Raw genomic sequence first — 72089 nt, 5'->3', positions numbered from 1 at the left:
CCAATTAGCCTCTGTGAATTTGGGGGTATCTACCCCAAGGAATTCTTCACATTCCTTTGGCAGAGTGAGAACATTTTGTTCCAATAGCCAAGATGGCAGCTGAAGCAATGGAGTTCTGAGAGCTTGGTCAGACATAGAAGACACCAGAGTCATCCACTGCACTCCAGGGCATCCCTGGTTGCCTCTTCTTTTGTCTTGCCACTGAATTGTAATGACAACTTTATGCAATTCACTTAAATCCAGTTCATGAAGGAGTCAAGATCATCTGTCTGCATGACAGAGATGCAGACAGAAATGACTGGAGATTCACTACCCAGGTAATAGGGTAAATAAGGCAAAGGGCTGTGGAGTCACCCCTATCCAAACTGGTATTAAGGATGGCAACTCACTGGAAAGATGTAAAGACAGTGTTTCAAAACACTTTGAATGCTTCCGTAAAGCCAGGGGTCAGGAGAACTTTAACCCATTGGGGAAAGCCAAAACAGGAACTTTTATGATGCTGTTCAAGCGTCTCCAGTTAAGATAGGGAGGCTCTAGAACATTTAATGTGCCCAAAAGATTCATCTCTAACTAGAAATTTGCTGACCGAGAACTACAGAAGACCAATACCACTTGCTGGAGAAGAGCAAGTTGAGTGATACTACCTTGGACTGCAGAAAGATGGATGGATGTATAGACAGACGGATATAGACAGACGGATGGACAGACAGACACAAACAGGTAGATAGATAGATAGATAGATAGATAGATAGATAGATAGATAGATAGATGGATAGATGCATGGATGAATAGATGGATGGATGGTTTAGAAGGAAAACAGGAAACTAGAGGAATTTCATAGCAAGTTTCTATGATATGGGCCTCATTTCTCAAATTTGTAGGAAACTGAGTCAAGTTTATAAAAACGTCATTTTTTGTAGTTAATTTGTCAAAGGATATAAATAAATAGTTTTCAGAAGTCAAACAATTAGAGTTAAATACTATAAATCACTATTGACAAGAGAAATGCAAATTAAAATAACTGAAGTACTACCTCACACTTATCAAACTGGCTAACATGACAGAACAGGAAAAGGACAAATGTTGGAAGAGGTATGGAAAAAACAGGGACACTAATGAATCCCTTTATCCCATCCCCCCTTGGGTTGTTTGGTATTCATTCTGAGTAATTCCAAGTTCCATCAAGGCTTTAGAATCTCCACATGTTAGCAAACTCCTCCTCAAAATCTTATGATGTAATTAGATTCCATAAATATCTTTATCTTGCTTTGGGGGCTGCTGACTTTTATTCCTGAAAAATTACTTAGCTCCTGAAAAAATCCTAAAAAGAGCACAGCCCACTCTTGAATATGTGATTCTCACTTAAATTTAACAAATGCCTTTACTTGATTGGAGATGGCCTAAATCCTAAAATCTTTCAAAGATAATAGTATAAATAATCTGCTTAAACCCCAAGAGAACTATATGACTTGATAAAAAGTGAAGTGAGCAGAACCAGGAAATCATTGAACATAATAACTGTAATACTGCAACAATTATCAATTATAAAAGAGTTAGATACTATCAGTACTCATGATGTAAAATGTTATTCACTTCCTGAGAAAGAACTGAGGAACTATGAGTACAGATTGATGTATAATTATTTTTACTTTGTTTTGCTTGCTTTTTTTTTTTATGGCTAATAGGGAAATATATTTTACATGTTTTCCCATGTATAATTGATATATTGCTTACCTTCTCAGTAGTAGGAGAGGGAACAGAGGAAGGAAATTCAAAATTAAAACATGAATGTTAAAAATAACCATTTTTTAAAAGTTCTCATTTCTTTCTTCCCTCTCAAAGCCTGGTAACTCTCAGCTACTTAAGTAGTTTTTTACAGTACAGACTGGCCACAACTCACAAATACACACATGTACATATACATGCATTCAGTAAACTCCAATGGCTCCTTCATGCCACCAGAATTAAGTATAAAATCTTATGTTTGGTTTTTAAAGCCCTTCTGGCCCTGATTCCTTTTATCTTTCCAGGCTTTTGACTCCTTTCCATGTGCTCTGTGATCCAGCCATGGCCTTTTTCCTGTTCTTAATGTGACACTCCAAGAGACATTGTCTGTCCCTGCTCTTCGTCCTCTCCTTTCTTTTCTTTTTTGGGCCCTTTTAAAACTCAGTTCAAATCTCCTTTTCTAGAAAGTTTTTTTTTTTTTTTGGAGGGGGGGAGGGAGGAGGGAGAGGTTCTTTGCTAGAGCCTTTTGAGACTACTTTCCACATATATTGAATATATCTTGTAGGTACACAGTTATACAGTGTCCACTACATTAGAATGTGAACTCCTTGAGAACAGATACCAAGTTTTTTGCTTTTCTTTGTATTCTCAGAATTTGACCTAGATTGTGAAACATAGTTTTTAATAAGTGCTTTGTGGCAATGTGAATGACTGACGGATAGAATTCAATGTTCTGGTGGGAGAGGGAGGAAGAGGAAGAAGTAATTGATGCTACACTGGCTTCTGGGAAGATATTTTATAGATAGGTATCTGTGTTTTACTTGACTTCATAGGCATAATAGGAACCATATTTCTTGCTTTCTAAATGGACAGGGAAGTTGTAGGGGTAGAGGTAGGGAAACAATTTAGCAATGAAACTAAAAATGTTAAATAAAAATTTTAAAATAATCAGTTAAACATATTTAACATGTATTGGACGACCTGCTATCTAGGGGAGGAGTGGGGGGAAGAAGGGGAAAAGTTGTTTTGCAAGGATCAATGTTGGAAAACTACCTATATATATATATAAAATATGTGTGTGTGTTTTGCAAATAAAAAGCTATAATAATAATATATATATATATATATAATAATCAGTTAAAAACAAAGATATAATGGAAATCTCATTTCTTACCTTCTTAATGAGTGGGGGGATAGAGGAAGGGAGAGAATTTGACATTGAAAATAAAAATTAAATTTTAAAAATTATAAATTAAGGATAGGTTACAGATTATAATTTTTTATGAACTTTTGTTTTTTTTTTTTATGACAGACAACACCTTACTACAACCCTCCACAATCCAACAGCTAGATTCTGGGTCTACTGGCTTCCTCCCAAATACTTTCTCTTTTCATGCAGACTCCAGTAAGAGGTGCAGAACCATGCCAGATATCTATGTCTGCCAGTGCTTTCCTTTAATTAATTGCTCACTAATTGTTTTTTGTTTTGTTTTGTTTTGTTTCTCTTCCCAGATTATTTTTACCTTCCAAATACAATCCTTACTTTGCAACAACAACAACAACAAAATTCGGTTCTGCACATATATATTGTACCTAGGTATACTATAAGACATTTAATATGTATGAGAATGACTGCCAGCTAGGGGAGGAGGTGGAGGGAAGAAGGGGAAAAACTGTGAACAGAAGGGAGTACAAGGGATAATGTTGTAAAAAAAAAAAAAAAAAATTACCTATGCATATGTACTGTCAAAGAAAATGTTATAATTATAAAAATTAATTAAAAAATAAAATAAAATAAAAAATTATTCAGCTAAAAAAAAAATTAATTGCTCACTAAATGGAGATATTTTTGTGAAAAGCCGGTATTAGAATATAAAACCATACGTCTCCAGTCATAGTAACAAAGGGCACCCCCAGTCTCTCCTGGTTCCAGCATGCATGTTTTCTCTTTCCATTAGAGATGTGAATTGTATAATAGCACTGCCTATGTTCATTTTTGTAAGATTATGAGTTCCAATTTTTTTACTCCTTCCTCTCTCCCCAAGATAGCAAGCTATCTAATAAAGGTGATCCATATACAATCATTTTAAACATATTTCCATATTCGTCGAGTTTTAAAAGAAAAGTCAGAACAAAAGGGGAAAACCATAAGAAAAAAAACAAGTAAATTTTTTAAAAGGTGAAAATAGTATGCTTTGATACATATTTAGTCTCCCTAGTTCTCTCGTCGGATGTCGATGATTTCTATCCCAAGTCTATTGAAAATGTTTTGGATCTGTGAATCCTTTTTATTGTCGTTTATCTGGTTAATTCAGAAACATTTTTTTTTAAATGATGTCCTGAGAAATAGGATGCAGATTCCTTCATTTAAATAAATTATTGAATTGAATTTTATAAGGATCACAAGTTGTATATACTCAAAATAGATGTAGACTCCTCCTGACCCTACTTTCAGCTGGGTGAATATTGTTCTGAACCTAGGGTCAAGATCTGAATTCAAATCCAGCTCCAGACACTTGTGACCTGTAGTAACCTCTGTCTTACTCAGTTTTCTCAACTATAAAATGAGGATAATAATAGCATTGACTTACCAGGGTTGTTGTGAGGATCAAATGAGATAATAATTATAAAGTGTTTAGCACAGTGCTAGGCACAAAGTAAGCACTTAAATTCTTGTTCCATCCTTTTTCTTCCTTTCTATATTTCCATTCTGCAAGGGGAATTAGTAACCTACTAGACAATATATTAGATAATGATGATTCTGACACAGTTAGTGGCAGTGCAGAGAGTTGTGGGAATCCCTTTTTTGGTCAGAGGAGCAAATGTGAAAAGAATTAATGAACCCGAAAACTGTGGCAAAAGGGAAGTTTTATTGGCACTGACAAGTCAGCTTTGGTAGGAAGGCTGACTTCCTCAGTGGCAAAGTCCTGGCAGAGAAAGAGGTCCCCCCCTTTTTCTAAATTTCTCATTTCAAAACTTGGTCTCCAAAGGCTGAATTAAACTTTCTCAAACTTGATCAGACCTTACAAGGAATTTAATCTAAAATGGGGAAGCCTATTGTGTCTACAAATTATTTGATCAGATTGCCCAAGCCAATCTGAATTGATTGTTACCCTCAGGAACACCCTCTCTTCCAAGGTCATATAATTTGTGAACCCACTCCCATGATTGTTATTTTTATCCTAGTGTTATTGACCCATTTTATTAATAAAGTGCTATCATTGTTAATAAAAATGATTAATTACCCAGAAATTATGTATATCAAACTTTTAAAAATATCATATGGTGTTTTGTGGATTCTTTATATTTTTATTTATTTGGGCAATTCTGGAACATTTTCTTAAGAAATATCCTGAAAAAACAGAACTGAGATTCTTTTATTTAAATATTCTGGGATTGGTGAAATAACAGATATTAATTAAGCATCTATTATGCCAGATATTGTGCTAGGTACTGGGGGGATACAAATATAATAATTAAAAAATAAAGTCCTTAAGGACTTCCATGGGGGAAGAAATAAAACATTTGCATGAAACTAAATGGAACGCATATTCAAAGTGAATAAGTTATTTTTAAGGGAGGGCTGTTGAAAGATATTTTTCAGTGAAGACAATGGAGATGAAGGAAGCTGGAATACTTTGTTATATCATCTCCCCTCACAACAGCTCTGTGTGAAAGCCATTCAGTACCTGGCAACCTACAATGAACTAAAGGTTGCTTAACAAAGTCATATGCTCAAAGACTGCAATGACTGTAATGTCATCATTACAACTGCTCCTGACCTCATTAGACCAGGTAGCCAAGGCCCAAAATAAATTGTATGGGTTTATTGACCTCACTCAAAGCTTTTTTTCTCTATTCTTGTGGCTGAGACTAGTTAGGACCAGGGCTATTTGAACTCTTCCCTCATACTAACACATTATATTGGGCAGAAACCTAAAAGAAGCTTCCCTCCTAAAGCCATTGATGTATATCACTCCATTAATGACATAATATTGACCAGGATATATGGGATAACAATGATAAGAAGTTCTAGATGAGATGGTGGCCCATAGGAAGGAAAAGGAGTGGGAAATCAACCCTAATTAAACCCAAAGTCCAGCCTACTCAAATCCCCATACGGTAGATGGAGAAAATTCAGCAGATTCCAGACACAGTCCAGAATAAGCTATAGAAATTTGAAGGTATCCCATAGGACTGTCTTGGACCCTATTCTTTTCTCCCTCTATGCTATTTCACTTGATAATTTCATCAGTTCTAGTGACTTCAATTATTTTCTCTATGCTGAAGAGTCTACTTAGAACCACATTTCCAAATGACTATTGGATATCTCAAGATAGATGTCTTGCAGAAATCTTAAACTCAGCATGTCCCAAAGTGAATTTGTTACCTTTCACCTTAACTCTTTCCTGTTACTACTGAGGGTACCACCATCCTTCCAGTTATCCAGGCCCATAACCTTATCCAAAAGATGTTACTGAAGTAAAATCAAGAGATCTTAGCAATATATTAGATATATTAAGAATATATTGGGGGGAGGGGATAAGAAAGAGTGAGAAGTTGAGGTGTGGGCCTTGCAAATAGAAGTTGTTTAATAAATGTATATCAGCAATTGTTTCTCCACTACTCAAGAAGGAAGCCCATTTTCAAAAAAAAAAAGAAAAAAAGAAAAGAAAAAAAAAAAAAAAAGAAATCAGGAGAGTGACATCTTGACTTGCAATGAACTGGATTTAAGTGAGGCAGAGCTGTGCACTTTCATCAGTATCTCTTCCAGAGTCATTCGATTCTAGTGGCAGAATAGGTCAGGATGACTGGAGATGGCCATGGGATGCAGTGGGAGACCTTGGCTTTTTAAAGCTAGGTCAGTCCCAGGACTGTTTGTCTGAGGTTAAGGGCTAGTAAGAATTGAGATAAAAGAATCAATCTGGGAGGGGCAGACTTTCCGTTTCTGGCCAGAATAGAAAAAAAGTTGGTATTCACTCTGTGAGCCATCAAAACACAAAGAGGTTGGACTCCAGGTTTCAGAGAGCTTGCTTTCTTCATCTAGGTATCCCAGTAGCCCTCATTTACTGACACACCTACAAGTCTGCCTCTTTTTAGCAGAGTCCAGAGTTTACTATAGCTCTGTGAGAGAGAAAGCAGGCCGTATGACTCTCAAAGTCTCTACTTCTGGAGGTCTCCATCCATAAAGATCAGGCTGAATAGAGCTTTGTCAGGCACCAAGAAGTGACCAGATTAAGAGTTGGGCTTCTGGCGCTCAGTAGATCACTGCTGAAGAGCAGCTGGTCTCTTGCTCCTGGGCCTTTGTTGCTACTGAACAGATGATGCAGGATCATATGATAACCCATTGTGCAGAGTTGGTTATTATGCAATGAGATGCAAGGAGGCTCCCCAGGGTCTATTGCTAGATGGACATGGTACATTAGGAAGCACGTTTGCTTGGATCCCCATGTTAGTGCCCAGCACTAATCCAATCACAGATGGTGACTACTTCCCAGACGGGGCCTCCAGTGCAGACCCTGAAACCCTGCCCCTCCACTAGCCTTTTGGGCTTCCACCTATAAGGAGCTTGAGAAAGCCAATTTGTCTGATTTAGCAAGTACACCATCTGCTATGAGAGAGGCATAAATAACTGGACTTCTTCAGCCATTAATCTGATAATAGAATTTCCTAGGGTGTGGGAGTCTTTCCAGTAGACTAAGTTTGGGAAGGGATGGCTGATATCTGAGAGACTTAAAGAATGAGAGAGAGGTTTTCATTTACACTATTTCCTGGGCAGTGGTCTTGGGCTAAACAAATATGAGTCCCTTTCAATTTGGAACCTGAAAAACACAGAGAAAGGCAATTTAAGGTTCATTCCTTTGAGGTCAGCACTAATTGAGGAATTTTGTTGTTAACTTCTGATTATAAATAGTTGTTTATGGGGACAGATCAACAGTCATCTGAAACATCATATGCTAAATAACTAAACTGGAGACACTTCAAAACACAAGTTGGGGAAGAGGGTTCATTGTCACTTTGGACATTGGAATGGTAATGCTATCTTGGGTTAGATACAATCCCCCTAAGAACATGGCAGTATTTCTTCCCAAATGGGCTACTTCTGCACTCAATTTGTTTATTCCCAGCTATCAAAATAACATTCTCTCATCTTTGGAAGTACACAACTACATTGTTTGCATCTGACTGTCCAGAAGCCATGTCTTTGAAAAATCTGAGGAAGATAAGGGCTCTCTGATCCAATGGTTTCTAGAATCTAATTTCCAGGAAGACTTACCCAACAGGAATTGACTTTTTTGGGAAAATAATTCCAGTTGATCCTTTCCAGCCCTTCCCTAGTCCTTTTCTGGTGCAGAATTGCCTTGCTCTCAAAAGTCCTTGGGATAGGGTGCAGCTTGTAGAGATGTAGCAGCAGCTCTTAAGGCTACCTGGCCTTAAACCTAAAGGCCACCTGGCCTTGGGAATGCTGTAATGCTGGTTGTCAGGTAACAGTCTGTTGGTCATTAATAAAATTTCTGAGATAATAAGGTGCATACCAAACCACTCTTCAACTCCACTTCTAAGACCACTCCTCAATTCCATCTCTAAGCCATAAAATTAGCATATCAATGACATGAACTGATCTTTTTTCTATAATTTTTATCTTCTTGCCCTTGTTTTGTTTTGCTAAATTCTTTGGAACTTAGTCTGCTTCAATTGGTGTTATAATTGCAATAAACTTTGCCCCTTGATTTGGAGATGGATTTAAACCTGAAGATTCTCTTGAGACAACTCATGTCATGGGTCTGTGACCCTAACTTTTTGGAGTCCCTTCTGAACTTCAACACTTGTCTCCTCAATTCTCTTGACACCTTGGAGAAGTAGCTAAAGTTTCTTTCAATTGGCAGGCTTCTTTCCCCTATGATAGTTCAGACAACTTCCCAAAAAGGGTTTGGAGGACCAAGGGATGGTATTGTTGGTAGGTGTCATGTATTCTTGCATGAGTGAAATAAAACTATCTAGTGTTTATTTACTTAGAAGAAAAGAATTCCCTTAGCTGATTTAGTGGTAATTGAGTCACCAGGAGGGGGTGAAGAATCATTCCTCTTTAGCCCCCATGGAAGAAGGCAATAGCCCTCCCACAATGGCTTCTCAGAGGACAAAGATTTTAATATCAGATCTTTGATGTATCTCCCTCAGAAAGAGGTATGAACTTAGATCCAGATTGCAAGCCAAGAGACTCATGACCTCTTGGCCACTTTTCTATAGATGACCCTCATGTAAGAGAGAGAACTGCTGTGTCCAAAGTGTCCTTAATATGGCCCTGACATTCATGAAGCTATTCCTGCTCATCATCAGCACTGTCTCACATCAGAACTGTACTAAACATGTCATCTGTACAGTGACTCTGACTTTCTTAATGCTGCTCCTGTTCATCTTTATCACCTTACCATAGGAGATCCATCAACTGCAAAGATCTGACATTATTCAAAATATGAACCAGATTGATGAGATTTAAGACTTGCTCTTTCAAGATAGAAGGAAAAGTCTTTTATTCTCCATAAATTTTTTTCTTTTCTCATTGTGGTGACTCCACAGGGAGGAGAATGCTATTTCTTTTCTTAATATTAACCAAGGTAGGATAACTATTCAGTAAAATGAGTAAAAAGCATTTAAATGGTGGAAGGAAATTTGGAAAAACTTAAGGTCCTTGCCTCTAGGAGGTAATATGTAATAGGATTAATCTTTACCAATATTTCTGATACAACTTTTCTCTACCCATCCTCTAGCTCTAACAATGAGAATACTCTAACCTGTCTTCAACAGAGATTAGCTTTCCCTAAAAGAAGACAAAGCTATTCCTGTCATCTGATTATTCCTGGACTCCCCCAGTGTAGCTTCCTGTTAGCCCAAGGGCATAAAACCCCCAACTACATGGAATCTGGACCCCTCTAATTTAATAAATCTCTGGAACACCAGACAAGTCACCCTATTTTTCACCATATTCTGCCCTGTTGACCAGACAAATTTTCATATAGAGATGTTGGGAGCCACATCTAGAGAAACCAAATGCTGATGTACTCTTATTGAATGTCCTTGCTGTGTTTAGGGGAAAGTTAACCTCCTTCTTTTAACTGCTCATTGACTTCAATATCAATATTGAACCTAAACTAATCAAGTGCTGAAATTAGAACCATATACAATATTTCTAAAAAATTGTATAACATTCTTTATTCTTTAGTTCTTAATTATTCTTTAGTTCTCACTTCATGGGAGTTGTGTATATTTTTAAATTTTCTTATAAGGCTCTCTCAACCCAATTTTCTCTAATCTTTTCATTTTTTTTTTTTGGAGGAATATGTTATGGTGACTAAGGGATCGAAATGATTAACAAGGTAGGCCTAAGAAAGAACTGCCTCACCTCCCCAAATTTAAAAAGCCAATTAACAGAATTGGTAGATTGTGAGCTGTGCTTTTCTACCTCCTCTAATCTTTGTTTGGGAGGGAATACAGCACTAAGGTGTGATGATTGATTAAATGGGAACTGAAGTGGATAATATCCAAGACAGAGAAAAGCAGAAAACTGAGAACTGTAGTTGCTTCTAAAAGATAAAGAGAAATTGAAATAAAGGAAGGAAAGCTGACTTTTAAACATACTGTGAAAGCATATATATTGAAGTTTTCCCAATCCCATATTAGGACAATAATTTAGTCCTACCTGATTGAGAAACCTTATTTCTCGATTCAGAAATAACTTCCTGACCTGAAATGTTTTTCATATTATTGCAAGAGATTGCAAGGGAGGGAGCAAATAGAAGGAAAATTAGAAGTCTATCATAGTTATCCTAGTAAGAGATGATGAGGACTAGAAATGAAAAGGTGAATATGAGTGATATCAAGGAGGTAATTATAACAGGATTACTGAGGGGGTAGAAGGATCAAGGATGACAAAAAGTTGTAGATATTGATGATTGGAGGAAAATAATACCTCCAACATAAAAAGAGTTTGGAGTATACATTGATATTTAGTTTGGGATATTTTGACTTGGAGAGGTTTGATGGGGCATAAAGGTAAAATCCAACCAATACTGACCAATTTGGGACTAGAGTTCAGGAGAAGTATAGATATAGATTTAAGCCACTTTTATATAGTAGCTGAGAGCAGAAATGAGTAATTGAGAAAACATAAAAAGAAAAGATCTGGTTATGTGTGAGTGATAGGCTCAAATCAAAGGTTTCTTAAGTTTGTGGAAATCATAATTATAGGCAGCTGAGAAGATACCAGTAGATAGGAAGATGAGGGGAAGTGAGTGAGAGAAAAAGAAAATTACTCATGGGACAAAGAGGAAGAAGGGATAAGATCAGATGTATAAATAAAGGGGTCAACATCGTCAAGGTTCCTCAGACTGAATTAAGAGAGGACACATGAAAAGGGGAAGATGGAAGGACTAGGACATGTAGAGATAAGGAAACTTAATTTCAATTTCAGGAAAGAAGTATGTAGGAACATTTGCTGACAGAGGAAAAGATATGAGGAATGGAGGAAGCTGGAGGAGAGAGGAAAATGCATAGAATACTTTATGTACTGACAGGAACATCATCAGTTTCAATCAAGAATAACAAAAGCATTTCAGCAAAATGTTGAGGGTTCTATGGTAATCTAGTGTTTGACAAATCCAAAGACCCCAGCTTTTGGGATAAGGACTCATTATTTGACAAAAACTGCTGGGAAAATTGGAAATTAGTATGGCACAAACTAGGCAATGGCCCACACCTAACACTATATTCCAAGATAAGATCAAAATAGGTTCATGAGTTAGACATAAAGAGTGATATTATGAGCTAATTAGAACATAGAATAGTTTACCTCTCAGATCTGTGAAGGAAAGAATTTGTGGTCAAAGAACTGGAGTACATTATTGAACACAAAATAATTTTGATTATATTAAATTTTCGTACAAACAAAACCAATACAAACAAGATTAGAAGGGAAGCAATATACTAGAAAAAATTTTACACACATGGGTTCTGCTAAAGGTCTCATTTCTAAAATATACAGAGAATTGACTCAAGTATATGAATTCAAGCCATTCTTTAATTGATAAATGGTCAAAAGATATGAACAATTTTCAGATAAAGAAAATTGAAACCATTTCTAGTCATATGAAAAGATATTCTAAATCACTATTGATCAGAAATGAAAATTAAGGCAACTCTGAGGTACCACTACACACCTCTCAGATTGGCTAAGATGACAGGAAAAGATGAGGAATGTTGGAGGGGATGTGGGAAAATTGGGACACTGATGCATTGTTGATGAAGCTGTGAATTGATCCAACCATTCTCAAGAGCAGTTTGGAACAATGCCCAAAGGGTTGTCAAACTGTGCATACCCTTTGGCCCTACAGTATTTCTACTGGGCTTGTATCCCAAAGAGCTCTTAAAGGAGGAAAAGAGACCCACATGTGCAAAAATATTTGTGGCAGCCCTTTTTATAGTGGCAAGAAACTGGAAAATGAGTGGATATCCATTACTTGGAGAATGGACGAATTATGGTATATGAATGTTATGGAATATTATTTTGCAAGAAATTATCAGGAGGATGATTCCGAGAGGCCTGGAGACACTTATGTTCATATGCTGATCATGATGCTGAGTGAAATGAGCAGAATCAGGAGATCATTATACACAGCAACAATAAGATTATACAATGATCAATTCTGGGCAGTTTCTCTGAGTTTTCTACGAATCATTATTCCCTGACCTGCTCAACCCCTGCTGAAGAATTTCTGAACCCACAAAGTGTCACACCCCAGATCCATGGTAACCCTCACTCAGCAGAATTGTACTGACTCATACAATAAATAGTATGATCTCACATAAGTCATCTCTACAAAATGGAGGTGAATGGACAATCTTGAAGTTCCCTTTCAGCCCCAAGTCTATGATCTTCTGACTTAGCCATCTAACTTATATGCTATATTCCGGAATGCTATTTCAGTCAAGACCAAGAATCTAGCTCATTCTTCTCTTGCTTTCCCAACTATCTCCACTCTAATTCTTTTTTTACAAATGGATACTGTTTTTGATTCCAGTCTTTTATTAGTGCACCATTGTTACACTGGAGTTTCCTTAAACAGTTTTTAGGGTTGTTCCTCTTCTCAAGAGTCCCTTATATCATGTCCAAATCTTCAACTGACTTTCAAAGGCCTTTTCTCTCCAGTCAGATCAAATGTCCTATTGAGGGCTTAGTATTTTCTTTACAAGTGTACAGTTACATAATTACACTTATTACTGATGTAGTCTCCAAATCCATGAAGACAAGGAATATTTCTTCTACTTTTGTACCCCTTAGCAACTAGCATCTAGTACTGGGATTCAGAAAGCTGATGTGCTATCCATTATTTCTTCATACACACCCCCTCCCCTTGTCGCATTTAAAATCATCCTCAGGAAGCACATTAAAAAATTTCTTCCCATTTTTTTTTAAAGGTTGGAGCAGTTTCCATCTTTAGTACAGCATGAACACAGTAAAATTTTAATAACCGAAACTTACATAGTGCTTTGAACTTTGAAGATTGTTTAACATAATTTTACCCTATAGTCACAAAGATATAGTCTGGCTGGCTATAGCCAGCATAGGTCCTATGCAGAAATATCTATCTAAAGATAGATGCTGAGTCAGAAGGGTCACTTTCTAATCTTTATAGTCAAAAGATAGCATTCAACTATTGAATGAAAAAGATTTATTGAATGCCCATACAGATTCCGAGATTTATCCAACCCTAATTTCTCTTGTGACACCCAATCTCCTATCTCCAACTGCCTATTGGATCCATTATGCTATATCAGTCCTATTAGCATATTTCTTCAGAATTACAGATCACACCATCATAGACCTAAAACTAGAAGGGCGAGTCAGAAGCTATTTAGGCCAATATCTCATTTCACAGATGAGATAACTGAGGCCCCACTGAGGGACTTAAGTAGTTCATCTAACATCACACTGGTATTAGAGGCAAGATTTGGACCAAGGATCTCTGACTCTGGAATCATCCATTATCTGAACTGATATAGGTCACTCTTCAAAGATGTTGTGTGCCTCTCTCATACTAGAGTTTTTAGAGCTAGTTAAAATGAGAGATCACTGCTGAAAGGATGCTTTATAGATCAAGGCCATAAAAATGAATTAGTAACATAGTTAGGATCAACTAAAATATTATGATTTTTATTTTCTACATTTTTAAAAAAGAAATGGGATTTTTAAAGAATTCTTTTAGAACTTACTAATTTGATCATAAACAAAGCTAAAGGACTAAAGATGAAATCATACTAACCACCTCCTGCCTTCTGAATATAGAAATGAGATAAATTTTTACATATGGATCATGTGAAGATTTTTAAAATTGTTTAATGAGTGGGGGGGGGGGGATAAATGAATTCTTTATGAAAAAGTAATGAGAATAAATTTAATTACTATAGGTCCTCTCCTTATAAGTTTCTTATTTTTTTGTGATGCATTTTTTGCAGATTATATATACTTTACATATAGTCTGTTACTTGGTTTAATTATATATTGGAAGTGAATTCTCCCCTACCTTGGTTTCATCCTATCATTACCAATTGGTAGTTAAAAGCCGAAACTGAAATTTTTAAGCAAATCACCCATAGACATCCTCAATAAAAGAACACTATTACTTTTCTAATAATTTATAAATTATATTTTCAAAACTCACAGGAAAACAGTAATATATTTATAAGGGAAATCTCTAACCTCTTAATTTTAATTCCCCCAAAACATAATTTCTCATCTTTTGACAGTATTCAATTTATTTATTCCTACTTTCCCATATCACACTTCCCGATGATAAAAAAAAAAAATTCTTCTAATTAAAAAACACATGTATCCTTAATAATCTAAATGTAAAGTATCTTGATGTTTCAAGGTGTCTATCCTTAATTAAAAACAAATTACTGTATTCCACCCTTAAATTCAGGAACTCCATCCAGTAACTCCATTTCAATACTAGAAAATCTTCAGGGTCATGTCATTCGACACCTTATTCAGGGCATTATCTGTTTTAACATAAAATGTGGCTAAATACAAATCTTTCATTTTTAAAAGAATAACCCCATGTCCTTTTTTGTTGGGCTTTTCTGAGATTGTTACCCAACATCAAATCTTATTTGCATCATAAAAGTTCTAAGAAGACAATGTCATTAAATGGCATGATTGAAATCCATTATTAATTTGCCAGAAATAATAAGAACCACCACACTAACCAAGAATTTTAATCTTCCTTTCTATTCTTCTGGATCTAAAAAAATTCATAGTTTATGTTAGTCAATCCTTCACAACTTTTCACAACTTTGATGTGATCATTCCAAATATATTTTCTTCCTTTCCAATTCATTTTCTTCAAAAGCATTTAAGCTAGATACACCCAAAAAATTGCTGTTTTTAAAAATGAAAGTAAATTCAAATCACAATAAAAAAATCACAAGCCTAATACAGACCCCAAGATTAAGGTATTTGTCTCTATTTTTTTTTTTAAAAACCAAATTTTGTTAAAAAATTTTTGTAACTGCTCTGGGTCTTTCACTACACCTAAAACTATTAGGAGTATGTAATCCAGGAAAAGATATTTCATTGTACTACTAAATATCTTTAAAGAAAAAAAAAATACATCTTAAAATTGCTATGAAAGTATATAAAAATTGTACATGCCAATAATTCTCATGATTCGAAACAGAGGATCTAAAGCATGTGTTCATATCAGATTTTACAAATACCAAATTATCATCTATACTAATATCTTAAGTAATTCTCTCTTTCAATGTTCCAATGATTCTTGAAAGACAGGCTAATTTTGCTCTCAATGTTGAACTCAGAAGACAAACCAGAGAACCCAGGATCCTAGGTTTCTTTCTGTAATAGATGAAGCAATTCTTGTGATCTTCCTTATTATTTCTTCTAATTAACATTCTTAAATTTTTACCCCAGACCACTTTTTTTTCTTAAAAAACAAAACAAACAAACAAAAAAAAAAAAAAACCCTACAGATTAAATTAAGGACATAGATAAATGCTGCAGACATCAGTAGTTTATTTGTATGTTTAGTCAAAACACATTCAAAATGGAAACTCAAAGAATACTTTCCACCGGAAACAATTAACTAGCTTCTACGAGCATATAATGTTTAACACATTACAGCAATAAAGATGGTAATCCACTGTCTTCTATACCTAACTCAAGCCCAAATGGTAAAGCCAGTTTTGTTGAAATGGGATCAGAATGATGAAAACTACCATCAACAAATCAGCAATTAACAGTAATGGTAGATGAGTCTTTGCTTTTGCTGAATAAAAGGGGGACAAGAATGTTAAAGTCCACAGTACAGTAGGTGAGCAATCACCATGTAAACTTCTGTTTGATATCTTAATGATTTAACCATGGTTTTCAAAGAAGCAATACTGAAGCGGAATGGCTCTTTGCTTTTCTAGGTTTCTACACTTCTATTTGTAATTACTCCTGGTGCCAGAAAGAGTTTATATGGCGGCAGGGCAATGATGAAGCATGAGGAATAATCAAAGTAAGAAAGGGAAGGAAAACATAGGATAAAAAAGGGGGATGAGATAGGTGAGGACATGAGATATGGGCTAAGAGGCTTAAAAGAAAACATGGGTAATAAACTACTTATTTTTAAATGGTTTGAATAAAGGCTTCAAAACTCAAGACCAAAGTCATGTTTTCTGGTTAGGACTTCAAGTACTATACTGAACTTTTGAAACTGTAAAATGGTTTCAAAGAGAAAAAAAAAAAAAAAAAAAAAAATCCTTAAACCAGAAATGGAAACCATGAAATGTGTCCCCCAAAAACATATTGAAATAGTGCAAGACTTCCCATCAAACATGGAAGACCTCAATTTTGCAAAGAAAAAACTAGACAAATAATTTCACTCACATTACTTAGTACAGGAAAAACAAAAGATGTGCATCATCTGTCGGTTTACTAGAGAGCAAACAGTTGCATAATTCAGAAACATTTGCTACTATACCATATGTATTTAAAAAAAAAAAAAAAAAAAAAAAAAAAAGATTGCAATGTAATGAGGTCTTCCATGTTTAAAAGCAGCTTTAAGTGGTCAGTCACACTTATCCACTTCACTCCTAACCTGAAGTATCAGATACTGGTGTTTACTGAATGCCACTGCACAAAACTGGGTAATATCCTTTGCTGCTTTGCAGTATTATTAAACTCTGTTAAGACAGGATAGCAAGTAATTCAGTAGTTGCAAACCTTCCTCACAGAATTGCTTAAGATCTATGTAAAAATAAAAAAGGATGTTGCCCCAGCCCTAAATTCTGAGCCACATGGGTACTAGTTCAAAAATTGTGCAAAATGGACAGTTCCCCTCCCAAAACAAAATGCAAACAATTATAGCTGCCCTCTGCTCTGAAAATTGCAGTATCCTCATTTTATTTTACTTGTCATATATAGATCTGATCACTTAAAAAATTATTAGAAATATCCATTAAGTTGATTGACTTTTCAAAAACACTTCCAAATGCTAAATGCCAACACTCATTCACCTTCATGCATTTTAAGTGAAAAGTCAGACCTGGGGACTACTCAGATGTCTCCCTTATCTCCCACCCTTCCCTAATGCCACCGCACCTCCCTCCCACAGAAAACATCACAGCTGTTAACTGAAAACAAGGGAAAGAACATGCTAGTCACTTTTACTGATTTAAAGATACTGCAATTTTTATACATTTCAATGATTTCTTTAAACATTTTGCAGCTGTTTGGCTTTGCAGCACAGCAAACCATACACTCTACTGTACAAAATCACCAGCGAGACTGGAATGATGTATTAAGAGAAGGCACCATCATGCTTATTACATTACCAGAGAACTAAAAATACAGTAAGGACAATTTTCACTGTACACAGCTTAAAGAAAGGACAAAGGGGAGGAGGAGTGTGTTGAGCAGCCAACCATCCCTGGACTGAAGAGGGGCAGGTAGAAAAATCTTAGATGAGCTACTACACTGGTCAAATATTCAAGACCAGAGCAATAGAGTTCTGGACCATATTATTTAGTTCACACCTAAATGATTTCACTCTGGAATATACTTATAGTCTTGGTAAGGTTTACATGTGCACATGTTGGTCATAGCCAGCAGACCAAATGCCTGCATCATTTCAGAATCTATTCTCTATCTAGAGAAGAAGTAGAAGGACTTTCTGTTCTCCTGCTGCCTCCTCCTGCAGATGTCAATGGAATTGAGTTCAGAGTACCCATTAGTGCATTTTGATAAGTGCATAACACGAGTCTGTTTTTTTTTGTTTTGTTTTTGTTGGTGGGTTTAGTATTGTTTTGTTTTGTTTTTTAGCCAAGTGTTCTTTAAAAAAAAAAAAAAAAAAAAAAAAGGCAAGATTCTCCAATTGCACAAATTGCACTATTGATGTTTCCAACAGTAATAGGCAGAAACAGTAACACTTAAACAAAATGTGCAGCAGAGGACTTTTGACTGAAAAGGACCCGAATTCAGTTGGGCATGTCTTTTAGGTTCACTTTTGTTGTAGATCATTTAAGATATTGGTCATTTCTCAGTCCTTAATTCTCCAAGTCTAGATTTATAAATTAACAATGTGAATCCTGTTGTGAAATTGGGGAAAGAATGTCCACCTCAATTTAACTGGTAACCAAAGGATGCTTTTCACATCAAAGAAATGATCAAAAAGGCTGTGTCACATTCCAAAGCCAAAAAAAATTAACAAGAATGCAAACACGACGAATAATGTACCACTGCCAAGACTGTCTGCTAACAGTGGGGTTTCAGCGACGTTGTCCTGTGAAACGGCCTTCCATCTGCCCGGTTCCTCTTCCAGAGCCAAGTTTCTGTGCCATGCCGCCTCTAGGAGGAGGTCCTCTTCCATCCCGGTCACGCATCATTCCGCCGCCCACTATGCCACGAGGACCCCCAGGGCCTCGATCGTTGCGCCGAAGATCTCTACGATCATCACCTCCACCTCTAGTTTCTCGTTCTCTTGCAGCTCTTGTCTTTTTCTCTTCTACATTCAAGCGGACTTCCCCACGGAACATAATTGGCTTTAAAAAAGGAAAGAAGTTTTAAGTAGTTAAATTAGACTTAGTCATTAAGTACTAGAGAAAAAGGAAAATTCTTTAAAAACAAAAATACATCAAGGCCTAATCAACTTTCCTACTTCTCTATCTAACAAATTAGCAATCCTGAGTTTCTACCTCCCACCCTCTCCAAGTACTGAAGTACAGAAAATTATGTACCTCCTCACTAATAGCAAACTATGAAAAACACATTTATATTTCATGACTTATTATTCACATAATTACATCAAGGAATACACTGATTTGTCATGGGATCATAGTAGTTGGAGTTGAAACCTTCCTACAGTTTTGAAATTATGTTCAAAGTCACAGAAAGAATAAGAAATAGAAATGGAACTGTAACCCAGTTCCTGGTTCCAAGTCCACTAGCTTTACCTCTCTACCTTATAGAAGTCTTCAGAAAAAGCCTCGGATTTTACAACTCTTTATAAGCTTATGAAATTAATTAATTTCATTAGTATTGTCATATACAAGAGAAAGATCACACTATCTCAGATAAATTTGAAAGAACTTACTTTTGCAACTAAGATTCTCTGAACTGGCTCAGAGTCATCAAAAACCACAAATCCAAAATTTGGCAGCTTTCCACCAACTCCTTTAGTATTAATGCGAAGTTCCACTACATTTCCAAAACCTACAAAAACAGAATAGCACAAAAAAATCTTTAAAAAGAATATATTTTTTTAAACTTCACAGAAATTTTCATCATGCAACTTAGGAATTTTAATAACTTTACTCTAAGCTGAAACAAATGATAGTTTAGATAAGGAAATGTAATTATTCACCTAACTGGTGACAACTAAATCTAGATCCCTAGACGTCAATGCTGAAGAGAAGGTTCCTGGAATCAAGGTAAACTCAATAGTGGAAGCAGGTGGCAGATAACTAATAATTGGTGCCAATATCTTGCCCATATCTTAGCAGCAGCTACTGCAATTAGGAATTCCAGTCTCTCCCTCTAAGTCATGGCAGCTCTACAGAACGTATACTTTCCTGGGTCTGGCTCCATTTCCCTGCCCCATTTGCCTACATTTAACTATATAACACCACCAAGGTTCTACATTCTTTCTCCTTCTTTCCCTATCTTAGTATATGCCACTTAAGGTAGCAAGAATGGTATATCACATTCTTATGATTGTGTGACAAACTGCCAGAAATTAGCAAATTTCTGAAGATACAAAGCTATAAAGAGTATGGGCCAGTAATAAAATATAAAGCAACAAAAATTTTACCTCACTACACTGCCAAGAAAAATCTGTTCATTTTAAAAAATAAAATAAATTTTTAAAGAGAAAACATACTCATGAAGAATTCTTTTAGTTCATTCTCATCAATGTCATGTGGCAAGTTGCCCACAAAGAGTTGGTGACTGTCTGGATAACGAATTATTCTTCGGTTATCTGATTCGTTCTGCTCCATATCTCCTCGACCTATGAACAAAAAAGAACATTCTCACAAGTTAAAAATTGTTATTGCTATCTTGACATCCCTTTCATTTCTGAAAATATCCCTTCCCTCCCTTCTCTATTCAGCAAGCTATCAAAGAGATTAAAAACAACAAAGCTCATCAAAACAAACCAATACATCAAGAGTCTGACATGACAGAGTATGCAATTCCCCATTCAAAAGTGTCTCATTTCTGCAGAGGAGGGGCATTTTCTTTCTTCTCATATGTCAAGCTCAATCATCACAATATTTCAGTTTTCTTTTCCTTCTTTTATTTCATTTATTTTTGAAAATTCATCTATCAAAATATGCTTTTTTTTTGTTCTGGATGGAAAAAAGTCCTCACATAATACAGAGAGGCCTGGAGAGACTTAAATCAACTGATGCTGAGTGAAATGAGCAGAACCAGAAGATCACTGTACACTTCAACAACAATACTGTATGAGGATGTATTCTGATGGAAGTGGAAATCTTCAACATAAAGAAGATCCAACTCACTTCCAGCTGATCAATGATGGACAGAAACAACTATACCCAGAAGGAACACTGGGAATTGAATGTAAATTGTTAGCACTAATATCTGTCTGCCCAGGTTGCATGTACCTTCGGAATCTAATGTTTATTGTGCAACAAGAAAATGATATTCACACACATGTATTGTATCTAGACTATATTGTAACACATGTAAAATGTATGGGATTGCCTGTCATCGGGGGGAGGGAATAGAGGGAGGGGGAGATAATTTGGAAAAATGAATACAAGGGATAATATTATAAAAAAAAAAAAAAAAATATATATATATATATATATACATATATATATATATATATAAAAAATAAAAAATTATTAATTTAAAAAAAAAAGAAAAAAGTCCTCACAGAAAAAAAACCAAAAATTCCAAAAAGGAATTTTGCCAAATTAGATTAACTGTTTGGTATCTATTTAAATACTATGCTAAGCTGAAAAAATATAAAAAGACTACTTGACTTGGAGTAAAAAAATAAAACAAAAAAACAAACTTGGATTCAAATTCTACTGTTCTATGTAATCCTGGGTAGGTCTCTCCCCCTTTGTGTAAATTGTTTCTTAATCTATAAAATGGGGGGAATCAGATTGAATGACCTCAACAAAGGTTCCTTCCAGCTCTAAAGCTATGACACTGGGACTTCTCTAGAACTCTTGCAACTTCTCAAAGTTCTGGTACTTACCAGAGGTACCCAGAGCTTCTAACATATTCTGATTCATCTGATTACTTAAGAAAACTGATAACTGAGGCCATCAAGAAAGGAGGATTCTTTGCAGCCAGATCTGAATTTTCACATTCAAATTTTAAAGCATCTTTCAACAATTTTCTACATTGGTCCAGTGGGCCAATCAAGCTGCTTATGAAAGAATTAAGTGTTTAAGAATTTTATTCCCAGAGCTCAGGAGACAGGGGGCACAAATGAGGGAATAGGAATTCATTCACTGGGTGCTATGACTCTCTCACTTGATGTTCCTGTTTCTCTTTGTTTTAAGGAAGTGTTTAGGGTGACTGGAAATGGGGGTAATAGCCACAAACAACTGATATAAAAAGAAAAGGCATCAATGAAATATTCCTTATAGGGAGAAGGACTAGACCTTTGATTTCATCAATGTGGAGAAAGAACTTCTCTACATTTTACAGTCTGCAGTAAAATCATTTTTTGGTTATGCCCATATTTTCAGCACTCTGCTGAAAAATATAGAAACTCCCTCCTAATTAAAAATCATTTTAATTGAAAAATGTTTTAAATGTTGCTTACCAAAGGTGATAAAAAGAGGCTTACCTGGCCTTGGTCCCCTAGGAGGGAAACCAGGTCGTTCTCTTGGACGTTGTTCACGCACACGAGGTGGCTGAGACTGAGCTTCAGATTTTGTTTCAATTCTTGGCTAAAATGGGAGAAAAAATGCCATTAGGCAATATGCTTACTTAGCATCTTCAATATAGCAGTTACTTAAAAATTTTTCAAAATTACAAACAGCTCACAAATATCTATAATGGTAATTTAAGGAAGAATTTAATATAAAGACCTATTAATGTGAAAAATAATTTTTATACAGCATTCTGTACCAATCTAGGACTGTAGATTGCTTCTCTATTCTTTATGGAAGCCCAGTTAACTCACCAATTAAAAATAAATTTTAATTTATTATGGTTGGATCAAGGACAGATCCACTAACAAGTAAAAAAATGCTTACTAAGGCAGGACCTAAAAGGAAAGTGAATTTATACAAACTAATGGGCTTCCAAGCAGATTGGTAAGAAAAATATGCAGAATGTAATATAGGGAAAAAACTACTTTAGCACCATCAGTCATGGTTCATAAGAATCTAAGTTGTAAAGGAAAAGAAATTCAAATAATTGTTCTATTTTTCCCAATCACAAATCAGATAATACTAAAAGATGACAAAAAAAAAATCTAGAAATAATCTCAAACAAGCTTAAATACTCATCACATGGAAATATACTTTCAAAACTTATAAAGCAAAGAAGCAAACCAAATAGGCACCCTCAATAAATGTCTACCTCACTAACAGAAAAATATCATGACTATAACTTGCAGATTATATCATGACTATAACTATTACTTGCAGACATCTAAGATAGCATGAAGATGAACAGAAGACTCAAAAGATAAAAAAAAAAAAACAAAAAAAAAAAACAACAACAACAAAAAACTCTAGAGCTTTATAAAATTAAAAATAGGCAATTAATTTCTATTGTCCCTCAAATACTATGTGTTATACGTTTTCATGTAAAAGGCAGAAGCTCAATAATTTTCTTATAGCATCTCAAATGGTCAAACAAATTCCTTGATATAATTAAATTACCAATAGATTTTTGATGTCCCCTTCAAATATTTTCATACCGTTTTTTTTCTTTCACAAATGGATAACTATTCAATTGTTGAATCTATTTGGCTTAAAATGTCCACCAAAAAAAGTTGGAAAGAACCTTAGGTCATTTAATCCAACTTCCCCATTTTACAAATAAAGAAACAAGCAAAAAATTACATTCTTTAACTTTTATTCTAGTCGTTGAACAAATAAATTATAAGCAATTCTTGCCCTTCAATACAGAAAATAATCTAGTCTTATCTCTGATCCATTACAACTTTGAGGACCCTCTTGGTTCTCCAATGAGGAATCATTCCTGGGATTTAATTCAACTGTATGGTCTATTTCAAAGAAACAATTGTCTCATCTACTCTTTGAGAATAATGTAGCCAAAACTACTACTATAAAAAGTACATAATTGAGCACAAAACCACAAACAAGTCTTGAAGTCAGTGTTCAAAACCTTGGTTCTATTGCATCAACTGGACAAAATTCAGCCAAGTCACTGTACTTCTCACCTCAGTTTCTTTAATGAAAAAAGAGCTGAAAATTCTATAGCACTCTTTAAATTGTAACAAATTAGTGATATTTTAAAAAATAAATCTGTATGACCTAAAACCAGAGAAAAGAATCAGAGTGAGGACTTTAAGTAATACTCTTTTACAGTAGTATTTTGTTTTTGAAAAGCAGCATGGAATAGTGAATAGACAACTGTCTTTTGTATCAATAAGAGCTGGGCTCAGAACATTTATGTTCTTGTTGTCTGATCATGGGTAACTCACTAACAGCCTCTCAAGGTCTCAAGTAACCCTCAATTATTATATATTATAGGTGAGTTGCTTATGAATCAATGTAGGTTTTCCATATCAAGAGTTCCATGAAATACCAGAATTTAGAGTTCTAGCTCAGCAATTTCCTTAGGGAAAAAGACTAACTTCTCTGGACTCCATTTTGGACAGATACTACCTGCCCTCTCACAGGATTACTGTGAGAATGAGATTTGAGATCATGTACTAGGAAGTATTATACAGACAGGATTTCACTAAGAACGGTTATTACAGATCAAAACAGGTATTTGTTTAAAAAATTACTAAAATCGCACTTTAATGAATGTGTCATTAGAAACTCTCAAAGAGAAAACTAAATTTCTTTATATTTCTTAAATGCATCTTTTTCAAGTTTTATCTTTAAAAACGGAACTAGAGAGGCAGCTAGATGGCGCAATGGAGAGAGTACCAACCCTGAAGTCAGGAGGACGTGAGTTCAAATTTGATCTCAAACATTTAATACTTCCTAACTGTGTGATCCTAGGCAAGTCACTTGACCCCCAACTGCTTCAGCAAAAAAACAAAACAAAAAAGAACTAGACTCCTAAGCTAATAATTTCTTTTTTCTATGTTTAAAATGAACCAAATAAAAGGAATCAAGTAAAACTAAAAAGATCAGAAGGGGTAAAGAAATACAATCAGCAATTTAAAGGGGGAAAGTCTCAAATCACTACCCAAAAACCTGTAAATAAACTCCAAAAATTATAAATGAATATATATAATTATATGAATGCTAGTCATGTGTATTAATGCCAGAATGAGGGGGCAAATAAGTCAAAAGGAAAACAGGGTTTCTTTAGTAATCTTATTTATAGAAGTGCTAATGCTCCCCATTCTCATTAATCTTGGTTCAAACAGTCAATGAAAGTTAGTTAACAGTAAGTTTAATAACTGCATATTCTAGAGTACTACCTGGAAAGGTAGAATACAATTAACATTTTGCCAGAGTGCTAAGCCCTATAAAATGGAGGTCACTGTAAAAAATTATTGAATATAACTTCAGGAAAAGCAGAAATGCTGATCAATTAATCATTAAAAAACAGTTGAATGAATACTATTTTATATGAACTAGATAGTTTCCATTAAGTTCATTAATTTATTTGTATATTTATACTTCAAGTAACACTAGAATTTTGTATCATTTAATGTGAGCAATATATATTACATTAAAATCTTATTCAAAGGGGACTTTATCAAAGTTTCTGAATACAAACAGTTTTTGTTTTGTTTTTACTATAAGACAACGTCCATTATCGTAAGAATTGGTGACAGCAATTCCCTGTGTCACTGGCAGGGGCATACTTTTCATTTTCTCCCAGTCATGAGGAAACTAACCAACATTAGCAGTTTTTAAGGGCAAGAAAATCCTTTTCAATTGCAACATATGCTTCATACACCTGAATGGGTGACATAAAGTACTTTTAATAAAGAAAAACATGAAAATTTTAATTTAAAAAAATTATCAAAAATAAAGCTAATTTCCCTTTTCAGTTAGCTGAGAAACCTAGAAAATCCATGAAGACACAGAGAAATAAAAAATTAACAAAAGGGTCCTATGAAAATTGAGCAACACCACAAGCAGCTTAAAGCATAATTATCACAAGGAGCATGAAATGAAAACAATAGTTTTAAAGACCAAAGTCTTTCAAAAGATTTTAGCTGAAAAATGTCAGAAATTATTCAGAAGAACTTCAAGGACTTAAAAAAATAATCATAGATACCTCAAAGCTAAAAATCAATTTTGATTCTTGATCTAAAATTATGCCCGATTGGAAAAGATAACCAAATAGACCCCAATTTTTTATTTGGAAAATATTTCCTTAGCATAAATATGATCATCAATTCTGATATAACCTAAATTAATGACTATAGTAGAAACTTTGTGTAATGAATTACATTATCAATATTTTTCAAAAATCTGACACTAGTTTGCAAAATACTTGATCAGTAAATGAACACTACAGTCATAAGTTGGTACAGGCTCCATTTTTAAAGATGTGAACCACACATGACTGATATACAGTATATAATAAAAGATTATTTTCTATTTTAACAATAAATTTTTATTAAATGTGTTTTTCTAAAGTAATTAAGTTCCTCACAGGCTGAATAATTAGAAGACCAAAACCTCCTTGCTATAATAATTTTTTAAATAAAAATTAGCACCTCTAGATATTTTCTGAAGAAGCCTTTAAGCTAAAATATATTCTTTGGAGGCCAACTTAATCTGCAATATCAACACTCATACCTCAAATACCACCTATTTGTAAGTAATGGAGATTCAGCATTTAAAGTGAGTGCATAAACATATAAGACAAGTTGGTTTTTGTATGCTTAAGCAATGACAATTTCTGATTGACTTATAAAAAAAAGTAAGCAATTGGCAATGTAACAAGGATACAATCCAATGTGTTCACAGATTGGTTACCTGTGAGACTGGTGCTTTAACATGGGGTGGAATTCCAGAGGAAGAAACAGTACCACTAGGAGGCAGGTTTTTACTGGTCACTGAAGCCCAGGAGAAAGCCTGCAGGAAATGCAACAAACCTAGACTACTAATCATGGAAAACCACCAACATTTCTATAGGGAAACTTCCAAATACATATTTTCCGTTCATTTCTAAACTATTTATTTATGAAGACAACTGAATACAGGCATACACATGCCAGCCTATATGCCCACTTTCAAAAGCTCCTCAATTATAAGAGCTCACTTATTAAATTATGAATGATTCCAAATGTTTAGATAACAAGCTCCTCCACACGCCACACCACAAAAAAATACTATGGAGGAGGTAGTGCCCAACAAAACCATACTACTACATTTGCAGGAAAATTCTGACCCTAGCAATTCAAATGTGCCCCCCACTCCACCTCCACCTCACCTTTTATCCCTTCGGAGGGAGATAGGAGGGGTGGAAGGGATAGAGTACTCATTAGAAAGATTAGTAGACATTTCCCAATCCTTTATAATAACATATGATGCACTTCCTCTAAGAGTAGCACCCCTTCCCATTACCCAAAATACATCTTAGCCTTCAAAGAGCTTCAAGAAATAAGTTCACTACTATTTCTATGGTACATAAATCATATTCAGAAAAAAAGCGATTAAAGTAGATTTAAATAATAATCTGTGAATGAGATCTGAAATCAGTCCAGACATTTTATCAACTTGAATATAATCTTCATTAACCAAATGCCTAATCCAGACTAACTAGTACTCTAAAAAGAAAAAGGACCTTATTTTAAAATGGAAACAAGACTTGTTTCCATAAATTTCTAGTAAAATTCTTTTGTTTAGAAAGGGTGTGTGTTATAGCTTCAACCACAAGGTTTAAATTTTCATCTGTGTCCCAAGGTTGCTACAGTACAGAATGAAACAGCAATTTATTCTTACATGGAATTGTAGAATATGCCAATACTAAAATGTAACAGATGCAGCACATTTGTGACTGAGCATCATTTAATCAATCATTAAATCAAATACAATCCTGACTGGGGATCTTTTAGGAAAAAACAAACACAAACAAGAAAATCTATGTTCAGGTATTTAAGTTCAAAAAACTCAAACAGCACCTTTGAGATATAAAAACTGTCATCCATGAATTCCACTATGCATTTTAATATATTCAACTTATTTAAAATAAGCAAAGTCAAACATATATACTGCACTGAGTAGGAATATTTAGTGCTACAAATCTACAAAAAGATCACTTTAATCTAACCTTTGGTGGTTCCTGTGGCAGAGAAACAGGTTCTGCAGGAGGTGGAGAAGCCGACTTCTCCTCAAGTTCTTCCAAGTTCTTCTCCTCCACTTGAGGTTTCAATTCCTCCGTTTTTGTCTCAGATTCAGGCTCAGGTTCAGGATCATGAGAAGATTCTTCCAAAGGCTCCTCTATTCCATTACTATGACAAGATAGTTTGTTCACTCTCAAATATCTAATTGAAACTACTGGCTGAAATTAAAGATTACTCCAATTTTTCAATCTTCAATCCCATGGGCATTTAATTATATGTAAATGGGTTTTATAATTATTTTGAAAGAAGATATAGAATAGTAAGGGCCATAGAATAAATAATGGTAACAATGCCCCACCCCTTTTCGCTGATTTTAGTTCAGGGTGTCAATTGTGAATTCCTAAACTTCATAAACATAGCAAATTCAGTGTCCATGGTATTTTTTTCCTGAAGTTTAACAAAAATCAAAATGATTGTGCATTAAATTAACAACACCAACTCCTCTTAAGAAGGACAGAAGATTGCATATTGTACTTAGCACATTGTAAGTATTCTATCAACTCTGATTGATTACCTAGAGAAAAGCTTTCAACAAAGTGATATAATTAATTTGCCCCTACTATTTCCATGGTTTTTCTAGAAAAACAAATGCCCTTTGGAACAATATAACAACATCCAATTTAACTTCTCAACACTAGAACCATTCTTACGTTACAGGGTGAGTTTCATAGTAAGCACTGTTGGCATTTTCTTGCACAGGTTCAGGGGATGGCTGCCGTTCTTCCTGTTCCTCTTCTACTTCCTCTTCTGATTCTGACAGACATTATATAAAATATAGCATATCTCTCTTCAAGAAACTTAATATGAAAATTTTGAAAAACACAAATTTTAACTTTTAGGAGAAGGATATGAGTAATTTAAAAGACTGCTTTTGAAACATCTGCTAATCAACAAACATCTCAGCAACATCTCAAATTTCTCATCTTTTCACAAAGGGAAATAACTCAGAATATAAGATTTTCAAATTGTATCCCATACTGGTAAGAAGAATCATTTTTGTGAACAAAGCTATGTTTGAAAAGATTTTAACAGAGTAAGATTATGAATGTGCAAAGGGAGGAAAAAGAGTATTTCCCAATTTTAAAAAAGTAATTAAGTTATAAGGATCTAATTTCCTTTACCTTCATCAAGTTCAGGTTCAGAATCACAAAATACTTCATCCTCATAGCGGAACATGTCATTATGAACATAAAATTTATTTGGAACAGATCCCTGCAGGAAAGGAGGGAAAATCCATCAATAACCATGTACAACATTCAAATATGTATTTCGAAACCATGTATGTACACAATTGCGCTTTCAAAGACAATTACCAATTTTAAAAAATTTCAATGGTCAATTATTTCTACTATATCATCCAAAATACCTAATATGTTGAATCACAAAACTTCTACTTCCAAGTTCTTTCACAATTGGGGCCATTTAGCCATTATAACTAAACCCTACTGAAATAGCACTAGCTAATAATCTGAGCTACCACTGGGACACCCAAGCATCTGTGTACAGCCACATTATTTCCTGCATCTTGTCTTTACATTCTTTTGCCTATTCCATGTTTTCACAGAACCTAGGGCACTCAATTGGTTATCATTTATGGAGCACTTCCCCTTAGATGGAGATTTTCAAAGGCAAAACAAATAGAATTCAAGGACTTTGAGTAAAAAAAAAAAATACCAGGAATGAGTAGCCTACTGGACAAGGTCATTATTTGAAGAGATAATTGTTACAGATAAAGGAGAATAATCACTGCATTATTTTCTGAAAACTTAAAATGATCTATTTAATTTTAAATAAAATACTAACTTCTTAATAGCCACACTGACAGACCAACAGCTGTCATGAATTATATCAAGAGGCTCCAAACATACCTTTAAAAATTAACAATGTATTTACTACCTGTATGACCTTGGACAAGTTACTTCATCTCCTAAGGCCTCTGTTTCCTCATCTGTAAAATGAGAGGATTGGAACAGGTGGCTCTAAGGTCATCTATTCTATGAAGGCTTTGAACTCTAAATCTATAAGCCTATTACTTTAATATATAAATTTAAACAATCAGGAGATTTTTTTTTTTTTTTGCTTAACTAGCATACAGTTACAACCACCATATTGATAAAAATAAAAACAACTTACTTCAGGAGCCAGGACAAAGGTCTGCATAAATTTCCTGTCTGGTTGTCCACTATTGGACAGCAAACCCATGACCTGCACAACTACTCCATCACTCAAGGTTGCATGAGCATCCACATGACGAATCTTAGTATGACACTCACTGAACTTCAGAGACAATACCTTATGGTGAATATCCTTTTAAAAAGAGAAACAAAAATGCCAAGAGGCAATTAGTACTAATGGAAAAATACATTCATATGTGTAATATTTTGAAAAATAATGTGGTAGCATAATGAATTTTTTTAATATTATATCTTTTAATCCAATAATCCACTATTGGGAATAAGGTGGAATAATTTATAATGGCAGGAAAGAAGGAAGGAAGGAAGGAAGGAAGGAAGGAAGGAAAGAAAGAAAGAAGAAACTGGAAACAATCTAAATGTTTAAGGAATAGACTATTTAATAAATTCTGGCTTATTAAAGTTTGGAGGTATTTTGTTTCAGAATTGTGATTTCATCCATATAAGGAGCTCTCTTTGATGATAATCTTTCTAATCAACACCAATTAACAAATATAATGGAACAATTAAAATGAAATCTAGAAAAACATAAATTTGAAGAATGCATCAGCTACAATTAGAATAAATTTATAAAAGTGAGCAAAGAAACCTGTGAGATAAGAGATGGAATAACTGATATTTAAACAAACTTTAGTTTTGCTGATATTTAAAGGTAAATTTATAGTAAGATTTTAAAACAGACATCAAAAATATAATGCTGATTTGTTATTTCCTAATACAACCCATCATTTATGACCTGAATTACCCAACTTCCAAACCAATTTATTTTTTGTATAACCTCCCACCAACCCAAAATCAATTCCACTATATAAATGTCTCTAAAATCATTGCTTATGTTATTACTCCCCTAGATGAAAAACAAACTAACCCAAAGAACCAAGTGAATTCTAAGCAAACGATTACATCTGATTCAAAGCCCAATCTTACCAACAGTTTCAGCTTTACCACCTCACCCACCAGGCACCAACACATTCACTTTTATTTTCATGCCAATATTAATTCAGTCCCTTTTTTTTCAAAGCTAATTCTGACACAGAATCCAAACCCTATTCTCCTTTCAGGACTCAGGTGAAATCCCACTTCTTCAGTCTTTATTCATTACAAAATGCAGTAATAGACCTTCACATAGTTTCTCATTTGAGTCTAACAATTTTGGGAGGAAAGGGTTATTATTAACCCTAGTTTAAAGTTGGGGTCGAAAGAGGTTAAGTGCTTGCTCAGGATCATCCAAGTGTCTTAAGGCAGGATTTAAATTCTGATCCTCCTAATTTCAAGCTCACAATTACCTACCATACTACTCAACTACCTATCATAATGTACAATATAACCATAAGTGATTAACTTTTGCTCCTTTGATTCCTATGGCATTATTACCACACCCAATTTCAGTGGAAAGTAGAATGTCACACTACTCTCAATTAAACTTATGTGACTGTCATTATTTATTCTAATGTTTATGCTTCAGAATAAGGATCAAATCTTCAAACCTTCAAAGCTCTTGGCATAGAACTGGGAACATTAAGTATACTGAGCAAATACTTTTGAACATTAAAGTGCTATGTTAGTTTTCATTTTTTCTAGCCATTCCAACCTACATCCCTTGGCAAGGGGAAAAAAATTCACCTACATTTTGGCCATACACAGCTTCCTGGGGCTTCCCACTTGCATCCACTCCACCATGAACGTAGGAAGAATTCCTACCATAAAACCTGTAAAGACAATTGAATAATTATTACTGCTTTCATCAAATGCTCTTTTCAAATTATACTATGGCAGTATTAAAAGTTAATCAAAAAATTTAGTGTATTATATATAAACACTAAAAAGGCCTCCTCTTGACAAAGGAAATTGAAGCTACTGCCCTTAAGCTTACTCTCCTCTTATCACTTAACTCCTTGATATCATCATCCCTCACTGTCTCCTCTTTTCCCTCAGTATGTGATAAAGAGGAGTCCTTTCTTGCTAAGGCCAAACTTTTTATATGCTCATTGACCCTAAATTGTTTTCTTGTCTACTGCAGCATCTCTCATTTGATTTCTTCCCCCCAGTATTAAAATAACCATATCCAAGTTTCCCCCATCTTAAAATATAGTATTAATAAAACCTACATAGATCCTATCTTTCCCTTAAGACATCATTCTTTCCAACTTTCTCTGCCAAAGTATTACTAGAAAAGAAGTCTATATTTCTAATTTCTGCTTCCTTTCTTCTCACTTACTTTTCAACATTTTGCAATCTAGATTTTGACCTCATCACTTAACTGAAAAACTATCCAAAATTACCAAAATCTCTTAACTGGTAACTCTGAGGGTTTTAGTTCTTCATTCTTAACTTCTGCTAAATGCCTGACTATGCATATTTGTATCAAAGATTTTGGTCCCCACTCACCTGTACCAATTTGAGGAAAGAGGGAAACTAGCAATATCCCTTGGGGGGAAAAGGGTCATTTGAGCACTTTTTTTTAATAAGGAAAAGAACTAGTCAAAAGGAAAAGTAAAGCTTTTGTTGAATTAAAGTTATGTTGAATTAAAAGTATTGTAATAGACAGAGATGGCACTGGAGCCAGAAAAACCTGGATCAGGTCCTATCTCTGATAGGTGCATGGGCCATTGCTTAATCACTCAGTGTTCTAAGCAACTTGCATTGCTAAGCTGTACCTTACTGGAAGCATCTTATCTAAATGAAATCCAAGTAATGTCCCTAACCCTAAACCTTAAAAGGAAAAATAAATTTCATGTATAATTTTGTTATATTTTCCTAATTAATATTACTATAATAATTTTTAAAACTTCCCCACGTCTATAAAAATATATCATCTTACTGATTGTAGTTTCTAGGTTTATATCCTCAACTCTACTCTCACCATCCCCTATCCAAATCCATTGTTGTATGTTTACATTTCTCCTATTATCACCATCTATTTGACACGATCACCACCAGAATTAAGCATTCATCCCTTCTCACCAGGATGACTGTAATAGCAGTCCTCCACACAGCTGCCAAAGTGATTTTCCTTAAGTGTCTCCAACTCAAATTCCAATAGATTTTCTATTGAGACTCCATGACACCACAAACTGTTCAGTTTTTAAAGCCTTCACAACTTGATCCCAAATTACCTTTCTAGCTTCATCTGCTGGTGCCCTAACTCTTTAATTATTCTTTGTTCATTTTAAAAAAACTTATTGAGGTACACATTGTTTCCTTAGATAAAAGACTAGACTCTAGACTCTTGATTAACTGAGCCAAGTTTTAAGGCATTATTTCTTCTTTTTTCTTAAGAGTATTTTATTTTTTTCCAAATACATGTAAAAATAACTTTCAGCATTCATTTTCGTAAGATTTTATGTACTAAACTTTTTTCTCCCAGTCTTTTTTTCATACATACAACAAAAAAAGGGTGGAAAATTAAGCATTTTGATTAGTGTTAATATAATAACAAAGATCCATAGAATTTAGAATAAAAAATAAAATCATGGGACAAAAACTAAGGTATTACATGGAATTACAGTCAAGAATGAGGGAAAAAGAAAGAGGGATGAATAGAAATAATGATCTGTATGATACTGATCACAATAAAACCGTTTTTTGTTTTTTGAATTTTCTAATTACCTGTGCAAGTATTCTGGGGCCTTATTCAACAGAGTATAGTACTGCCTCACAAATTCCCGCCCGACGAGCAGGGGACTTGGCTTCTCCATCACCATTTCTTTGCTGCGCAATGTTAAATGCTGTAAGAGGAAAAAAAAAAAAAAACTATATAAGCAATTATCTTTTCAATAAGACAGACACTACAGGTGACATAATATGGAGAAATTATTCAAATAGGCAAGTCATTAGAAAGGAAAAAGGACAAAAATCAAGTACAGCAATTAAATTTAGCCATAAAATATCCCTTTTTCTATCTTCCCAAATTAAAACATAGTACAGATTGATATAGCTGATATGAACCAGCATTTAAGCACATTTTTCTATGATGACTCAGGATTCTATCTCCTCTCCAAAGCCTTCTCATGGAGCCATGTGTCAGCCAAGGATCTTGCTTCTCCATCTCTATTTTGACTTCTCTTCAGGACCTTTCATTGCTCACATCTTGCCAAATCCCAAACTTTAGATTATTCCCAACATCTACTTCCACTGTTCCTATTCACTTACTGATGAAGAGTTGTAGAAAAAGCACAAAATTATAGACTGGGTCCACTACAAAATCTCACCTGGATTCTTACTTTATATTTCACTGAAAAAATTGAAGTCGATTGGCTAGAATGACAGGGAAAGATAATGAACAATGTTGAAAGGGATGTGGGAAAACAGGGACACTGATATATTGTTGGTGGAATTGTGAATACATCCAAACATTCTGGAGAGCGATTTGGAACTATGCTCAAAAAATTATCAAACTGTGCATTACCCTTTGATCCAGCAGTGTTACTACTGGGCTTATATCCCAAAGAGATATTAAAGAAGGGAAAGGGACCTGTATGTGCAAGAATGTTTGCGGCAGCCCTCTTTGTAGTGTCTAGAAACTGGAAACTGAGTGGATGCCCATCAATTGGAGAATGGCTGAATAAACTGTGGTATATGAATATTATAGAATATTGTTGTTCTGTAAGAAATGACCAACAGGATGATTTCAGAGAGGCCTGGAGAAACTTACATGAACTAATGCTGAGTGAAATGAGCAGGACCAGGAGATCATTATACACTTCAATAATAATGCTATATGATGATCAATTCTGATGGATTTCTTCAACAATGAGATGAACCAAATCAGTTCCAATAGAGCAGTAATGAACTCACCAGCTATACCCAACGAAAGAACTCTGGGAGATGACTATGAACCACTAAATAGAATTCCCAATCCCTCTACCTTTGTCCGCCTGCATTTTTTATTTCCTTCACAGGCTAATTAATACACTATTTCAAAGTCCGATCCTTTTTGAACAGCAAAATAACTGTTTGGACATGTATACATATATTGTATTTAATTTATACTTTAACATATTTAACATGTATTGGTCAACCTGCCATCTGAGGGAGGGGGTGGGAGGAAGGAAAGGAAAAATTGGAACAAAAGGTTTGGCAATTGTCAATGCTGTAAAATTACCCATGCATATAACTTGTAAATAAGAAGCTATAATAAAAAAAATTAAATAAATGAATGCTTACTGATTGACAGCTTAAAAAAAAAATAAAAAATTGAATTTACCAAGAACTCCCTCTTTCTCCCCTATTCACTCACAAAACTTGTTAATTTCCCCTCTCTCCTCTTTTATATCTATATTGCTTGAAGAAGTGTCTTCTTTTCAATGTCAATCTATCGACATGCAGACTTGGATCTCATCCCCTCCTACCTTGTCTTATAGACAGACTGACTCTTCTATAATCTACTTTTTGATTTTTAATCACTCCCTATCAAATGGCTCTTCTATGCTGCCTACAAACATAGCTATCTATCTCTCTCCTTAAAAAGATATTACTGACTCTCCTTACCTTAACAAGAAAACCAAGAAAGGTTACACTTTGCCTACAGACTATAAAAGTTCATTTTGAGGTTAATTTAAAGAAGCTGATAAAGAGAACATTCAAGAATAATCTTAATGTCAAAAGTCTGGAAACAATGTCACATGAAAGACAGATGACATCAGGAATATTTAAGAAGGAAAGGAGAAACATCAAAAGCATACATCAAAGTTGCCAAATATTTGGAGGGCTATCAGGTGCCTTTAAGTTTATTCTGTGTTATTCAAGAGGGTAGAACTAGAAACACAATGATGCAAAGTTAAAGAAAGGAAGATTTCTAGAAATGAGAATTTTAATGATTAGAACTTTCAAAAAAATACAAACTAGACACAAACACATTATCAAAAGTAAAGCACACCTAGTGATCCAAAAATATGAATTATCAAAGAACTTCAAAATGTCAATGATCACAAAAAAATAATCAAAATAATTAAAAGAAGAAAAGCAAATTAAAACATGAATGAGATTTTACTTTATATCTAAAGTGACAAAGATTACAGAAAATAGTTAATGTTGAAAGAGACTGTGGAAAGTATTTTATTATACTTATTTGTAAAGCCATGAATTGATCCAAATGGTCTGGAAATGATTTGATATTTTGAGTGGGGTGTTATTAAATACTACTCCCATACTCTTTGACTCAGAAAATTTACTACTAAGCAAAAGCATAGCAAAATATTCATAGCTGCATTTTTTGGCTGAACAAATTTTAACATATAATGGCAATGTAATTTTATTGCAAATAAGTGAATGAGTAATTCAGAGAAAAATGAGAATTTGTGTGAAGTAATGCAGTAAACAGAACCAGGAAAACACACACAATGTATATAAAATATTCCTAGAGTTGTAGAACTCCAGTAGTTGAAGTGATCAGTCTCTATCAAGAACATACAATGAAACATATGATGTCCTTCTGACAAAGGAGGGGAGGGATTTGAGAGTACAAATTATATATAATGTGAGATTGGTTGCTAAGTTGATTTTTGGGCTTTTTTTTAGGTTAACTAACTATAATTCTTTCCATATTTGCCATGTTGTACAAGAAAAGTCACACCAAAAGGAAAAAAAAAATCTAAGAAACAAACAAAGATAAAAATACTCTGCTTCAACCCATATTCAGTGTCCATAGTTCTCTCTCTAGATGCAGATGACATTTTCTATCCCAAGTTTACTGGAATTGTCTTGAAGTGTCCCATTTCCCAGAAGAGCTAAGTCCATATTCAGTCATTCCCCAACTGATAAGCATCTTTTTTTACTCAATTTGCACTACAAAAAGGGCTGCTACAAACATTTTTGCACTTGTGGATCCTTTTTTCCTCTTTTATGATCTCTCTGGGATACAGACCCAGTAGTGACACTGCTAGATCAAAGGGTATGCAGTTTAATAACCCTTTGGGTATAGTTCCATTACTTTCCAGAATGATAGGATTATTTCACCACCTCATCAAAAATGCATGTGTCCAGTTACCCCACTTCCCCTTCAACATTTCGGTATCTTTTCCTGACATCTTAGCCTTGATTTTTCTTAACTATTTGTTTCAAGAGATAATTCAGTGAGGCAGTGTTACATAAATTATTGTGATATGAAAACAAAAAGCATCAATACTTTTCTTGAAAGAGCAAAACAAAAAATGAAGTGGGCTCTATCACTGGAATCCCAAGCAGATGCTAAATAGAAAGTCAGCCTCTGGCTCTATAAACAGAAATGGAGGGGGTAGGAATGGAAGTGGGAGAGCCTGGGGAGCAGAGAAAGAAAAGGGAAGAATAGAAACAAATCAGTAAAGTTTAACATGATAAGAAGCACCTAGCTAGTTCTGAAAGGAGAGATAAAAAGATTTTAATAGGCAGAAACCAGGAACTATGTGATGTGATACAAGGATACAAAATGAGATAATTCAGTTTGGCTGAAATTTACAAAGTGCTAAATAAGGTCAAGAAGTCATGCTGTGGCCAGACTCTGGAGAGCCATATACATCAAGGTAAGGAGTTTGTAAAACCTAAGGCCTGTGAACTTTAAAGTGCAGAGGGAGGACGGAAAGGAGGGAGGGAGAGAGAGAATATTTCTGTGTAACTTAGTTTCTATTTATGTATCTATGAATTTAATTTTGTTTAAACTTTATTCTGAAAAGGGCACAAAAAAGGGTGAAGAATCCCTGAATTAAAGATAAACTAAAGTGCTTTCCATCTAAATCTATAATCTGCTGAGTGGAGACAATGCATATAGACCACAGATAAACAACATAAAGCTTAAGAGGAATGGGGAGGTGGGAGGAAGGGGAAGGGATATGATTAATAAAGGATAGGAGAGCCTCAGATTTAAATCAAGAAGGGACCTTAAAAAATGTTTAGTTCACTGACACTTTTTAAATTGTGGATCATGAGCACTTATGGGGTCTTGTAATTGAATGTGGGCCATCACAAAATCATGACTTATAAGTAAGCTTCTATAACTATATTATATATCTATATACCCAGGGTCACATAAAAATTTCAGTGAAAAAAGGGATTATGATGGGAAAAGTTTAAAAAACCCTATCTTAAACCATCATATTTGCCTCTCATATGAAACTTTTTCTGATTCCCTACATTAAAAGTTTTCTTCCATATCTTATAGATCTTTGAAATATATACCTATGTATACACACACCCTACCTTTTTAAAATTTTTAAGTTTAACTTCTTAGAGGGTTAAAACTGTTTTTCAATCCTAGAACCTAGCACAGAGATTTACAAATATAAAGTGCTTTTAAAAGACTTGCATTCAACTAAACTTTTAGCAAAAGTTTCTTTACCAGAGCACATGACACAAAATATTTTAAAAATCACAGATGAAGAATAAGAATGAAAGAGTACTGTCCTAAGCCTCTAATGAAAGACAAATATTCATATTTTCACCAGTCCTCAGTAACCTGTTCCCTAATCTGTAGCTGAGTCAAACTGTATTATAACTTCCCACATTCACCTCTATTTCCCAACTCAACAACATTAACTATCTCTTTTCCTATTTAGAACCATCCTCTACTCTAAAATTCCCAAATTTGGGGTTCCCATCCTTGGAAACCCCTTTTTCAAAGCCTACATTTTAAATAGAATTTTACTTGCATCACAAAGCATAAAACTTATCTTGCTTAGGTGCTGCTCCTTTTAAGTAGACTCTTTGTACAAACCCCTACAATCTGAAAAAAGTAATCCAAGAAAAACTTTTTTCTGAAAGTATTGTTGGTCTGATGGCAGCAAATGTTTTATTTATTCACTGAAACATTTTTATTAACAGCGTGTCTAAAAATTACATACTTCATAATGATGGCTATTGTGTTCAAATAATGACCCTAGAATATTGCAATATCCTGATTTGGCTCTGGGGGGAAAAAGGGAGAATTAGGTGCAAAATGATTTAAGACTTCGCAACAGCAACTTTTTAAAATAGCTTTCACAGGCTAGAATAATAGACTGAATCTAAGAAAGTTCTACAGATAAATGTCTTGCATTTGAATACAAAATAATAATTTTACTAGCATAAAGCTGGCTTAGAGAGTAAGACAAATGTCTAGAGAGTTGTTTTTAGTGGACTGCAAGTTCAATGAGTCAGCAGTGTGATGCATTAGCAAGAAAGCTAATGCAAACTTGAGCACCACTAAAAGGTACACCAGTTTTCAGGAAATAGAGGTGATGGACATATTGTACACTCTGCTCTCTTCAGACCTCATTTAGAACGTTACGTTTCAATTCTCTGCATTTTGGTTTTAAAACATTATTAAACTGAATTTTCCAGAGAAGAATAACCGAAATAGTAAATAGTAAAGAGCCTTGAGCCCAAGTTACATAAGTAACTATGTTTAGTCTGGAGAAGACAACGCATGCATGACAAATCTTCAAGTATTTGAAAGGTTGTTAATATGAAAGAAGACAATGGGAGAGAAGAAAATAAGCATTTATATAGCACTTACTGTGTGCCAAGCAAGCACTGTGCTCAGTACTGTTACAAATATCTCATTTGATCCTCCTTGGAAGATAGATGCTATTATATTCTCTCTTAAAGTTGAAGTGACTTATCCTGGGTTATACAGTTGTGTCCAAAACCAAATCTAAACTCAGGTTTTCCTAACTCCAGGCCTACCACTGTACCACCCAGCTGCTGAAAGATTCAAATTGTTTGAATCTTTTTGATCCTTTTTTTTTTTGATCTGTTTTTGATCCTTTTTTTTTTTTTGAATTGTTTTTGAATCTTTTTTTTTTGAATCTGTTTTTTGAATTGTTTTTGAATCTTTTTGATCCTTTTTTTTTTTGATCTGTTTGATCCTTGAAGACAGAATGAGGAAGAACAAATGAAAATAGCAAAGAAGTCAATGTAAGCTTGATACCAAGAAAAACTAAAGCTACCCAAAATCAGGATGGGGATTCCTTGAGAGGTGGTGAGTTCCTGTTTCTTGCAGATCTTCAAGAGGAGCTATTCTAGTGCTTATTAAGTATATTCTAGTGGGAATTCCTTTTCATGTAGAGACTTAACTATATGGTGCTCTATCAACTATCAAGTTCTATGATTTTCTATTCCCTTTGGCTAAATTGCAACTTTAATTCCTTGGAAATTATGTTATTTCATGTTTTGAGTATGCATAACTTGACCAGAAGAATACCAGTACTAAAAAGTACTTTTCTTTATGACACAAAAACTGGAAACAAAGAAGGTTGCCATTCTAATGAATAGTAAAATGTAGCAAAGCACATGTGAAAAATGCCACTGTGCTGCAAGAAATAACAAGTACAAATGCAGAGAATCATATGAAGATATGTATGAATTAAGTGAAATAACCTGAACAAGGACAAACACCAAGGTAAAAATGAAGTTACTCTAAATATAATAATAAAGTTTGGTCCAAGAGAAAAGTTAGTAATCATTCAAAAGGGCTCTTCAATTCACTAAAGTCAATCCAGATAACTCTCTTCCATCTATATGATTTTGGACCCAAGTGCAGTCTGTCCAGAATAAATATGTGACAAAATCTACAAATTGTACATCAATTCAAATATCATAGTATAGGTCAATAGACTTTCTTTATCCACTTGGTTTTCCTCTGTGGTTAGTTATGTGGTTAATTATGGATTCTTATTTATCAAGCTTGACAATACTTGCAGTTTAATGCAGCCAGTTCAATAGAAGCATCAGAAAGACCTCACCATCTATCTATTTGGATTCCTTTTCAAAATGCCCTCTATAAAGACATGAGAACTATCAACATACCAAACAATTCCTTTTGAATTTTGAAAAGAAAACAGGTTTTTGCTAACTATATTTTATGGCAAACCATCTTCTGGATACAAATTACAGAGAAAACAAGACACTACTGTATTGATTTGTTGAATGTAAAAATTATATTTGTAACAGTGCATATTCTAGCTTTCTTCCATGCATGTTATAATCATAGATTCAGAGATAACTGTTTCATGTACCCAATTATAAATATCAAGCAAGATATAAAAAAGGATACAGAGGCAAAATTACAGCACTAAATATATGGGAATGTTAATAATTGTGACCAGAATGAAAAACATGGTTTTAACTATATTTTGAAATATTTTTCTATAGTTTTTAGAAGGATGTTAACAATCAGGAAAGCATCTAATAGGGTGACCAGAAAAACAGGAAACACAAAACTCAAAACTCTTTAGATGAGGCTTAGAATTAAGGATTTTTAACCTTAAGAGAAGTTGACAAGGATAAATAACCACCCTGCTGCTGAAATATTTGAAATGTTCTGTAGAAGAGGATCAAGATTAGCTTTATTATGCCTAGCTCCAAAGAGGAAAACTAGGATCAAAGATTTACAATGACAAGTAAGCAAATTTTGGCTCAATATAAAAAATATCTGGGAATGAATATTCTACAGAAATCTGAAATTCAACATGTTCAACAGAAGGTTATCATTATTCCCAGAATTCATGCTTCTTTCTAACTCCCTATTTGTGTTCAAGGCACTAGCATTAGCCAAGTCACCCAGATTTGCAATCTACAAATCATTTTCTACTCTTTGCTCCTTCTCACAATTCCTAACAATCATTGGACAAATATATACATCTATTTCACAGTACTTTGGGCTCTTAACATCTCTCTGTTAGACCACTGAAACAGCCTCCTAATTGGTCCTCCTATCTGCAAGGCCTTCCTTCAATTCATTCTGGGAAAAATTGGTGTTTTATTTCTATAGCCTAGCGTTAAATGTCACTCCTAGAAGTTCCATTGGGCTTTCTATTGCCTTAAACATAAAATACAAATCCCAATTAGATACTTAAATCCTTTCACAATATTATTCCAATCTATCGCTCTAGATATTTCTTATTGTTCATAAGTCTATGATTCAATATCCCACCCCTAAGCCTTTTTGCACAAGCTATCTCACAATCTTGGAAAGGGATCCCTTCCTCCTATCCCTAGAATCCTTATTTCCCTTCAAAACAGCTCATGTGCCACAAAAAGTTTGGTCTTTCTCTCATTGTTATCAGTGCTCCCACTCCACCCCCAAAATTATTTTTCATATAACCTGTACTTATTATTTAATTGTTCACATGTTTCTAACAAAAAGTATGCTCCCTGAAGGTAAAAACTATTTTCCCTCTTGTCTTTGTGTTTCCAATACCTAGCATAATGTAGGCATACAGTAAATACTTCTTTTCCCTTTGAAGTCAAGCACAATACATCTAATACCTCTCCTACAAGAGATTTTAAATATTTCAGCAGTACAGTGATGGTCATATTTATCTCTGTAAGTCACTTCTAAAGGTTAAACATCTGCTAACTTCAAATCTCATCTATAGGGCTGTGTTTTCTTGGATATTTTCTTGATTTTCAACATACTTCATATCTAGCTCTAGAGACAATATAATTGGAAGTATTCAGAGACTGAATGGCTACTTGTATCAAATTTTTTTTTTTTAATATCAATTTGGTCATATTTCCAGTCATGTCCATTTCAACTCCAAAACTTTTATTCTTTTTATATAATTTGGTCATATTTCCAGTCATGTCCATTTCAACTCCAAAACTTTTATTCTTTTTATATCTGACTTCTTTGGGAACCAAAATTTAAGACAGCTCAAAGGAACATACACTTATCATAGTCTGAATGAATTTGCACACATATAGGTGGTGTGCATGCACACGCATGTGTACTTTCTGAGACAATTGGGGTTAAGTGACTTGCCCAGAGTCACGCAGCCAGAAGTGTTACATGTGTAAGATCAAATTTGAACTCAGTTCCTCCTGACTTCAGCTCTGGTGTTCTATCCATTACACCAACTAGCTACCCTCTATGTGTGTGTGTGGGGGGGTGTGTATTTTAAAAAGGCATGACTAGTAGCATGCAAGGCCACAGATATTTGCCTAGTCCAAAAGCAGAATGTAATTTCCCCTCAAATCTGGCTTTTATAAAAACTTAAGAGTGATTTATACTCATATTGAACTGTAGTGAAGAAAACCAATAATCCCCCTCAAAAAAAATAGAGGGGAAAGGATAATAAAAATAGGAAAACTTTTTTTTCCAAAGTCCTTCTGAACTCAAACCTTCCCTAAAAAATTATCAAGAGCTGTTGCTGAATTTTACTTTTTTTCTCTTTTACCATCCCACCCTTGGAATCACAGAATGTTAAGAGCTGAATCAACCCAATAATTTGATCCAAACTTCTCATTTTACAGATGACTGAAGCAGTCACTCAAGACAACAGTTAGAACTTGAACCATTTTATCTGAAGGTGAAGACTATTTTCAGCTCAAGGCCTAGTGTTCTGCACCCTAGAGTAAATGTGAAGTATTTTGTGTGGAAGTAATGGTAAAGTATCTAAAGCTACTGCAATAAGAAGAAATTAATGAAAATTCATTTTTAATTACTAAAAGTTAAGTCCACATATATTCTTAGCAATATTTAACTGTACAATTTCCAAAGAATTAGAATAAAGTCATTGATTCTTCATTTTAAGTACAGATTACCCAATGAATTACTCCTCAAATCTGCTTTATGAGGGCCTAAGAACTTTTCAAATATAATTTAGTATTTGCTAAACTGTATAGACACCATATGATAGGAAGAAAAAAGAGCACAATGTTCACCGTTTGACAATAAGAAAGAAGAGAGACAAGAGGAGGATATTTTAAGAAAATCTGAAAAGACAAACCCAAGTTTACAGACTGTATATACTTCAGGAAAGTGCTCAATATACATTCTTTTAAATAGTTTCTTATCACTTCTCTTGTTCTATATGCTATAAGTAATTTTCTCCATCTTATTTAACTAAGCTATCTTTTCCAAAAGTTAAAAAAGGGCAAAAAACAAATTAAAATAGTGTCTTGGTTATGGTTCAGAATGCAAATGTTTTCAGGGTATCTAACAGCCCTGATACCGTGTAACATAAGACTGTGATACAGTATCCAAGAAACATCTTCCTTTACAGAAAGCTGCAACTATAGAAGTTTCATCCTCTGTCCTGCAGCAACATTTAATTTAGATCATTGTTATTTATAAAAATCTATGCACTGAAGCCTTTAAAGTATTAGCACATAAATTTGGGGGGGGGGGTTTAAAAATAAATTCAATGCAATTAAAGAATTTAAATTAAATTTGATGGCAGAGATTGTTTTCAACTTTTCCTTTATTTCTAATGTAGTTGTATAGTAAAATATAGCAATATAGTCTGGCACATAACAGTCTTTTTGACTGAAATGAAATGTCAATAATATTAACTTTTTTTTTTATCTCTGATAAAATTCTAACGATCAAGATTAAGGGATATGATTGTCAAGGGTTTAACAGCCAAGAATTTGACAAATACATAAGATCAGAGACATTTACCAACAGATAAGTACCCAAAGAATTTTAATAAATGATTCTCAAAACTGCAAATAACTAACCATCACATAAAAGGCTGCTACAAGTCATAAGCAAAAAGAAACATAAATAATCCCAAACACAACTAGAGAAAAAATGGGGATATAGTATGGAAATGAGAATTAGTCCAATCATTTGAAAACAATATGGAATTTTTTTTTAAGTGGCTCAAGTGTCCATACCCTTTGATTTTGCAATCCTGTTAGTTAATAAACCTTAAAGACTTCTAACATAGAAAGGTACCATAAATACCAAATTACTAATAAAAAACATGTTTTTGTTGTAGGAAAAAAAAGTTGAAGCAAAAATTACTATCAGTCAATTTCGGAACTACTGTGGTACAGGAATGGACAGGAATATTATAAATTAAAAGAAACAGAAATTATCAAGAATTTGCAGGACAGTTTTTCCCTTTCTACATCTTTTAAGTTTTTGTAATTGATCTTTATTTTTCACATAACATTTTTTATTGTATCTCTCTCTCCTTCAACAAAACTATTCCTTATAACCAAAAATGTTTTAAGAGAAAGAATTTCAACAAAACCAGCCAATACATCAATTCTGACAGTATAGCTACAACATTTCCTCTGCAAAAAAGGGGAAATGCATGTTCTCATCCCTTCTTCAGGGCACAGGATTTCATTTTTATGGTTTTGTCATTTACAATGCTTTACTCATTTTGCATATAATCTTTCTAGATCTATTTATCGATTAACAAAAGATCATATTTAAATGAAATAAATAAAAACAATTTTTCCTTTACACACTTGCATACAATGTTTTAATTTTAAAGTTAAGCATATACAGATTCTACCTAAGTTCACTTGTACCCTAAAGCTTTCTTTATAACTCAAAATGGTACTCTATGGTAGAGCTTTTAAAACTTGTCTTGGAAACTGATAGTCAGATAAACTCTGTGTGTGTGTGTGTGTGTGTGTGTGTGTGTGTGTGTGTGTCAAAATGAAGGTGAGAGAGATTACAAAAGAACCCAATTAAAGTAGGATACAAGTATAAAAAAACTTTTTAAGCTCCAAGTCCCCAGTTAAGAACCCTGCTCCACAGTATTCTCAGGGGCAGCTATTTAGTTGCCTCTCCAGTTATTCTCTCTGCAAAAGTTCCTTGCCAGCCTCCTTCAAACATGCTCATATTTCTCCACTCTTGAACAAGTAATTTTTCACTTAACTTTATACTACTCCCTACATTGTTCTCCTCTCCTGTGGTTTTCACCCAAGTCCATTTCATACCCAGGCTATTCTCCAAACCCTGCAATCTTCCCCTTAACCATTTACCTAAAACTTTTTTCTTAAAAGTAGCCAAATAAACCCTGAATGGCATTTTCTTAGTTTACAACATTCTCCATCAGCAAAAAACCTCTTATTCCTCCATTCATGATGTAACAAGGCCAATTTAATCACCTTTGTTGGAACTTCTTTTATTCCCTCTATAAAGCTAAGTTTAGACCCAACCATGACTTTAAAGATCACCTCTAAATAAATGACTCAAGGGGCAACAGTGGATAGAGCCCTGAAGTCAGGAGGACCTGGGTTTAAATCTAGCTTCAGACACTCAATACTTCCTAGCTGTGTGACCCAGGGCAAGTCACTTAACCCCAATTGCCTCAGCAAAAAAAAAGGAAAAAAAATTAAAAAAAAAAAAAAAAAACCCTCAAACCTCTCATCTTCACTGTGCCTCTGAAATGTTAAGCTTCTTATGAACAAAGGCTACACAATTCTTTTGAATTCCCTATCACCTGTATGCTAAATATAGCAAATATTTAAAAAGTATTTGATTTATACTGGAAAAAATACAGTTCTTCGATCAAAGCAAATTTCCAAATAGAATCAAAAGCAACTACAGTATAATGAGAAATATGTTCATTAGTTCTCATGTATTAATATAGTACACTATCTCTCGGAACCTAGACTTTGGATGTCAAATCCTGCCTCTGACACTACCTGTGTGACTTTGTGCATAAAGTTTCTGTAAGGGAGAGAAGGTAGAAATAAGTAATAATTCCTCAAGTCCTTTCAGGCCTTTATCTATGAATCCTTAAATAATACTACAAGAAATAAAATTGATATTGTATCAATACTACCTCTGCTTTTTTGCCTCCAAAGGTCAGACTCTATACTGGCCACCACAAACCATTTAAAATTCAGCTTCCCAAATTACCCCTATTTAGCAGTTCTAATAAGGCCAAAAGGCTAAATTTAACACACAAGCTAAAATGTAATTAGCAGCATATTAGTTACAGCATATTTATTTAGCATAAACAATAAGCTAGTAGATAGGTTAGATTCATTTATATTTGAATTTTAAATACCATGGCTTTTTTCCCCCTTTTTAAATTAGTATTTCATTTTTCCAAATACATGCAAAAATAGTTTTTACAACATTCACCTTTGCAAAACCCTATGTTCTAAATTTTTCTCCCTTTCCTTTCCCTCCCCCTACCTCAAGACAGCAATCTGATATAGATAAAATATGTGGAATTCCTCTAAATATATTTATAATATATAATATAATAAATATATTAATAAATTATAAATAAAATATTAATAAATATAATATAATAAATATAAATAATAATAATATAATAAATATATTTATATTTATTATATTATTATATAATATTATATATAATATATTATATTATATATTTATTATATTTTATATTATTATTATATATATTTAATATATAAATATATTTTCATATTCAACATGCTACACACACCACACACACACACAATTAGATCAAAAAAGAAAAAACACAAAAAAGGAGAAAAAAAAAAGCTTATTTAAAATACTTCACTTTGATCCACATTCAGTCTCCAGTTTTCTCTCTGCATGTAGCTGACACTTTCCATTCCAAGTGTATTGGATTTGCCTTGAATCATCTCATTCTTGAAACAAAAATCAAGTCTATTACTTTTGATCATCACATAAATCTTCTATGGACAATATTCTCTCAATTCTACCCACTCTATTCAGCATCAGTTAACATAAGTCTTAATAGGTTTTTCTGAAAAATCCTATTCATCATTTCTTACAGAACAATAATATTCCATTACATTCATTTACCACAATTTATTCAGCCATTCCTCAACTTTCAGTTCCTTTCCACTACAAAAAGGGTTGCTACAAACATTTTTGCACATATAGAAGTTTTCCCCTCTATTATGATCCCTTTGGGATACAGACTCAGTAGAGACACTGCTGGATCAAAGGTTATGCATAGCCCTTTGGGAATAGTTCCAAATTGTTCTCCAGAATGATTAGATCAGTTCACAATTCCACCAATGATGCATTAGTATCCCAGTTTCCCCAAATCATCTCCCACATTTATTATTATCTTTTCCTGTCATTTTAGTCAATCTGAGAGGCGTTATATGGTATTGTATTCCACTATCTTTGTAAGAAAAACCCAAAGAGGGCAGCTAGATGACACAATGGATAGAGCACTGGTTCCAAAGTCAGGAAGACCCGAGTTCAAATCAGGTCTCAGACACTTTATATATCCTAGCTGTGTGACCCTGAGCAAGTTACTTAACCTCAAATTGACTCAACAACATGAAAACAAAATTGTGTGTAAACAATCAGACAACTGAAATTACTGAACAACTGTGGTACCCAGTACCACATACATCTTCACAAAAGAAGCTGGGGAATAAATTGAACTGGGATTTAAAAGTTTACTCTAAATCATCAAAAGAATTGATAATCAGAGCTAACTGTGAAACACAAGCATGTACAAATAGACATACAAAGGCATTTCAATTATGAGAATTCTACTAATTATAAAACTGTCTATCTTTGAATTAGTGAAATCTCCTCCTCCTCAATTTAGCCAATAGTTGCAAAATCTCCCTCATCATCTTCTCCCCCCCACCCAAAAAAAATCTTTGAAAGTGGAGAATGGTAAATAAATTAATTAACAATGGCAATTGGTTTTATTTTTTTATCTCCTTTTCCTATACTTATCCACCCTTGTTGGATATTTGAAGGAGCTCTTAAAGTACCAAAAAAGTAGACAGAAAGAGAAACAAAAGAAAATTATCCCTGAAAAAGTTTTTTACATTTATAAAATCACGACCTTAATGACCTTAACAGAAATTTCAAAAAGTCATTTCTAAATAAATTTTCTACTAAACGAGAAAAAAAAAAGCCCCCCAAAATTAAAGGCTTTCCTGGCAACAATCTCCTATATCAGGGCAAGCTGCTTAATATTTGGCTTAAATATAAAATGCTAAAGTAAATGACATAACAGACCATTTTTAAAAAGCACTTACATGTTTATATGTAAATGTACATCTATATTATGCTGGCAGGAGTGGGGAGTGCAGTAATATTCCTCTTAATAAACAGAATACACATTTAGTTTCCAGACTCTTGGTACCTCAGATACAAAGGAGATGCATTCCAGGATATTAATTAAGAATGGAGAAACTCCCATCTTCTTTTTGGCAATCTAGAAGGTATTTCTCTGAGCCTGGCCCAGCTTCCAGTGGCTTAGATCTGAGAAAGAGCCACTTTGTCAACATGGAGGTTTTACCAATACCCTTTATACCCAGGCTTTGCTTATAGAACATTTATAAATTTTGCAGTTTTTTATAGGTATTAACTTCTCTGAATTCACTGAGTCAGGTTCTATTATTACCCCAATTTTAAAAATAAACTGATGCTAAAATAAAATGGATGCCCAGGATCATACAGTATTAGTGAGTGACTGAAGCAGGATTCAAAGATTAAAGGTTTTCCTCATTCAAGTCTAGTGTTCATCTACTCTAACCCTCTTGTATTACACTGGAGAAAAAGGAAGTGATAGTGTAATCTACTTACTTCTAGTTGAACTATAAATAAAATTTTTAATGGTTTCACAGATCCAACATTATGTGACCTGACCAAAGTCACATAACTAGTAGAATGTAACTAGAACAATAATGATGATACTAAAATTTGCAAAGTGCTTCACAAAAGTTGCATGAGTGTTGCTATTATCCCTATTTTACTGAGCTTAATGAACAATTTGGGGTCACAAAGATAGAAAGTGGGAGGCAGGATTTGAATTCAGTTTTTGCTAACTCTTTAAGCCCAACACTTTGAGCAGCACAGCTATCTCTTTAAATATACTTTGAAGCAGTAACTTCCAAAAGCTGTCTCTTTCTGTATAGTCTAGAACAGTAACTTCCAATTTGGTAAGCTTTTCAAAGATAATTAAATCCAAAGATGAAGAAGATCTCTGACACTATGAGTAACCCTAGAATACTTTCCACAGCATCATCAACTACTTGAAAAATTATATTAAGGGGAACCTACTATGATTGTGGAAGCATCTAGGTAGCATAGTGGATAGAATTCTAAGCTCAGAGTCAGGAAAACTCATCATCCTGAATTCAAATCTGGTTTCACACACTAGTTGTGTGATCTTGGACTAGTCATTTAATCCTGTTTATCTGTTTCTCATCTGTAAAATGAGCTGGAGAAGGAAAAGGCTAAACACTCCAGTTATCTTTGCCAAGAAATGCCAAGTAGGGTCATAAAGAATCAGACTTGACTGAAAATGATCAAACAAGAAGCACAGCCACTTAGCTAAGGCTAGTTCTTCACCCAATCTTCTAAGTACTAACTTCTTATTGTTAAAATATTCCCCATCTACAAGCTCCTCAGCACTCAATGTGCAATGTTCAATGTTCATTGAGATGTTCATCTCTTCCAAATTTAAAAAACAAAAAAACTTGAATTATTCCTCCTTTTCCCCACTTGAAAAAAAAAAAATCCATACTTGGGTGTCTCTACTTTCCTTTCATTTCTCCTTTGCAATATGATTTCACATCTGACCTCGTCATTCAACTGAAACAGCTCTCTCCAAAATTACCAATAAACCCCTTATCTGCCAATTCTAATGCGTTTTTTCAGTCTTCATCATTCTTGATTTCTGGCAACCTTAGACCTATTAAGCACCTCCTCCTGGATATTATTTCCTCTCTGGGTTTCAGGACATTGCTCTCCTGGTTCTCCTATTTGCCTTGACTCTTCAGTCTTCTTTGCCTAATCTTTATCCAGGTCATACCCACTAACCTTGGATGTCTCCAAAGGCTCCATCTCAGGCCTGTTTCTTTCAAACTATTGTGAGTTTCCACTATCTCTAAGAAAAATGTAAACATCTCTACTTAACATTCAAAGCTTTTCACAACCTCATCTTTCCCACATTACTTACTCCTTTTCTTATGGATTCTTGCCTAGCTATACTGGCACTACTTACTGTTCCTCCAGTAGGAAATTTAACCCTCTTTTCTGTGCCTTTTACTCTAGCTGTCCCTCCTTCTCTAAAAATCTCTCCTCATCTGACCATCAAATTCTAAGATTCAAGATCTAGTTCAAGTGCCACTTTTCCACAGGAAGTTTTTCCTAGTTCCCTCCACTGCTCAGGTCTTCCAGCATTTATTCTTATCCCATGCATGTCTAGATAATGTAAATGTCTCTCCAATTTCCACTCCCCCAGTTTCCCAAAGAATGTATGCTCCTTAAGGAGCAGTGAACAAAAGTTTTGTCTTGGCATTCTCAGTGTCTGGCACAATAGTACATACCTAATAAATGCTTGCTGATTGCTAACAGACCATTCCAACTTTTGTACTACTCTGTAAACAAACTATTTCTTACATGTGATGAAAATTTTACCTCTGTGAAACTCAGTACAACTATAGCTTCACAAAACACCAAAAAAAGGTTTTGTGGAATATAGTCTGCCACTTCTCCCAAGTCCTAAATTTCTCAGCCATAATCAAAGGTGATAAGCAGACTCAAAAATCTTATGAGAGCAATATATCTAGGGTAGTAAGATGCTGTTCACCAGATAAAAATCAAGATCACAATCAAAGATCTAGAATTACATCAATATAACTAAAACAATAATGCCAACACAATCCTACGACAGCTTGTTTCCAAAGTGCTTTCCCATCTCTCACATAATTATCTTAACAACTCTGGGGGGATGGCAAGCCACTTTCACCAGCTTACAGAAGAGACAGAGGCAACAGAACTTTGGGGATATACAGGGTTAAGAACTTCACTGGAGTCCAAATTATCTACAGCTAGTTTCTTTCAAGCTACTAAGCAAGCAGAAAAGTTGGAGACTACTTCTACATTATGTATCACACCCTCTCTCTTAAGGGACTTGAAATATATGAAATAATTAACAAACTGGGCAACACAAATTAACTAAAAGATTCAAAAAGAAACAATAATCACTAAATATTTTGTAGGCCAATACTGGCATCCTATGGTAGAAACAAGAAACAGGTTTTCAGCTATTATTGACTCAATTATAGAAAAAATCATTGACCCAATAATGGAAAATGGATTGAAAGTTGGCAATTAAGCTTGGTTTTAAGGAATATCTAAATGCCTCATAAAAAGATATTCATCTTTTAGTTTTTAAAATATTCCCTCCCTTTTACTCACAGGAACAAACTGTATTAGGTAAAAAAAGAGAAATTTTTTAAAATGGCTCCATGAGGATAGTTTTTGACTCCTAAATGTTTGCTGAAGGAAAAAAATAAATGGAGGATAGAAAGAGAAACCCAAAAAGCATATTCTTTAATGAATTTGTAAAACACTTACTAGTTTGACAAACCTATGGGCAAGACAAAAGCTGTTACATCTCAGTTTAATCATATGAAAAAAAAAGGATAAAATAAAAAAAACTCAAAAGGTTGTGGGAGGAGAGAGTCTTTTTAAGGCACGAAATGCTACATTTGCAAGTAAAGTTATCAGATATAAATATTTGAAAGCTAATAAAGCTTGAATTACTTGCATCAGTAAAATGCTTAAAAGGATATTCTGAATTTTATATAAATGCTAACCAATTAAAAAGAACATAAATTGGAAGTTATCTGATCACAATAATGTATTACTCAATTGCTCAAATTGTCCCCCCCCAAAAAAAAAATCTACCTTCTCTACTAAGGATGCCTGAAATCAAAGTTTAAAAAAATATGTAACTGCATTGCACTCTACCATACTTTGTTTTTCAACTATAACCCCTAACATTGATTCCACTAATAATTAAAAAAAAAAAAATTAGCTTCTCAATTATGTTTTCACTTGAACAATGGCAGATGTCAGGTAATAAACTACATTCTGGACAACTAGCTATACAGATTCTTTTTTTTTTTTCCTGAGGCAATTGGGGTTAAGTGGCTTGCCAAGGGTCAAACAGCTAGGAATTACTAAGTGTCTGAGCCACATATGAACTCAGGTCTTCCTGACTTCAGGGCTGGTGCTCTATCCACTTTGCCATCTAGTTGCCCCTATAAAGATTCTTAATGAAGCATTGTTAAAGTAGACAATTAAGTGAAATCAGAAAGAAAATACTCGGTCATTTCAAGAAACAAAATATGATGTCAGAAAATTATTTCATCCTTTTGGATTCAAATTCAGGTTATCTTGTCAAAATTCAATTAAAATTAGATGCCCAAAGGCCCACAGAATGTTTAGCTAGGTCATTTTGTTCACATAATGAAGTCTAAATTAAGAGGCAAATATAGACTTGGGTAGGAATTTTCAAACTGTTAAGGTTTGCTTAGTAGGCCCTCGTCCCTTCAAAGTACAGCATTATAAAGGTCCAGGTATATGCAATTCTTGCACTTGGATGAACTGCAGGAGAGCTTCTTATCATCAGTACTCTATTATTCAACAGTATATACATACCGTAATATCCATCCACTGAATTATATTTTAACAGACATTTATTAAACCTATTTCACGCAAGGCCCTAGAGAGACAAAGATGAAGAACCTCCAGCAGCGGCTGCGCCCCCGCTGTCTCCTGCCCATCCCCCCACCCATGCCACAAGACAAGCTCCAGACACTTATCTAAGATATGTTTGGATACACGGAAGTAAAAAATAACAAGTTTCGATGTGATACAAGTTAAAACAGCATAAATGCACGGGTAAAGTCAGCGAGATGAGAGGGATTACTGGAAGGAATTATTTCCAGTTGGGGGAGAGCGGAAGATGATGCTAGAGCAGACCCTAAGGCATGTGTGGAAGAAGCCTATTTGGACAGGGAGACAAGAAGCACGATCTGAAATGGCTAGCAGTGAGGTTAGCTAATGATCGAATACAGAACCAGGGACGTGGAAAGGAGACTATTATAAAACATGGCCGCAGAGGTAGGTTGGAGCCAGACAGTGGTGGGTTCTAAAGTGAACGTGCCCATCGTATAACAAAACAAGAAAGCCTGTATATTAAAAAGATTCAGCACTAAATATAACATTTAAAACAACCTCCCCAAAAAATCCATTGAAAATTGGGCTTCACGATTTTTTATCCAAATAGCGAGAGGCATCGGGAAGGCCTATCAACCACATCTCCGCCCGCCCCCAAGTAATTTTCCCCCTCACGCTTGCGGAGAATGGCATAATAATCGAGACCTCCGGTTCAAATCCCTTCATCTCAGTTTCCGGGTCTGTGGAAGATGGGAGGCTTGACCAGGATGAGCTCCCTTCCTTTGAGCAGTAAACGCCAAGAGGGGCTGCGGAGAAAGGCCTCCCACCTGCAACGGGAGGCCGCCTAGGAAAGGAAGAAGACCCCCCCCTTCTCCCCCTCCCCCCACCCCGGGGAATATGGATGCACCCGGCGGGGGGGTGGGGGTGACGCCGGAGTCTTCACCTCGGCCGGCTCGAGGTCTCGCCTCGTAGCAATGGTGCCCCAAGGCCTCGACTCTCGCGTCGGCCTTCCTCCTCCCCCCCCCTTCCTCCCCTCCCCACCACCGGGAAGGGCGGTGCCGGCCGCAATAGATCCCCCCTCCCCCGCTAGCCCCCCCCGGGGCCAGGTCTGCGCTCGCCGCTTTCTCCCCCGAAGGCCCTGGGCACCCTCCAGCCGCCCTCACCTCGGCGCCCGGCCCCGGCTCCCTCTGCGCGCCCGCGGCGCCGGCAAGAACAATGTCCTGCGGCGGCTCGCGCCAGACGGTTGCCTCGAGCCGCGGTGCGCCAGCAGTTTGTTCTCTCCCGGCTACCACGCCAGCAGCTCCCCCCCTCCCTTCTCACACAGACATTTACACACACCTCCAACCAACAGCGGCGGAGGCCAGCCGAGGAACAGATTCACAGAAAAGGCTGCGGCGGACGGTCCGCGTTCACTCCGCTCGGCCCGGCCTCCCCGACGCAACAAAAAACCCCCGAGCGAGTCTCGGGCGCTGTCCTGCGGGGCGCGCGCACGCGTGTCTCTCCCTCCGACTCCCCTCCTACTCCGGCGCCGGGCTCGGGCATTGAGCGACAGGGAACCCTGGGGTCCCGCCCCCTTCACCACCGCCCACTCTTATTGTTTCACCCCTGCCAGAAAGCCTAGGGATCCCCGTTAGTATGGCGTCGACCAACCACCGAGTCTCTCGTCGTGGGCCCGCCTTCCTTCCCCTCTCCTCCCATTCCCTTTTCTGAGCACGCGCAGATCGCGGCGACCCTGGCGCCCGTTCTCGCGCTCCCTATATCTCACGTCGCTGACTGGAGAAAACCGGAACCGGCCTCTGGAACGCTCTCTCTCGCCCGCGCGCTCCCGCGGCTTTGACGTCATTGGAGGCTAGAAGCCTGGAGCCCAGTAGCTAGTCCTCCCCTAAAATAGGGCGGGCGCTGGAGGCTCTCCTGCGGCTGCAACAGTGTAATCTTGGCAGATGCAAAGATGTGCTGATTCGTGCCAGGGAAAGGAAAGATGTAGCAATTTTGTCTGTAACGCGAGCGGTTACAGTTTCAATCCGGTGCGGACCGTGGGGTGTAACGCAAAGAGCCCGCACCGGGGAGTTCTAGTAGTCCCGCACCTTTTCAATCAGCCCATAAGCGTTTGTGAAATGCTCTCCATGTCCCAGGACTCGGTAACGGGGGGGGGGGGGGGGGGGGGGGGCGTACAAAGGAAGGCTCCCAAAAAGTCACCTAACTACACATGGTCCAAATATTAATTTTTTGCACAAACACAAAAACGAGGTACAAAATGACGTAGACAAAATAGATGAAAGAGCCTCAGAGGAGAAGGCATAAGGTAGGATTTGAGTTTAGTCTTCAAGTAAGGCAGGGTATCTAAGGGACATAAGGAGGAAGAGAATCCCATGGCTCGGGCCTAGGCAGCTAGTCCACACACGCAGACTGGAGATGGATTATAAGTAAATAGCCCATGTAAATAGCCCATATAGCTGGATTATAGAACTTGGAAAGTGCACGATGTAACAGACTTTTAAAGGTGGAAGGTGCCAGGTTACAAAGAGTTTTGAATGCCAGTCAGAGGACTTTGTATTGATCCTGAAGGCAACAGGGACTCACTAGAGAGTGACGAGGCAGACCTGTGTTAGGGAGAATCACCGCGGCAGATGAGTGGAGGACTCATTGGAGGGAAAGACCAGAAGTCTTTCGTCTCCAGGCGAAAGGTTATCAGGGCCTGAACCAGGGCGTGGCTGGATGATTGAAGAAACAAGGATTTATAGGAGAGATCCATTGAAAGTAGGAAAGACTAGCAAAAGATTGAATGTATTGTTAGAGTGAAGAGTCTAAAATGACATTCTAGCCTGAAAGGCTGGTGATGTCCACAATTGTACTAGAATGGAAGAGTAAAGGTGGGGGTGGGGAATGAATTCAAAAGACAATGAATAATGTGAATTGAAAATCTAGAGAAAGAAAAGTGCTGGATACCTAGATTTGGGTGTCATCTGCAGAGATGGTCATTGAATCAATAGGAGTTCATAAAAAGAAAGTTCTTAGAAAGCATTTAGAGGAAAAAGAGAGAAGAGCCCAGGTCTGAACCTTGAGAAATACCTAAAATTATTGGGTGTGCTTAAGTGGAAGATCAAACCATGGAAACTGAAGAGGAATAGTCTAACGGAGGTAGGGAAAACGGGAGAGAGCATTGTCCTGAAATCTAGAGAGAAAAGAGTATCCAAAGGGAGGAGGGAATTAATAGTGTCAAAGGTGGCAGAAAGAGCAAGATTGATGAGGATTGGGAAAAAACTTAAATCTGGCAATTAAGTTATTCGTGTATGTATGTATGAGAGAGAGACAGAGACAAAGACAGAGACAGGAAGAGAAGAGAGACAGAGACAGACAGAGACAGAGACAGAGAGATAGAGAGACAGAGAGAGACAGAGACAGAGACAGAAAGAGAAGAGAAAGAGAGAAGAGAGAGAAAGAGAGTGTGGGTGTGTGGGTGTGTGTATGCAATACATGTTTTAATAGTACTCTCTCTCAACTGCCACTCTCACTGGATTAAAGGGAAACAAATTATATTGAAATTAAGATGTAGGGGCAGCTAGGTGGCACAGTGGAAAAAGCACCAGCCTTGAATTCAGGAGGACTCGAGTTCAAATCTGGTCTCAGACACTTAATACTTCCTAGCTGTGTGACCCTGGGCAAGTCACTTAACCCCAGCCTCAGGAAAAAAAAAAAAAAAAAAAAAAGAAAGAAAGAAAGAAATTAAGATGTAGTTTTTCCCATCCATGTTCACAAACTTTCTGATATCTGTATGTGAACTCTGAGTGTCAGTGACTTTAGATTAAGAACACTTGATATATTAAAGCAGCTCTTTTTGTGGTGGCAAAGACCTGGAAATTAAAGGGATATCCTTCAATTGGAGAATGATTGAACAAATCGTGGTCTATAATTGTAATGGAATACTGGAAAGTTGTTGCTATAAAAAATGAGCAAGATGATTTCAGAAAAACTAGAAAGACTTACATGAACTGATGCAAAGTGAACATGAAGCAGGTTGTGGTCCTTTAAGAAACTGTATTTCCTGTTGATCTATGATCCCTTTCAGATTCTCAGCCCCTCCTGAGGAAGGCAGATCCTCCCCAGATAAGTTATTTTTCCAGGATGCCAGGGCCTTTGATTCAATAAGGAATTCTGGTCAAAAAGCACCCTTTTGAAGTGTTGTTAATTCCAATAGGAGATCCGGGCTATCCCAGCCCGCACTGGGTCTAACCTGATTCCCACCAAGACACCCAATATAGTAGCTTCCATGAACGAAGATCCTTTGCAGATGGGCCTAGATAGCTCACTCAGCTATCAGGATCCTTCTGTCCACTGAGAACTGAATTCTCAGTGCAAAACTCCATTTTCCCATAGATCTGCCACTATAGAAGTCAGTCTCTTGGTAAACTGATTTCTATCCAACAAAAATGTTCATTTTGCAACTAATAATTCAAGAATGAGTGAATTCTTTCACTCCTAAAATCTAAAATAAAGGGTATTCTTAACAACTCTTTTATAGCCACTAACCTCTAGACCACCAGGAATCTAGATCACTCAAACCGCATCATATTTATGGTTCCCTGACCAGGAATCCCAAATATCTGGACATTCAGAACCAAGTGGGGTTTTGAGGTGTTGGAACAGTATTCTCCTAGGGAGAATACCTGCATTCTTTGACAAAAGGCCTTATTTTTGTCTCACTCTCTCTCTCTAAAGATAGTGGACACCCAGACCAGGTTTGGGCTGTCACTCCAACAGTATTCTCCCAGGGAGAATCTCTGCATTTTATGACAAAAGGCCTCCTTTTGTCACACTCTATCTCTAGAGACAGTGACCAGGAGACCACTTGAACAGCATCAAACAGATCCAGGACAACATTGTATATAGTAACAGCAGTATTGTAAGATGATCAACTGTGAAGGACTTAGCTGTTCTCAATAATACAATGTTCTAAGACAATCCCAAAGGATTCATGATGAAAAAAAAGTTATACACCTCCAGAAAAAGAGCTGATGGAGTCTGAATACAAACTGAAGCACGTACTATTTTTCATTTTCTTTATTTTTTGAGTTTTTCCTCACAAAATGACTAATATACAAATATGTTTTACATGATCCACATCAGATTGATTATTATCTCATGCTGCAGAAAAGAGAGAGAAAAAAAAGGGAGAGAATTTGGAACTCAAAATTAAAAAATAATAATAAATGTTAAAATTGTTTTTACAAAAATTGTTACAAAAATAAAATATTATTTTAAAAATTCAAAAAACACTCACCACAAATAAAATTATTCCAGAATTTGCCAATGCATGTGGTTCATTAGGCTTTACAAAAACATGGCTTTAGATGTCAGAAGAAGATATATTTTATTTTAAAGGCAATGGTGAGCCACTAGAACTTATTGAATGACAAAATGACATGATCAGACCCATGCTTTAGGAATATCAGTCATTTTGGCAGTAGAAGTGAAAATGGCTAGGAATAGGGAGAGAATGGAATGGCTAGTTTGGGCACATTCAGAAGCAAAAATACAAGCTAGTAGGAAGGAGAATAAATGAAATAGGGACAAAGCAGAAAAAAGAAACCAAGGAACTAGAAATTCCTACAATATGTGTAAAATTTATCAAATAAAATATTATAAAGAACTTAAGTTTGTAAAATTTAAAGTGTTTTTTATATGTGTGTGTGTGTGTATTTTAGCTATACACATTCCTCTCTCTCCCTCCCACCCCCCTCCCATCATAGTTTCACAGATATAGGGGGACCTAGAAGAGACCACAGAAGCCTCCTAGATCCCTGCGCTCATTTTGCAGGTAACTTCTCAGATTCATTTTTTTCCTTTTTTAAAAATAATTTTTTTAATGTGCTTTCTTTTTCCCTTTCTTTATTTCCTCAATAATATTTTATTTTTCCAATTATATGTAAATACAGTTTTCAACATTCATTTTGATAAGATTTTGAGTTCCTGAAATTTTCCCCTCTCTCTCTTCCAATGTACAATCTGATATAGATTGTACATGTACAATCATTTAAAACATATTTCCATATTTGTCATGTGATGAAAGAAAAATCCAAAGAAAAGGGTAAAACCCATGAGAAAGAAAAAAGCAAGCAAACAAAAAATATGCTTCTATGCACATTCAGTCTCCATATTTCTTTTTTTGGATGCATTTGATATTTTCTATCTCATCTATCTTTTTGGAATTATCTAGGAGTATCACATTGCTGAGAAGATCTAAGTCTATCATAATTGATCGTCACATAATCTTGTTACATAAAATGTTCTCCTGGTTCTGCTCATTTCACTTAGCATCAGTTCATGTAAGTCTTTCCAGGCCTTTCCAGGAAATCAGCCTGTTCATCATTTCTTATAGAACAATAATATTTCATTACATTCATATCTACCATAATTTATTCAGCCATTCCTCAACTGATGGGCATTCACTCAATTTCCTATTCTTTGCCACCATTAAAAAGAACTGCTACAAACATTTTTGTCCATTTGGGCCCTTTCCCCTGTTTTATGATCTCTTAACATTGACACTGCTGAATAAAAGAGTATGCACAATTTTATAGTCCTTTGGGCATGGTTTGAATGGAAGAGGCAGGATTCTTGAACTTCAGAGCCAGTGCTCTTTCCTTAGTAAAAATTCTCTGGTATTAACTATGATGAAAGACTGAGGAAGTTCAAGAGAGTCTCTGAAATAACAACATGCCACTAAGTATAGAATTGTTTCCAGAAGATAGCAGGTCAAAAGAACAAGCTGTATTTATGGAACAAAAGACATCCTAGTCTTGAATCTGACTAGTAAGGAAAAACTAATTGTTAAAGTAGAAATTATGGGAACCCAAGAGAGAAGAAATCATTCTGTATTAAAATGTGATAAAGATAGAAAAGATAGAAAAGCCAAACACAGTTTGGAATTGTGCATCTTCAGTGATGGAAAGAACACATTTCAAAAGGTTTAGAGAAAGGAAAAGAAGAATTGCATGCCCTAAAATTCCTCCAAAAGAGGGAAACTCAAGAATCCCTTTGCAAATTCTTTTTGATTTTTTTTTTATTAAGCACCTCTCTGTTGTTTGCAATATAGACATTCTCTTTCTTGAAGAAAGGTGAATATTACAAAAAGTAATGCTGAAAATTATTTCTATATGTAATTGGGAAAATAAAATGCCACAGAAATTTAAAAATTTTTTTATATTTATTCTGCCTATGTTTTTCTAAAGCATAGATTTATAAATGCAAGTATATGTATTTATATGTATGTGTGTATGTAAAAGAGAGAGACAGACAGAGATAGAGACAGAGTTTTCTCTAATAGAATGTAAGCTTGGTGAGAGGAGGGAAATTTTCATTTTTTTGGTCTTTGAATGTCAGAAGTTTAACTGGTACTTCTATGATACCTATGATATAATAAATATATTATGTAGTATTACATTACCATATCATATAATATTAAGAACCTGCTATTTAGTAAATGCTTGTAGGTTGATTGGTTGAAGATAAATAAGAAAGAAAGAAGAAAACACTTAACTCTTCTTACCAAGTTTAAGTTTCTTTGGGGAAACACTAACTATTTCTTGGGGTTATTACAGAAGCAATTTTTGATAAAATACATGTAAACTCTAATGTCCTTTCCAGCTCTGATATAGGTAATTATAACCAGGGATGTTCTGGTAAATGCTTAGTAATCAATTTGAAAGTGGGGAAAGGGAAAAAAAAAAAAGTGCACCCTGACACACTTTTAAAATAAATTTATATTATTAACATTTTCACTACTTAAGAAAGTCTTGATAACCAACAAAACAATAAATCAAGCCCTAATTTGAGGCACTTGCAAATTTCAAAGGCAAATGCTCACACTGCAAATTTAACAAATGCTTTTATGAATTGGTAAAAAAAAAAAAAAAAAATTGGTTAAACTGGCTCTAATCACTACCACCCTCTCCCCATTATAACTCATCGATTCAGAAAAGATTCCAAGACTCTCACCTTGGGGACCTGACCAAAAAGGTAAATTTTGCTCTTTAGCTCAAGTTCTCCAGAAAAATCTCCAAAAAATAATCATGGTATACCTTGTTATCTCAAAGTGGGTAATATCCCTGACTCCAATACAAACATTCAAGGTATAAAGTAGTTATTAGGCAATATATAGAGAGATCTGAAAAAGACAATTAAATTGTTTGTAAGCTAACTAGGTGGCATCAATGGCTTCAAGTTATTGGTGCTTTATAACTCCATGTGGTACCCATTAGAACAGGCAGTTCTTTTCTCCACAGTGATCCATGGGGTCTCCATAATTCATATTGGTCTGTATAGTTCGAGCAAAAGTTCCTAACACTATAAAATGTAAGATTATTACTTTGGGCCGAGACTTTAAAAATTCACTGAATGAATCAATTTATAAGAACCAAGACAAAGGAAGAAACCTCCTAAGCAGAAAGCCAGTAGCCAGACTTAAAAAAGATGGAATAGACTGGGGAGGGAGAAAAGGAAGTTCAGTGCCTAAAGGATAGTGATCTCTCAGTATCCAGGAATCAGTTTACTGAATGTTTAAGAGGCACTAGTAAGACCTGCAGAAGACTGGCCAGGGAAGAAGTCAGAGGCACTATGTTCATCAATCATTGGTCATCCCTGGAAGAGGAGAACTCCTGGCTCTGAATCCTCAGATGAACATCCCAACAAGCTACTAGGGCTGTGGTAAGTAGAAAGCATATTCTTCCTCTTATGACTGTGGTTTAGGAAGAAATGAAGGATAGTCATCTGTTTCCTGTGACCTCAGAAATATTAGTCAGCTTTGGAACGTGAGTTCAAGTTTTCCACAGAGGTGCTTGTTGCTTTCCCAGAGAGCAAATAAATGTCTTGCCTTTTACCTAAGCAACATGTATCATTTAGTGTGTTTAATATTGTATTTTTTAAATTCTACTTCCTTTTAGTAAAAATACTCTAAACTATAATGGGAGTATATTTTCCTTTGGTGTCACATGAAGTAGGGAAGGAGATATGAATTTTGAGGGAAATGAAGAATGAGCTATATTTGGAGATTTTTCTCAGGGTTCTGTAGGGAAACAGAGTAATAAGCCAATTTGAGATAAATTTATGAAATATATGCAAATGATTTTACATTTTTAACCTTGGACGAGGCTGAGGAGAATCCAGGTCAAGGAGTGAAACAAATGCTTTTGTTACTAGGGAAATGTTACAACATCAATCTTTTACTTGAGGAAGATATTTAAACAAATAAACCCTACTTGGGTTTATTGCCTACTTAGGTAACCCCTCCAATTATTAAGTATACTTTTACCTACTTTTTTATATGTATAATTTGTACTCTGGAATTCTGTCTTGCTGTAATCAAAATTAATTTGATATAGCACAAGGATATTCTCCTACTCACATATGGGGATCCCAGAATAACTCATGTAAGGTTTAAATTACTCTACAGGAATACACTCCCTGAAATGACTGCATATAAACTCCCACTAGTGTATTCATTTTTGCTCTACTCAAAACTTAAAATTAGTTCAAAGAAAAGGTATTTGATGAAGTATATGATATAGTAAGAAGATTTGAAATGGAACATTTTTCCCATAAACTTGGAGCACTCTCTCCCAATTCACACTTCCAATGATGTCTTCTGATGATGTTATATAACTTTCACTGGGCTTAATTCTCTATTGTTGTAGTTCTTATTTGTTCTTGCTGGTCACAGTTGAGAGATATATGGTAGTTGTGGGGAATGGGAAGGAGAGGACATTTAGTCTCTGTTAATCTTTGTTACTTGCCACTATCTTCTAGGCTCATCTCTTCAAGGCCAACTAAGCCATTTTAGCTTCAAAAGCTCTACAGAATAGTGCTTAGAGCCTGCCTAATGGTTCTTTAGCCACAGATACTACATTCTCCCAGGTAGAGTAAGATTAAATCTTACTTCTGGTTAAGATTAAATCTACCTTTTTCAGCCCTAATGTTTGGACATCGATCATAGCCTCCTATGACAGATAAGTATCTAATTTAGAGTTAGATATTCCTAGATAATCCCAGGATCCTCTCTGGTTTAGTTGCAAATGAATTTGAGTCAGAACAAAGATAAAGTGAGGAGCCAAAGTCGGTGTTCTCAACCTACTCAGTCAACATTCCTATATTTATTACAAAAGTCTGTTGGTAGTAAATTCTGTTTTATTGTTGTTTTCATACCATATTTATTAACTTCTTTCACAGAAACTGTAGATACTGTTACCATTTCTTTAAAAAGAAATGAAATCTTGAAATGATTTTTTTTAATGGACATTGCTTGAGAAGCCTGGAAGGAAATTAGAGACTGAATTTAATTGTCATTCTATTAGAGTCTGTGAAAAGATTTAATTTAACTGTCATTCTAGAGAGGTTTCTGTCATAGCTGAAGAGAGACTGTGAAAGGAAAGAGAAAGAGAGCATTTTTTGAGAGAACCAAATTTAATCTTGTATTGTAAATAAATAAAAGATTTTTTGAGAGACTTTGGTTATGATTCTGAGAAATGAATGGTGGAAACATTCTAGAAGTGAGATGTGGGTCAGAGTGTCAGAGAGATGCTGAATAGAAATCTTTAGCTTCTTCTGTCACCCCCACTCCCATTACACAAATCTTTATCCAAGGGAGATTTCATTCCTCTCAGGAAGGAAAATAGAATGTTAAGACTACAAGTTTGCTCACTTTCCTCTCCTCAAAGTGAGGGGGTACCAGACTAAATTTATATCTATCTCAAATATTTCTTAAATATTATTATCTTAATATTTATTAATCTAGGAGGCTTAGACTCAAACTAAATATTAAATATGATTAATCTAGGGGATTTAGAATCAAACTAAATTTTTAAAAGTTTTTTCTGTTAAAATTTCTTTAGTATTTTATTTTTCCCCAATTACATGGAAAAATAATTTTTAGCATTCATTTGAAAAACTTTGAGTTTGAAATTCTCTCGTTTCCTCCCTCTCCACCCCCTTCACTGAGAAGGCAAGCAGTTTGACATAGGTGCAGACATGTGCAGACATGCAAAACATATTTGCCCTCCCTTACTTAATTCCAATTTGATTTGTCATGGTTCTTGATATTGTGGTCCTCTTCAAGAAAAAGGACAAACAACAATTTCCACATTAGATTTATTGTGAAAGAAAACATAGACCAAAACCCAACAATAACAACACACACACAAAAAAACAACCCTAAAAGAAGCATGCTTCAATCTGCATTAAGAGACCATTAATTTTTTTGTCTGGGAATAGATAGCATTTTTCATCATAAGTCCTTCAGAGTTGTCTTGGATCATTGTATTGCTGAGAATAGCTAAGTCATTTACAATTGGTTATCTTACAATATTGCTGTTATTTTGCACATAGCATATTTCTCTTTGCATCAGCTCATGCAAGTCTTTCCAGGTTTTTCTAACAGTATTCTGCTCATCATTTTTTTCTTTGTCATCACTTCTTATAGCATAATAGTATTCCATCACAATCACATAGCACAATTTGTTCAGCCATTCCCCAATAATTCCATACAAATAGATCCTTTTCCCTTTTGTCAAATCACTATTCATTAATGAAAAAAGGAGACCCTGAACTTTATGTACAAGGTTTGACTCTCTTCCCATCAAATAACCAATTCCACTAACAAACATACATACCAACTGGCAAAGAAACCTTTTTATCTAAGCTGATAGCAAAACAGAAACCAAATAAAGCATACATAGGAGAATATATGCCAGACATTCAGAGTGAAAGAGCTTTCCCATTGAGAGCAAAGTAACTTAGCTTAGAGACTGTCACCAGATCGCACCCAAATGGAAATTCCCCCAAATTTCTAGTGTAGCAATCTGGGGACAAGAATGTGGAGATATTGCCAACTCCTCTTGTGTCTACTTCTTACCAAGTCTTATTCTCCCTTTAGCAACATGAAGTGACATTAGCATTGTATAATGAAAATGCCCTTTTTAGCATAGTGCCTGGCACATAGCAAATGTTATATAAATGTTAGTTATCATTATCATTTTTATTTTTTTCACTTGAAATTAGAAGCCAAAAGAGCCCAAAGTTACACACTAGACTTAGAGAAACTGAATATGTCAGACCTCTCCTCTTTCTTGCCAACTGTGCTCCATCACTCCTACAGGTACAGGGCACTGATCTTCACTAATTAAAAGAGAGTCCTGTACTAGTGAGAGAGGTAGTTTTATTAATTAATGAAGATATAATATGAACTAATATTCATGTAGGTTTTAAAGATTTTCAAAACACTTTATACATATTATCTTAAGGAGGTGCTACTATAACTCTCATTTTTGCAAATGAAGAAACTGAGGCAGAAGGATTAATTGATTTCCCATGGATCACAAAGCTGTAATCTGATGCAGGATTTGAACTTGAGTTTTCTTGACTCAGAGTCTAATACTATATCTTCTCTGCCACATAAATCTGATTTTTTAAAAAGAATTTAGAATTATAAGAGTAAATATGGTAATGAGTTAAACAAAAGCTTACACATGATCATATAATATAAGCACACATGATTGGGTGAGTCCTAAACTATGTTATATTTTTTTTCTGACAAACAAACCTTAACATTCCTACATATGATGGTGTTCATGATCACTACTTTTGAATAAAGGAAATAGAAATTGGAAGGAGTATATGAACCCAAAATTACAATTTTTAGAGGAAAATTTTCCATTCCACCTTTTTTTTATATCCAGGTGGTGGAAACAAAGTGGAAACCAGGGATGAATTGTTAGGAGAACCTTCTGTCTGTGGACTGACAGCTTGGCTGTTAGCTTGCTGGCTAAGCTGCATAATTCTTTGAGGCCTTATTTATTGCAAGTTTGGCAGGGAAATGTAGTCAACAACAGAGCAAACATAGAGAAAAAATTTTATTATTCTAATTCTAATAGAAAATTTTCTAATTTTTAAATTCTTGTTTATTCCAATCTTTAACTCCTATCCTGTTTTGTTCTTTTTCATCTGGTCTCATTAATTTGGGCAAGGCTGACCTGAAAGACATTCATATGGGAAAAAACAATAATCCATGCTATTAATATATTCAATGTATTATAAACCAAATGAATTAAAGATTGTAGATGCATAAAGCCAAACAACTGATCAATTTGGTTGAGCCAATCAATATTCAAAGAGAATTAAATTTAAAAATCAAGCCAGTTATTTGGTATCATGTAAAATAAATACAAAAGAGACACATACATACACACACACAGTACCACCTTATCAAACTGTTCACTTCTCAGTTGTTTGCAGTAATATTAGCACTATATAGATATAACATAAATATCAATGTATGATGAAGTATAAATTTTATTGCAATAAAGATTTTAGGGTTTTATATAAGATTTGGACAATGTTAATATGACTACAAACTGAAGTTCGATTGCTTCTTTTAATAATATAAATAATGTTTCAGCTTTTAAATACAGTAATGCTTCCATTTAATTCTGTGATTAGAGAATTCACAATCAACTGTAACCTACCTAAAGGAAATTAAAAAGCTTTCAAATCCATACTTGTGATAACTATTATGTACATAATAATTTTTCCCTGATGCAGCAACAAGGTTATACAATGATCAATTCTGATGGATGTGGTTCTCTTCAACAATGAGATGATCCAAACCAGTACAACCTTTACCAAGATAAGTTCAAAATGGGTTCATGATTTAGACATAGAATGATACTATAAGCAAATTAGAAGAACAAATGTTAGTCTACCTCTTAGATCTGTGGAAAAGGAAAGAATCTGTGGCCAAAGAAGAACTACAGTGCATTATAGAATGTAATATTGATAATTTTGATTATATTAAGTTAAAAAGTTTTTGTACAAACAAAACCAATGCAGACAATTAGAAGGGAAGCAGTAAACTGGGGGAAAAATTTACATCTAAGAGTTCTGATAAAGGCCTCATTTCTAAAATATATAGAGAATTGACTCAAATTCATAGGAATGCAAGCCATTCTCCAATTGATAAATGGTCAAAGGATATGAATAAACAAATGAGAGAGATAGAAGAAATACTGGGAAGAGAATTGAAAGTGATGTAAAAAAGAAATACAGAAAGCTAGTGAGGAGAAGGCCTTAAAAAGCAAAATTGGCCAAATAGAAAAGAGGTACAAAAGCTCACTGAGGAAAATAATTCCTTAAAAATTATCATTGAAATTAGAATGAAAGATAATGACTTTATGTCAAGTCAAGAAACCATTAAACAAAACCAAAAGAATGAAAAAATAGAAAATGATATGAAATATCTCTTTGGAAAAACTGACTTGGAATATGGATCCAGGAGAGAGAATTTAAAACTTATTGACCTACCTGAAAGCAACAATCAAAAAAAGAACCTAGACATTTTTAGAAATTATTCAGAAAAACTGTCCTGATATTCTAGAAGTAGAGGGTAAAATAGAAATTGAAAGAATACACCAATCATCTCCTGAAGGAAATCCCAAAATGAAAACTTCCAGGAATATTATAGCCAAATTCTGGAACGCTAAGGTCAAGGAGAAAATATTACAAGCATCCAGAAAGAAACAATTCAAGTATAGTAAAGCCATGGTCAGGATAACAAAAGAATTATTAGCTCCTATATTAAAGGGTCACATGGCTTGGAATAAGAGAAATGGAGCTAGGATTACAACCAAGAATCATCTACTGAGCAAAACAGTATAATCCTTCAGGGGAAATATTGAAGATGTCACAATTATGAGAGCACTGAGGGAAACAATTAATATATTATCTGAAGGAGGCAAATATACTAAGGTGTGAGGAAAATCTTGGATCTTAATAATACCTGAAACAAAAGGTGATTGAAAAAATATCAACAACTGAAAGTATATATATATATACACACACACAAAATATATTTGTGTGTGCAGAATATGTCTACATATGACATAGTTTTCCATCTGTATAAATGTTTATGAGAGTAATCTATATATTAAGAGCTCCTTGATAAGGACCACATAAGTCATATGTTCTGTAGTAGATCATATTTTTACTATAGCTTTTAATAACCAAAGGTAATGGCTTTTTTGTCAAACCTCATCCTTCTTGACATCTCTGTAGCTACCTTCATATTCTCTGGGATATTCAGTTCAAAATAGTATAGACAGATAGTAATGAGAATGGAGTTCAGGAGAGAGAAGCCTGAATATATACTTCTACCTGGGAAACATTTGCATTGAAATGATCATCAAATGCATGAAAATTGATTAATTCAATCAAGCATGATAGAACAAAGAGGAAATAGAAAAAAAAAAAGTTATGCTAGAATGTTGGGAGATACCTATAATTAATGGGTATGACATGGGTTAAGGTTTAGCAAAGGTGACCAAGAATGCAAGATTAGCCAGGTAAGAGGAGTACTAAGAGAGAATGATGTCTTGAAAATCCAATGAGGAAAGAGTATTCAGGAGGAGAATATGATCAGTAGTGTCAAATGTTAAAAATAGCTAGGGGAAATGATTGGAGAGCATTAAATGAGAGTTTTTAAATTGATGGAGGAGACCTGGAGGATGGGATATTTATAGGTAGCCAGAACTAGGGAGACACTAATGATTAGAGAAAGAGTAAGGATAATATTGGGGACAATTTACTGAACAAGACAAGAAGAGTTGTGCTGGTAGAAGTGTTGCTTTTAATACAAAGTGAAGAAAGCAGAATCATGAAAATAACAAACAATTATGAAAAAAATATGAATGGGCAAGTAGATGGCACAGTGTCAGGAAAACCTAATTTCAAATCCAGTTTCAGATATTTTACCTGCCATGTGATCCTGGACAAGGATTTTTTTCTGTAAAACTGTAAACTGAGCTGGAGAAGGAAATAGCAAGCCACTCTAGTACTAATCTTTACCAAGAAAACCCCAAATATGGTCATGAAGTCAGACACAACTGAAATAAATGAACAAGAACAAAAATATAAATGAAAAGAACAAAAAAATTTATTACTATGAAATTACAGCAACCAAGTTTGATCCATGAAGGAATATGAGAAGGTATATTCCCTCATTTCTTGGAAGAAATTGGGGACTATATGGCACACTGCAAATAATTAGATATTTTCCATGTACTAGTTAGTTTTCAGAATTGTTTTTTCCCCTTTTTTATTTTTTGCTAAAAGAGATTGCTATCTGTGATGGAAAGTGTAGGGGTTGAGGTCCCTTTAAGATTTCTTTCTGATTTCCCAACCCCCATGGCTGAATATCCGGGCCCAGCCCCTACCAGATCTGAGCTGGCTTAGGTTTTCTCAGCCCCCACAAACAGTTTCTTCCTAATCTGAAAAGCCCACCAAGAACTTGGAACCTCCCACAATCTCCTTTTAGGTACAAAAGTGCCAAGCTGGAGCTCTCTCTTTGAAGGAGCCCTTCCCCCCAACACATGGTATCCTTCCAGCCATGTAAGGGTTCCTGCCTGCCCAACTGCCACCTTTGGCCCTGGTGTCTTTCTAACTGAACTTTACTTCCAAATTTCTACAATTTTATTTATCAATCTAGGTTTTCAGGCCTGTAAATTCATTTACAGGAGACACTCTACCTCATGGGATCTTTGTGCTGACCAATGGGGTTCCCCCTTTCCTTTCTCTCATCAAAAGGAAGAAACATACACTGGGAAATTTCAGTGATGTAAAAATAAAATGTATCAATAAAAATTATTGAAAACAATTAATGAGATTGAACCAGATTTCTAATAAATAGGAAATGCAAAACTCCTTGTAATAAAATATTTGTAGTCAGGTAAAACAATTTCTCATTTATCATGTAGATGGCAATTAGAAATGGCCAAACAACCCTTAAAATTGTTTCTTGTTGTTTTTGGACAGATAACAAAACCGGTTTAATTTTACTAAATCTCTTATCTGACTCTCCAAGGAGAATTTTTAAAATTTAAAGATTTATCTGATATATTTCCTCCAGTAGTATGTCTATTCATTAGTCACTAAATAGGGATCTCACATTTCCAATAATGACAACTAATTCAACTTTTTTTGGCAATCAAAAAGCTTTGTGAATCCTTGCACCTTCTTTCCATTTTCCCCTCACTCTGGTACAATCACTACAGAAGCAGTAAAGGGCTACACAGACCTCAGGGCAGTTTTGTATTTTTCTTTGTTCCCTGGGTGTCTAGTGCTAAAGAATTCATCACCAAGAGGCAAGTTAACAGCTGCTGCTGCTGCTGAGTCTCTCTGTACTGAGTAAGACTGGTCCTCTGAATACAGATGCAGTCCATTGTTAGTCCTATCTCTAAAATCTTTCTGACTTAATACATAGAACCTGCTTCTCTCCCCAGTCTTTGAAAATCTACTCTCATTTCCTTACCATGATGAGGTGAACAAGACTTTTGTGTATATATGTTTATGGGTAAGTTTCTATGTATTTGAAATAATGAAAAATTATCCAAGTGTTTATGCTACTCTAAATGTTTATATTTCAAAATTATGTTTTTGTCTCCTTCTCTATTGGTTAGGACATGAAATAGAGCCATCTAATAAAATATGATAAAATATAGCACATCATACTTTATAATATTGTGTTACATTATATTATTTTGTATGTATATATACATATATAATATAAAACATATTGTAACTTTGCAAACCTAGAAATGGTTCTCTTCTAGATGTTATATGGGAAACATTAGAAGAAGTGCTAAAACTCAGTCTCCCTCCTTACACTGCTGGCAATATTATTGTAGAGACTTGACATAAATACAAATTTATAACACATGATTTGTTATGATATGATATGATATAATCAAGACTTAGCCTAAATCTCATCTTCTGAAGAAGTCTTTTCCAATCTCTATCTCCTTACCACCACTGCTGAGATAGTACTCTGTTTGTGTCTTTTGTGCATATAGTCTTTTGAATGTTGTTTTTCATATTAAAATATAAGATTTCTAATGTTAAGAAACTGTGTTTTTGTTTTGTTTTGTTTTTTGTATTCTTTGTGCTTAGAATAGTACCTGGAACATAGTAAACTTTAATAAATGATCATCAATTTGATATAAGATAATATAATATGACATATTATAATATGTTATAGTGTGATGCAATGTGACATACATACAATGTAATTAATATAACATGATATAATGATATACTATACTGTAATATACCCAGACATTTTTAACACAAAAGACTCCAACTCACTTACCTCTGCTGCTTGATCTTCTACTAATCAGTGCTTAAAGTCTGAATTTAGTGCTAACCAGACCATACAATTTATTTATAGCCCAAGAGAATCAGTTGCATCCCTCAGCAAGTTGACAGGAGACTATGTTAGATATATCTGAGAAAGTGGGGAAAAGCAGGTTAAATGGCTAACATTAAGGTACCTTATACAGAGAAGTAGGCTGCATGATGGAGGGTTAGTGAAAGGATAACAGTATACTGTCAACTATAGTTAATAGGGAAACACCTTTGTCCTTCATTGCTTTTTCTATATTCTGAATACTCAGAAAAGCAGAATTTAAAAATAATTCATATTCCAAAACAGTGGAATACAACAGAAATTACTATGAATTTCATCACATTTTGCATTTCTAGGATGTTTCCTAAAGATGATTCCAATTACAGCTAGGATTTTTGAAAGAATTCATGTGAATGTACATTCAGGAAGAACATCAATTGTCAAGCTCTCATATCACCTCCCCATTAATTTGATAGGAATTCATCAGACCCATTATTACTGAATAAGTGGCTCTGGAAAAGGTTCTGTGGTATTATATGGGGAACCTCAAAAGAAGTGCTAAAATTCAGTTTTCTTCCTTACATTGTTGGAGAGACTTGACATAAATACAATTTTACAAAATAATGAGTGACTGATAGGATGAACTATTCTACACAAGAAAAGGAATCTTGCTGGGCTCCGCTTATATACCTGACTCAATATTCCTTTAAGGAACATTTTTATTTTGGAACACTAATATAAAATTTATGTACCTCATACAGAAAAGA

At 35.0% G+C, this 72089-nt stretch overlaps 1 protein-coding gene across 7 annotated transcripts; it reads right to left on the bottom strand.

The window, feature by feature from the left end:
• Positions 1-17432: 17432 nt before the first annotated feature.
• G3BP2 (G3BP stress granule assembly factor 2) lies at positions 17433-54695 on the bottom strand. 7 transcript variants are annotated; one of them, XM_074272765.1, is made up of 12 exons: positions 54441-54695; positions 33590-33708; positions 31608-31689; positions 29922-30095; positions 28910-29000; positions 28439-28541; positions 27716-27896; positions 26419-26517; positions 22113-22215; positions 20160-20288; positions 19374-19492; positions 17433-18822 (listed from the first exon to the last, which is right to left on the bottom strand). In XM_074272765.1, exons 2-12 carry the CDS (start codon positions 33682-33684, stop codon positions 18550-18552), a joined length of 1449 nt encoding a protein of 482 aa, XP_074128866.1. In that variant the 5' UTR covers positions 33685-33708; positions 54441-54695; the 3' UTR covers positions 17433-18549. The 7 variants fall into 7 exon arrangements, with proteins under 7 accessions (XP_074128866.1, XP_074128867.1, XP_074128865.1 ...); XM_074272766.1 differs by having other exon boundaries at positions 28439-28535; positions 54441-54670; XM_074272764.1 differs by lacking the exon at positions 54441-54695 and adding an exon at positions 53808-53928 and having other exon boundaries at positions 28439-28535.
• Between the last annotated feature and the right edge of the window lie 17394 nt (positions 54696-72089).

Source organism: Sminthopsis crassicaudata, chromosome 6 (assembly GCF_048593235.1).
Source record: "Sminthopsis crassicaudata isolate SCR6 chromosome 6, ASM4859323v1, whole genome shotgun sequence".
In the NCBI taxonomy this organism is placed as follows: Eukaryota; Metazoa; Chordata; class Mammalia; order Dasyuromorphia; family Dasyuridae; genus Sminthopsis; species Sminthopsis crassicaudata.
The sequence above is the reverse complement of the archived record's forward strand: the minus strand, read 5'-3'. Positions and strand labels throughout refer to the sequence as shown.

Coding starts and splice junctions, on each gene's coding strand:
- G3BP2 (XM_074272763.1), bottom strand. CDS start 53,828: ATGAAGGGATTTGAACCGGAG. Junction 31,690..33,589: donor GCCCCAGAATACTTGCACAG/GTAATTAGAAAA, acceptor TTGTCTTTACAG/GTTTTATGGTAGGAATTCTT. Junction 27,897..28,438: donor TATGAAACTCACCCTGTAAC/GTAAGAATGGTT, acceptor ATCTTGTCATAG/TAATGGAATAGAGGAGCCTT.